The sequence below is a fragment of the Anser cygnoides genome, chromosome 5 (assembly GCF_040182565.1).
Source record: "Anser cygnoides isolate HZ-2024a breed goose chromosome 5, Taihu_goose_T2T_genome, whole genome shotgun sequence".
NCBI lineage: Eukaryota > Metazoa > Chordata > Aves > Anseriformes > Anatidae > Anser > Anser cygnoides.
In genome coordinates, this window is record NC_089877.1 from 33,713,754 (window position 1) to 33,766,851 (window position 53,098).

At 48.5% G+C, this 53,098-nt stretch overlaps 2 protein-coding genes across 6 annotated transcripts; one reads left to right on the top strand and one right to left on the bottom strand.

Moving 5' to 3' along the window:
* Positions 1–17,108: 17,108 nt before the first annotated feature.
* SPINT1 (serine peptidase inhibitor, Kunitz type 1) lies at positions 17,109–35,886 on the bottom strand. 5 transcript variants are annotated; one of them, XM_013192633.3, is made up of 11 exons: positions 35,714–35,886; positions 35,080–35,561; positions 27,279–27,430; positions 25,774–25,912; positions 24,550–24,720; positions 24,008–24,034; positions 22,598–22,723; positions 21,639–21,689; positions 21,225–21,395; positions 20,443–20,499; positions 17,109–19,296 (listed from the first exon to the last, which is right to left on the bottom strand). In XM_013192633.3, the coding sequence occupies exons 2-11, from the start codon at positions 35,516–35,518 to the stop codon at positions 19,100–19,102; spliced, it is 1,530 nt and encodes a 509-aa protein (XP_013048087.3). In that variant the 5' UTR covers positions 35,519–35,561; positions 35,714–35,886; the 3' UTR covers positions 17,109–19,099. The 5 variants fall into 5 exon arrangements, with proteins under 5 accessions (XP_013048087.3, XP_013048097.3, XP_047921057.2 ...); XM_013192643.3 differs by lacking the exon at positions 22,598–22,723; XM_048065100.2 differs by lacking the exon at positions 21,225–21,395.
* Positions 35,887–42,616: 6,730 nt separating this feature from the next.
* Positions 42,617–51,593, top strand: PPP1R14D (protein phosphatase 1 regulatory inhibitor subunit 14D). The gene is made up of 4 exons (XM_013192683.3): positions 42,617–43,323; positions 48,392–48,487; positions 48,704–48,736; positions 50,759–51,593. The coding sequence occupies exons 1-4, from the start codon at positions 43,141–43,143 to the stop codon at positions 50,837–50,839; spliced, it is 393 nt and encodes a 130-aa protein (XP_013048137.1). The 5' UTR covers positions 42,617–43,140; the 3' UTR covers positions 50,840–51,593.
* The last annotated feature ends 1,505 nt before the right edge of the window (positions 51,594–53,098 follow it).

Consider the following 53,098-nt stretch of genomic DNA (forward strand, 5'->3'; position numbering starts at 1 on the left):
CCTGACACATATGACACAAAGGCTGTATCTAAGAAGCTCACAGGACTCATCCTTTCAGCTTTATCATCAGCTCCATAGGTATGTAAAAGCTAAGGAGGGCTTCTATCTGTCCACATCTAGGGCCCCAAATGGAAAAAAAAAACATAGTGGAGCACAGGCGATGAGCACATGAGATTCAGGAACTAGAAGGGAATAGGGAATTACTCCTGATAAAAGATGATTTGGGATTTATTTTTTTTACCAAAGCCTGAGACTACTCCATCTTTCTGCAGTCTGCTGGGTGCAGGTGTAAAGCAACCTATGAGGATATTTGGAGCCAGCTCCCAGCTTCGCAGCTTCCCAGCATTCAAGCCTGCAGAAAGACCTGTGAATGGAAATAGCAGGAAAGTGTGAATTAACTTCACATGGAGTGAGTCATTCCGCTGAGCCATATCCTGTCATGTGCACAATAAGCACACTAAAACTCCCTGAAACCTGAAAACCCAGCCAGGCTCCTGGGAAGGGTGGGGGTGAAGCTATCTCACTCATTAAATGGAGTGTCCTCACAAAGCCACCCGAGGCTCCCTGAAGAGAGCCTTGCAGTACTGGACCTGTGCTGCTGCTTGGCTCGGGTACAGTTTGGGCTTGTTTCTGCGTTGCAGTGCTGCTTGACCAACCTGCGCTGTGAGATGGTGCTGAGAGCACAGGATTGTTCCCGGGAGACTGTTGCTAATACAAACCACCCCACCAGGCTGGATGAAGCCAGCCAAGCCCAGTGCTAGGCCAGCACGGTTCCACCCAAGTGTCACTTACTTTAGACCAGAAGGGATCCTTATTTGGTCTGGTTTGTCCAGTAGCACAACAATCAGCATCAGATGCCAAAAAATGTACGTGTAGGGTAGGGACTCTTGTACCTTCTTTTTGCTTAGGACTCTGACTCGGGTCCTGGTCAGCAGACTCCTGCACAATCCTCTATCCAGCAGAGTAACTCACTGGGGGGTTCCCACCAGTGTAAGCAACACTGCGAGTCCTTCAGTGCAGGTAAGCACCACGTCGTGCTGTCAGGCAAGTCCTGCCTGAAGCCGGTGTGCTAGCTGCTGCTCTCAGCTGCCAGCTCCAAAGGAGCAATGCTCTGGTGCTCTGCTGTCAGCAATAGCACGGACGTGGTATGGAGGGGGCCTTTTTGTTTCCTTTCCCTGAACATAGCATATCCTAAACGGGTTTAGCTGTGCCAAGTAAGTTCCTAGCTAACGATGTTTTCCTAAGCTTCCACTAAAGGGAATTAATCCCCAAAATAATACCAAGTTTTGTCTGACTCAACACCTCCTTCTTCCAGAGCCTGAAGGGCAAGTCCTAAAGGTCCCTTCGGGAGAACTCGATGCCCTGCAGGTTACACACTATCTACTGTGAAGGGACAGGCTGAATTCTTACCAGGTCAGGAGCAGACACGAGCCCAGCAGTGGGGACAAGCAGGGACTCCCTGAGCCCCACTGAAATGCAATTACCACATGCGTGGCACCCTCCCCCATTTCCTGAGAGGGGCAGGACTGATAAGGTTAACAGCCTTATTGCCTTCTTAACGCCCCCAAATTTAATCCTCAGGTGCTAACTAGCTTTTTCTTCAGATTGTCTCATGGATAAATGTCATTAAACTTGGAGCAACCACTTCCAGCCTGGAAGCAGGGGGCAGGCTGACTTTTCCCAGCTGCAGTGGCAGCACAAGCAGCCTGCTTCAGCTTTGCTCCTGGTGCCCCTGCCCCGTGCAGGATTAATCCCTCTTGTGTGGACCTGGTGGCCCCATGGGAAGACACATGGGAGCCCCTGAAGCAGGCTCAGCAGCAAGTGGAGGCAATGCTCAGACAGGTGCTGGCGGCAGAAGAAATGTCAGTCCTCTTGCAGCCCATGCATTGGTGTGGCTGCTTCTCTTTCAACCCTGCTGAAGGTCATTTGTGCCCAGGAGACACTTGGGCCTGCTTGGGCTGCTTAAAAATCTTGGCCCTCCTTTACATCGTTGCCTCCCTTGGAGCCATGCTAAATCATGTTTTAGTGCATCCAGAAGATAACGTGTTTACATGAAGAAACCACTTGAATTTTACAAGATAGCTCCAAGACTGACCCTCCTGTGCTGGAAGATGCTGGTCAAGACCCAGCTCAGAGCATGCATCTGCTCCCAGGAGAGGAATCAAAGCGCTGGCCCAGCTGGCACCCGAGCCTCCTGGAAGCTGCTTACTCATGCATCTGCCAGAGTCCAGCCCTGGGCTCTCCGTTCCCACCATATAAATACAGCATTGTACTTGCAAAGACCTATTGCACAAGACAGCAGGGTATGTTTCAACGTATCCCTGAGACAGGTTCCCTCGGCTGCGGCCCCACGTGATGCCTGTTCCCAGGGTGACACCGTGCCCTTTCCAGCTCGCGGACCCAGCCGCTCGGCACCCAAACTCGCCCGACTCGTTCTGGAGGAGCAGGAGGAGATGTGGGTCCCATCCTCCCCCTCCATCCCCTCACCCCCAGCGCTGCGCCCCGGGGCGGTGTTGTGAACTGAAATACACTGGTTTCTGCTCCTATGGAGGAACGTCAGGTGTGGGAAATTTGGCTCGGGGACAAGTTTCACCACGAGTCACCGAGCCAGGCTTTTCTTTCCCATGAGATAATCTTGGGCGGGGCAGACAATCTCTTAAAATTAAAATACAATGAAAATACACGGGCTTCCCAGGGTTTAGGGTAAATCTCCCTTTCCTTGTTTTCTCAGAAAGCGAGCCAGGCTCTGCTGAAACCTTCCCCAGGCCTGTGGCACGGAGGGCAGCGCTGCACCTAGGAGCCAGGCTGGGGTCTCTGGGCCAGGGGCTCGTGCCTGCTGCTCCCCACGGCCATCGGCTGTGGCAGGAGCCCTTCTGCAACACCACGGCAAGGGTGGCCAGCTTGGCCTCCTTCGGAGGCACCTCCACAGTCCTGCAGAGGAGGATGGATATGGCGAGTCAAGCTGAGCCCCCTTCCCGGAGCATCCCCCACGCAGGAGTTTCCTGCGGGCTGTGAAGCCCACAGCACGGCAGAGCTGCTCCTCCGCCACGAGCAGGGCCAGGACAAGCTGAAAGAAGTCGTGGGCTGAGGACTACCTCCTCAGTGCTTCCAGTGTGCCGCTGAGCCACTGAGCTCAGTGGCCATGGGGATGGAGGGAGTGCCAGCTGGAGGCTGCGCTGCTTTGATACACCCCCAGCCCTGGAGACCTCGTTGCTTTCTCATCCGGAGGGGACAGTCAGCACCATGTGCTGCAGCAGGGCCCGTCGTGAGAGGACTCGGCTCTCCCAGCAGAGGCTGGGTCCCTGCGGGGCTGTACGGGAGAGGGAGGCTGGGAAAATGCTGCCTGAGCAGCGCAGATGGGCTTGAGGCAGTATTGCCGAGCACGGGCTGTTCTCCTGCCGGGAGCCCCGGGTCCCCGCAGCAGGCTGGGAGGCAGGAGGAGCACCGGGGCATGGGCAGAGCTTCAGAAACTGCGCATTCATCTTCCCTGCCAGTAAGCCAGAAAGCGCCTGGGGTGGGATGATGACGCACCGCACACCTGAGATCGTTTTCATGGGAATAGACCCGTGAGAGACAGCGAGAGGAAGAGTCAGGGAAACTCTCCCAGCACTTCAGCCGGTGTCAGCATTCACGGGGCAGATTTCACAAGATAAACAAAAGCCTTTAATAACCACGGTGGAGCGAGGCTTTGAAACCCTGTACAATCTCTGCCAGGAAAGCAGAGCAGCAGAGTCCTCGCACGGCACGGGAGCCGCCGGCCAGCGAGAGTCGCGGCGGCTGCAGAGAAAAAAGCCTTGCAAAAACCAAAACGTACGGATCAGTGGGTACCCGAGCTGTACTCCCAGCCGTGGGTAGTAATATGCACAGTGCTATATATAGTGCCGATTAATATTCATGCCTCTGCTAAGGGGTTTTAATAAGATGGAGCAGATGAAAGATGTCAGCCACTCTGGAATATTATCTGGGCAGCAGTGCCTAATCTGAAGGGAGGATAGGTGAGGTTATGCTAGGCTGTGATATCTTCTGTAGGGTGATTGGTTTTGCTTCTTTTAAGCCAAGCAGATTTGTAGAATAACAGGAGTTATTAGCATCTAACAGTAAAATCTTACATGTATGAGACTCCCATCAAAAGACTCTAAGCCTGAAATACAGGGATTATGTGCTACACTGGGAAATGCAGCTATACCCTGAGAGGAGTGTGACATCCTGAAACACCTGGTTAGCTGCCTTATGAGTACCAGTAGGAGCAGGGGAACAGCTTCCTGGTCCTGCCTTTCCATGCAGTGGATTTATTCATTGCCTCCAAACATGTCTTTTCCAATGATGAAGGCACTGCAGCAGGTGCTGGGAGAGAGGAAAAGTCTAAATATGGTTTTAGTCACCAGCAGCTTGGAAGTGGTAACTCAGGCTTTAACATCATTCCCCTATGTGGTCCTGGGTGAATGACTTTCCCTTTTCCATTTGAAAAAGGGAGATCCCTCCCCTCCGTGGGATGTAGTACAGGTTTATTAAGGGGTCTTCACAGGGTGCCATGGCAGAGGTAGGGTTGTTGCCAGGAACATCACGGCATTTCTCCTCATGTTCCTCAAAATGTGACAAAAGCCATTTCGCCTCATGTTCCTCAAAATGGGACATAAAGCCTGACGTGTCCAGACACCAGTCTTCATTACTGTTTAGTAGATCTGGGAGACCAAGCACTGTGATTATAGCTCCAACTTTTGAGTTCAGATTATGGGAAAAATGCAATATTTATTTACATGGTACCTTCATCAAGTTCTCAGAGAAAAGTGAAGTGATGGAACCAAAACACAGAACACAGGACATCCATGTCAGGATCTGCTGATTCTGTAGCACAGGCAGGCAGGCCTACGTGGGCACAGCCACAGCCCAGATGGATGAAAAGCCACCATGCCAGAGGTCTGGGAGCCCAGCAGCAGCTGGAACTGATCCTGAACAAGATCAGAACTTGTGGGTGGAGAACAGCATCCCATCCTGAGTCTATCATCTTGTAGGATGGGGAGAGGAGAAGGAGATTCTGACTTTTGAGACACCTCTGCATAGTTTAGGAGAGAAGATCAGCCAGATGAGAGCAGCACAAATTTGGGAGCAGGTTTCTGTGTAAGCAGCTGATGGTTGAAGGCTTTGCTGCTGGGCTGCCATGCTACCTGCTGTGGCTAGGTCAAGCTAGCTCACAGCCAGCAGGCTCTGACCAGCGAAGGAGGTAACGGCACGATCTGGAGCCCAGCCTGCCTCGTGGTAAAGGGGCAGCTTGCTTCTGCTGAGTGCTGACTTCACTGATGCTGCCCTTCCATGTTTTGTTGGCACCTGCTGGAAATCTCTGGCCACATCTGTGGTCTAAATAATTACAGAAAGGTTGAGGGGCCAGCATGAATATTTAATTGTTACAAACAGAAGTCTACAGCAAGAATTAGCTGCCCTTCCCTAACCTCCTCTCTATACTTGAAGGAGCGTAACAGAGTAGGAAGAGACCAAGTCCTGCTCTCCATCCTAGAGCATGGCTTTATTGGTAATTAAAAACTACATCTCAGCTTAATTTTCTTCCCACACTTGGCTGTACTCTATCTTACCCCATCTCAAAGAGGCATGTCAGTCCTTTCATATCCTCCCTGGAGTTCACAGAGGTTTGCCAGCATTAATCAGAGGCAATTACCTTTGCATCTTTAGGCAGGGATATCAGACCTGAGCCTAGGGTGATTCATTGCAAGATCGCTTCCCCCTGCAAGGTTCGTCCAGACATCTCCTTCGCCTGGAGACCTCAGCACCTTTGGTCATCCCACACTTGGGAAATTCTCCTGGCATGGAGCAAGCCCCAAGTACTTCACATCCCTGTCTTTTCTCTTCACCTGGTGGAACTGAGAACAGGGTTACAGGCTGGTTCTGGCCAGGAATTATCTAACTGGCATTTTCAGATTTCGATAGATTATCTTTTTCCAATGAATTTTCAGGTGAAACCGTCCTGTTTTGGTGAACATTCACTGCAACACAGGCAGGGCTGCTGGACCACAGACCCGTTCTCGGCAGCCAGTCTGGGTGCACCCTGGAGCAACCCAACCACACTGACCGCTCCTGACTTGGACAGCTCCTGGATTCCCATCTTCCCGCTGAGCAGAAATGAGTCGCACCTGCAGCCCTTGCAGCTCTGAACCTAGATGCCCTGAGAGGCCTGGCTGGAAGGAGGGCTTTCAAGATCCCTTGGCTTTGTGGGAAGGGACTCCCTGGCTCCTGACATGAAAACGATCCCTCAGAGGTGAACAGCACATGATGCTTATTTGGGAGAGAAGGGATTTATGGTTTCCTAGAGGGAATATTTTCTGTCTTAGAGAAATCCCAGGGAGCTGTGTGGGTCATAACAAAATTAGAAATACACATGCCAGAAAAGAAATGGAGAAATGCTCTAGCAGCTGAAAATAAAGTAAATTCATTGTTATTACCATTAATGTTGTCATTACTTACTAGTAAACATTTTTGTTATTAAACTCAGCCTGCCAACATGGACTTTGTAAGTGTTGACTGTAGGCATCACTCACTGAAACCTGTGTCAAACTTGTAGAGATGCCAGCTGTGCAAATAAACACTCAGGTGCCCGCAACCCATCTACCTGTACATCTCTCCAGTGCTCTAAGAAAGCTTTTGCAGGAGAGAGAAAGAAATCTGGCACTTCAAAGGGACACAGACTTTCAGCACAACCTCTCCAGCTGCTCAGGGAGAAGTCTGCCATGCTACGAATGAGGCTGGAGAAGTACAAGGGACAGGGGCCCACTGGGATGATGCCACAAGGACCACTCCCCCTCTGTTTCTCCTCTTCCCCTCCAAGCAGTCCACCAGCCAGGACAGATTTCTGTAATTTTGTGATAATTTGAATGTGTTGGCTGTAGATCTGGCATCGGGGTGCTGTTGTACAAATACACTGGGCTAGTATTCTGGGGTTGAGAAGGAAAAATGAATAGGGAGGGAAGCAATTGACTGAAAATAAACCATGTCTCAGCAAACACATGACAGTCATTAAGGGGTAATCGAGTTCTAAAATTTTTACAGCCTCTCCAGGCCACCACAGTTGGAGTGATCACTGTCTCATCAGTGCTGACTGAGTGGGGCACAACTGACCTAAGCAAAGCACTTATCTGCAAAATAAATACCGCTCTGGCTCTGCACGGTCATAACGTTGATTGCTGACTGACAGGTTGCACAAGAAGCTGGATCTGAAGTCAGCAAGAGCGGCATGGTGAACACCCTGCCATGGCCAGGCCTGGCCAGGCGGCAGGTCACATCCCACAGGGTTGTCCACGTCCTGCTGAGCACAGAGAGGTCGCGAGTCTCAGTAGGGTGAGTAGGGAGGGAAAGCAAACAAATGAGGCAAAAACATCTTCTGCACGCTCACTCAGGACAATGTGCTCGGCTGTTGGCAGAGAGGGCAAAGTAAATGAGTTGTCACTTCCATCTCACTGCCAGTGACAGAGAAATCTTCTGATCACAGGGACAGATTTCCAACAAAGCAAACAGCCCTTCCTTTGACTGGCACTTTCCTTTTTGCTAAAACCTGTTTTTCATCTTCTTAGCCAGCTGCTGTTCTTAAAAGGTGGACAATAGCCTCCTTACTGTCAGGAATTACCTCTGTATTATAAAGAGGACAGTCACATGAAAAGCGGGCTTGTCCGACAGGGCAAACCTTTCCATCGCAGCAAAACACTGTGGTGCATAACACGCAGCAACACTGTTTTGGTGCCCATTGTTCCTTTGCATAAAAGTCTTTGAACTGGAGCTAGTAATTATGGGAGCCACGCTGCAGACAGCTCCTCAGCCGCTGATATGTTTATCAGCGGAGCATCAATCTGACTTGCTTCCAGGAGGTGTAGATGGCATGGGGTCATGCTTGCGTCAGCTCATCAACCCCGCAGAGCTGGGATGATCTCTTTCTTCTGACTCTGTGAAGCAGACAGCATCACTGGAGTCCCTGTCCCTGATTTAAATAGGTGCCTCAGTTTAGCAGTGACAACATGCAAGGCTTTAAAGCTTGGGGATTGAAGATGCGTTGCCAAGGCACAGGAGTGCTTCCTGACACTTTCAGGAGGCTGAAAGCAGAGAAGCTTTTAAACTAATGAAGAAACAGACCTAGCTAGGTTAAAATACAGGTTGTCATGAAAACACAAAGGTTCGCTTTCCTCTCACCTTGTCTGAACTTTGGCTGAGCGCTGCTGGCAGACAAGTGACTTAGAAACAGTCACTGGCCACAGCAGGATCCTTCTGGCATCTACACTCAGGAGGGAGGAACAGGGATGCCCAGGCAGCAGGGCAGGCCCTCTGACTTACCCTAGGGTGAATCAGCAAGCCTCAGCCTCCTTAGACACCCTAAGGATTTCTGAAATCTCTCTTCTTTGAGATTTATAGCTAATCCTACAGGGCTAGAAGATTCAGTGCTCTAACCATCAGATCTGTGAGTTGCTACAGTTTGGGATGATCTGCAAGGAGAGCTCAAGACATAGCTACTGGCTGTTTGTCACTGGATTCTGAACTTTCTCAAGCTGGGGGAGAAAATTAACTTTTTAAGCAAAAGAACAATTTTTATGCAAATTAAATGGGTATGGAGTCGACACAATTTAGGGCAGGTTGGAAAGTAGAAGATGGTTTCTTGTTCACAGAGCCTGGAGGTTCTGGAAAGGTTTTCAGCTAGAATACCATGAGGACGAGCCCCTCCCCTTGAAGACCGAGCCAGTCTTGTTTATGAAAACTAATAGATGACAAAAGTTGTCGAAAATAGAAGATAAGTGGGCTTGAGTCAGGAGGCCCTTTCCAGCCGTGCGTTCAGAAGTGTTTTCAAAGGATTGACGTACCTTACAATTACCACTAGGTTGGGGATGGCTCCTGAGCTTTGCCCAGCTCCACAACACTCATCTCCATGAGAAATTTGGTCCGTAGTATGTGCAACATGTATTGCTCCACTCTAATTGCAGCACCAACAAGCATGGACTTGGTCAGGAGCCGAACACGGTTTGTCTCGTTGCTGACTGCCAGTGGCCAGTTCTGAGAAGTACCTCCGCATCGGCTCTTCCCTCCTAACTGGGTCTTCAGTAAGGACCTGGCCTCCCAAACATCACTTTTTTTCCTGGGAAAACTGGGCAGAGAGCTGATTTCCTTACTGCCAGGGCTGGGACAAGGACTCTGCCCTCATCAGCCACCCGCAGGCGGCTCACAAAAATCGACAGCAGACACTGGGGATGGGAGCACAGCACCACAGCAGACAGCCCCAAAGCCGTATCATGGAGGCAGCAGTTATTTCTGGTCACAGGCCAGTCAAGCTCTGAATGTATCGAGGCCAAGTTGTTTTGTTCTCTGCTCCAAGGAGATGAAAGGCACCTTGGAGGGGAGAGTTTGGTGTTTGTGTGTGGCTCTGAGCAGCTGCAGCATGGAGAGTAAGCTGCAACAGCAGGCAGAAAGCAAGAGCCACGTAACGGCTTGGTGGATACCCACACTGCCCTCTTTTACTTCCCACGTTCAGGCTCAAGCTGAATCCCAGCTCAACGTGTAGATATACCAGGGCAACATTTCGTTATCTTGAATTTTTCTGTAGGACAGTTGGCTGAAGTTAGCTTTGCTGGAATTAGAAGGACCATTGTTTTACAGCCGAGGCACATTTTCATTCACTAAGGCTCCCATGGTGCTTTCTGCAGGATTTGCAAGTATACCACACCATGCTCTGCACGGTGCCAAAATCTCCACAGTGGTTCAAAAATTTATGACTACTTCCTTTCCTGACACCGTTACGCCTTGTGCAGAAAGGGTCCCAGGGACATTCAGAGCAACATGCTTCCTGTGTGACCAGAGAAAGATGCTATCTGATCGCCTGGTGCTGTTATATTCAGATTGTGCCACACGGTCTGAGCGGTTCCAGACATCTCGCAATGCATATCACAAGTTCCACCTGCATCTGGAAAAAAAAAAAAAAAGAAGACACAAAAGAAGGGAGTGCTGAGAGTCAAACAAAGGTAGAGTTTATGGGAAAGTGAAGGGGAGGGGGCAAACAGGAGGAATAGGAAGTCAGGCTTTGAACAAGCCCCGTCATGCCGCAGGGACCTGTTCTACCTGCCCGCTGTGTGACCACAGCTCCGCCTGCCCGGTGGCTGCGGTGGGAACGGGGACGCGCAGCAGTGCTGGAGGAAGGGGTTCGTTTGCTGGGGATGTTCCTGCAGGGTGGAAGGAGCCGATATACCCAGCAATGAGAGCATTAGTCAGCCGCAACCCTTGCCAAAAGCACGTGTATGAGCATCAGAGGTGGATCTGGAGGGAAAACGGCTGTTTACGTGTGACATCTCTCACAAGGCTTGTGAAGCTGGCTGTGGGATGGTGACAGAAGAGGATTCAGTGATCTCCGATTTAGATGTGCGTACGGTTGCCAAAAGGAACCGGGCGTATTCACAAGTCATCGCAGCTTAGCCTCCTTTTCCCTCTTCACAAAAGAGAAACAATCCCCCTACCCAAAACATCTGCCTTTCTCCTGCCCTACACTGCACACGGATCTGGCCAAGCTTGGTGACAAGAGGCAACTCTCAACTGAAAAAAAAACACCTGGACACATCAGCCATTCTCCATGTAGAAACAGAAGCAGCGGACTCCAAAGGCAACTGCAAGCTGAGCTTAATTGTTCTGTGTTTCATTAGATATGTATCAATGAGGCCATCCCAGGAGGAATAGTCATTAGGAGCTATAGAGTAGAAAGGGCATTTGTTGGAAGGAGAGAGGTAGGACAGTTATCTCCAGGGAAGGACAAGCACTCTGTGCTCCCTGGCATCCTCTTTTCCCAGGTTACTTCTCTTGATTCAAGGTCCTGAGACAAGGACTGGGCATTTTGCACTTTGTTTCTGCTGAAAACAGTAATCAGGAGGAGGCCAGAGTACCCAACCTGCAGGTGGTCTGAGAGTGGAGAGCACCCCAACCACAAAGCCCTTCTGGAGGAGCTTCTCTGAAGTGCAGAGAGTGCAGCAGGGGACATAGGGCTTGGTTCCCTCCAGCCTAGAAACCCACGTAGCCCTTCAGAGCCACCCCTGTCGACCCCCCAGAAAAAGTGCTGCCACTGTTTCCCCCCCAGAGAGGACTTCTGACTGAGCGGCCTCCTGTACCTGCTTTACGCGTGACACAGTGACTGCGCAAATTAAATGGCGGTTGCCAGGGTGTGGACCCTGAGAGCTGGGGCTTGGCCTTCTCCCCCTGGCTCTGGAAAGGGCTTTTCTCCTGACACATCGACAGTCACATGCACAACCCGGCCGGGCAGTCCTCGTCCTTGTTACTTGTGCAAAATAAGCAGCCACTTTTGCCCCAAATGCAGGTTCTGCTTGAGCCTTCGCACCAGGCCTCTCACACCCAGCTCCCTTCTGCTGCAGAAGTCCTGGCTTCGAGGGAGAAGCTGCCATCGTTTCACCTCATGGCCTGCTCGGAGCAGGCTGTAAGAAGAGTTTCCAGCCCACAGCTGGTTAATCACGCACAATTAACATAAACCTGAATGCAGTGGGGAATAAATGAAAGCTGGGAAAGCCCCCACTTCCCAGCAGCTGGATGAGGCAATTTGCAGAAAGCCTGGAGGCATGGGGAAGAAGGAGCCTTTCATGAGGCTGCTGGTCCATGTGAAGGGGTGGGTGAGGGCAGTCTGGGGCAGCGCTCCTCTCAGCCCCAGCGCCTAGGGCCAAGGCAGGACAGCAGGTGAGCTGCCTGCCCTAGACATCAGTGCAAACGGTGCGCCGCGGGGAGGGTGTGGAGGCAAGATAGCAATGTCATTCCCGATCTTCAGGTGATGGGACTCACCAAGCAGGCTTGTGGCTTCAAGAACAACCAGCAGAAGCTGGACACAGTTTTCTAGAGCCTCAATCCAGTGCTGTAGGCTCAGGGCATACAGGGCCAGGAGAGGCTCTGGGGCTCATGAGGATAGTTGGATGTTTCTAGGTTAGCTACCCCCAAAATCACCACAGTTTCTGTTTCCACAGTAGCCCAAAATGTTTCCTCCTGCTAGCCCTGGTGCTCAGCTGGTGCCCCCAGGGGTTGGAGAGGCATGAGCAGGAAATGCATTCCTTGAAGTTGATAGCTTTTTGCCAGCATGCTTGGGGAGCACTGCTAACATAAAGAAGGCAGACACAGCCGGGGATTACCCCTTCATTTAGCAGCCTGGGAGAAGCTCAAGTGTATTGTGAAACTTCATGCGAGATCTTAGATCAGCTCCTTTCATCCGCGGCCTTGCGGAAGAAGAAGAGCCTAGTGGTGAAAAAATACTGATGAAAACAAATAGCTATTTTCTTGGTGCTCGGGCTTCCGTCTGGGCCTCACCCAGCTGCCCCAGGGTTGGCCAACAGTGGAAGTTTCCCTCATACACAACGCTTTTAGTATTCAAATGGCAGTACCTGGCTTCGCTGATGACTTGCAAGCAGAATCCTTCAGATGCTTACTCATTTTCCTGATGGCCAGGTAGTTTCATGGGATTTACCGCCTTGCGTGCCTCAGGAGTGTGACCGGAATGCAACAGAAAAGGAAGAAGATAGTCTTGCTGTCTGAGAATGTGCATGTATAAGACAACAGGCAGGATGATATTGGGCGCACACGTTGTGCCAGCTCTTCCCTTTATCTACAAGCTTACTTTCTGAGTAGATCCTGTCTCCGATCCATCTCTTAGCAGCTGAATGGGGAGATAAGTGAAAAAAGGGTGGAAATGATATGGCTATAGCTGAGGGGCAGTGGAAGGAGCAGTCAGCAGAAGACATGGCAGGAAAGAGGCAATTCCTGGGTACATTTGTTTTGCATTTAAAACAGATTAGCTCAGGCTTCAGGGAAAGGTAAAAAGACCTCCCCCTCTCCCAGAATACTAGGGCAAGAGGGAAAGGAAGATTTGTTGACATGGTGTAATTCTACAGCATGAGCATGGGTAGTTTCTAAATAAGAGAGAGAACCAGTTCAAACTGGTTTAACAGAAACTTTGTGCACCAAAAACCTCTAGTGAAGGCATTAAAATAAGAGCGTTGCATCCTCAGCAGCAGCTCCGTCTGCTCAGCTGTGGAGCCACACGGTCCATGCAACGACCCCACTGCTGCCCAGTGTCTGCCCTGGTACTGAAGCCTCCCTGAGTGTGTGACAAATGCCCCTTCATCCTCTAATATGGATTTATAGCCTCCAAGACAGAGAAAAGGGGTGTATGGTGAGGCTTGGAAGGCACAGCTGCAAACTTCTGAATTTGATGACACTCTACAAAAGGACGGTTTAGGCTTGGTTTGATTTTAATGAAAACTCCACTTCCCTAAAGTCCTGTGATTACATGAAAAAAAAAAAATTTCTTATTTCTGCCAAAACATACTGTATGTTTTAGGGGGAGGAGTAGAAGTCGGAAAAAAATCTGGGAAATGTATCCAAATAATAGAAAAAACAAAAACAAAAACAAAAACAAGAGGGAGAGACACCCCCAGACTTTTTTAAAAATTTGCAAGATTTTGCTGCTGGACTCATGAGCCTAGGAGCCGAGGCTGGCTCTGTATAAGCCACATGAAACCAAAGGGAAGAAGACCCAGTGTATGGAGGACCTACAAGAGGCTTGGGAGACCTGCAGTCAGTTTTCTGCTCTTTGGAAGGTTGCACGAGTTCTCCCTTGCCTCCGAGGTGGCTATGAGGCTTGGAAGCTGGGTGGTGTATGGTAACATGGACCATAACAGATGGGGAGGAAGGGAACAAGACCTCACAGCTTATGGGGCTCATAGGTGGCCATGGCATCTCACACCTTAGTAGTGCCCAATGCCTGCAGCACAAGATGTCTCTGCTGGTTCGACATTGCAATGTCCAAGATAACACCAGGCGGGACATTAAGGTATTGCTGCCCCCTCTTGTGGACACCTCAAAGGGGCTGGCAAACCACTTCGGAAACCTGCACTGGCTGAACAATAACCCTCAAATGAATTAAAAACGCATCAGTGCAGCCGGCAGCCTGCATTGGAGGCACAGGCAGGAGGCAGGCACCAGCACTCGGCCCCTGGGTGCAGCTGGGGAGGGAACGGCTGCCCCCATGCCTACAGGAGAGGGACACTATGGCTTAATTTAAAGAAGTTTACGGCTGGGAGAGTCCCAGCAGCTCGAATTCCTGGGCCAGCACAGACAATGCTTTGCTTCGAGAACAGCTGCAAGTATTTTTTGACAATCTTGAAGCATGTGGCACGTGGGTCAGGTGTGTCAGAGCAGAGAACAAAGCCACAGACATCTTGTCTATGCTGAGATTTGTGGAAATTTCCCCTCTTCTTGCTGGAGCGCCCGGCTGGCTCCACCAGCGTTGCTAGCCTCTGTAGCTCACATCAACTGCTAGCTGTCGTTTTGTGTAACCTCTAATGCAGGCTGGCTCTGGGCAACTTGGAGAACACAGTAATTAAACGCTGGGTCTGGCCTCTGCCAGAAATCTCCTAGAGCTCTTACAGGAACCAATCGTGAATTTCAAAACTCCTGACACGGCTGCAGATGAGGACATTTCGGAGAGACAATCATTGTTGAAGGGCCACAGAAACTCTGTCACACCTAATGTGGCACCTTGCCCAGGAAACAGTCACTTCCCTGTGACACTGGTCAGCCAAGCTTCCTTGCAAAAAAGCTCCTCCGTACCTTTCTACAGGCTGTGTTGCAGAAGAGACTGGATCTGCTATAATTTCTTTTAAATAAAGGTTGTCCTAGCTGACTGTATTTCCCTGTGACTATAAATTATTATAGTAACATGGTTCCGTGCTGAATGGCCATGGGAGAGTGTTTCTAATTTCTCTCTCCGTTTCTTCAAGGAGGCAAAAAAAAAAGTGTCTGGAAAGTTTTCATAGACTGTTTCCCACACAGGCACTCCTTTAGCAAGCAGTGTTTGCTTACTAAAGTCTGGAATAGCCATGACATTTCAAATCTGTATCTGATCTTATTCTGTAAGAATGTCTTCACATAGGACAAGTATTGTAGATACAGGCTCCAATTGATGCTACTGCCTTGTAAAGAAACCCCCAGATCAGTTTTTCACAGCCCTTTATTCAATGTTTGCCAGAAGTTCACTTACTTATTTAAACCCCAGGAGGCTGAGTTACCCACATGTGGAAGGAAAGATAAGGCTCAGAGCAAAGGACACTGCCAATTAACTTGCAATGGAGCCTTGCGTCCTTCACCTGAGCAGCCTCCTGCTGTTCACCCCACGTTAGTGTTCTTGAGGCTTTAGATATCATCAGTTGAGGAATCCCAGAACTGGCTGGAAAACATGCAACACTGTCCCCCTGCTGGCTGCATGCAAAGTGCTCTGCCACGTTGGCCCTCAGCTGCTTCGGCCACCTTAACCCCTGCACTGGGGCCAGAGCACCCTGGAGGAAGGTCCAGGTTGTCATGGGAAGGGGTGGAAGAGGTGGTCCTCTCCAGCACTAGGTTGGTGCCACCTCTGCCAGGGGGGGATCTGGTTGTCTTCCTCAGAGAAAGATGTGGGAGAGATGGGCTGCAGCCCACAGTCCCAAGAAAACCCTGTTAGGCGCATAAACAAGCACACTCCACAGTGTGCATTCAAATTTCTTTTTACATTCTGCAGAGCTTGAAGACAAGCCCAATCCTCCTTCCTCCCTCTTTTAGAGCTCTGTCGATAACCTGAATGAACTGTTTGACCTCAAAGCCAAAATAATTTCTTCCTTAAGCAATAAATTAAGCCAGAAAGCAGAAGCAACTTATCAGAAAGTATCACATCACCATGGCCTTTGTGCAGGAGACAATATTCTGGCCTGCCGCTGTGGAGCCATCCCCTGTCCTGCCGGGGGCAGCTGCTGTGTTTATTTACAGAGCCATTGTGCCACGGGGAGGCCGGAGACACCTGATATCGAACTGTGAGCTAATGCTTCCTGCCGCCAGCCTGGCAGCCACACAAGGCGTCCGAGGATTCCTTGAGCCCACTGGGATTAAATCACCCACAGTCTCAGGCAAGCCCCCCTGGCAGTGGGAGTGAGGTGAGTAAAAAGCTTTGCTGGACATGAGCGGCTCTGTGGTCTTCCTTCCGCAAAGGTGGAGGCCACGAACAAATCAGACTGGATGCTGTGGAACAGGCAGCGGGTTGCCCTCGGTGGAGAAGCACAGTCCTGGCAGCAGTGCCGTAGACAAGTATTCATCTCTGGCTGCTGCCAGGGGAAGAGCTAGGGCTGGCTGACCATCAGGGGTCTGACCCTGCACCATCCAAGCTGGGGAGTGCAGGGCTGGGGAGCACACCTTTACAGCCGGCAGCACTGGGGCCTGCTGAGGCTCTGAGCTTCCCTGGGTTGTGCTGACATCCTGACACCCCTCGTTCCCTCCATCCCAAAGGAGCTTGGAACAGGATGACAAGCTTTAAGTGAACGTGAGTGTAACACACGTAGCCCTCTCTCTTTGGGTGTATCAGAGAAGCAGCCTCCGTTTCCAACATCCACACCATGGGTTACCCACTCCATGCCAGGACTGGTGACCCCAGATTTTCTCCTGGGGCAGCCCCTCAGAGGGCACATGGGGGTAGCGTGGGTGTAAGCAGCTGCACAGGACGGCTGGCGTAAGTTGGGCATGAGCAGAGAGATGGCGGTGACAGGGCAAAGACCGGAGCAGAGCGCAGGTCAGAAAACCTTCCTGGTGGGGAGCAGTGCTGGGACGCCCGGCATCACCAGTTTGGTGATGCAGGGGCAGGGCAGCCCAGTTTTAATGCACGTCCATGGCCCATTAGCTAACCTTACATCGCAGTAAGTTACATCTCACCAGCCTGGAGATGCAGGAGAGCAAGTCCTGTTTGAAGTGCAGTGTCTGCTCTTGGTTTCAGACGGAAACCAGTCTGACCAGCTGGAACCCAGTTTCAGGTTACACCCTGCCTCATCTCTCCCTGACTTAGTGGGCAATGATCTCACCCCCAGCACTCCCCAGGCAGGATTGCTCTCTCCAGTTAACCCTACCTGCTGCATTCACCTGTTCGTGCTGCGCCCCCCACCCAGCCCTCCCCAAACCGCGGCACTGTGGCTGCAGCAACACCTGCAGATGAAAGGGTGGGAGATAGCAGGCATGGGAACAGCACCTTCTTCCTCGGCAGGTCGTTGCTTCTCAGACACCACTCCCAAGCCAGATAAGACAAACAATTCCCTTTTATTGCAACTTGCATTATCAGAGTGAATGCACAAAAAGTAAATCAAGATGGTAAGTTTATTGCATAGGCTGTGGGAAAATCGGAGCGATGGAAGAAATGATACGAGACAGACCGTGAAAAGCCATGGAGGAATCTGACCTGCCCCAGGGACACCGGGGCAGATGGCTGTGAGCACGAGCCCTGCTGTGACAGGGAGAAGCGTGCAGTCAGATCGCCACCAGTCTGTGGGCAGCAGTTTCTTCCCCTCCAGCCCAGGCACTGGCACAACTCAGCACTTCTCCCAGAGCTGCACATGGGAGATGAGCCATTCCCCGAGCCATCAACAGAGCCTTCCAGAGCCACTCTGCCCTCAGCCCTGAAAGGGTCCAAGCATTTAAACTAAAATCTGTACATAGATTTGTGCTTTGTTACACGCACACACGCACGCACGCACCCCATTTCCTCTCTCTTCACAGCAGTTTTCCAGGAACAGTAGGCACAGGGGGCTCAGGGACTGGTGCCCACCCCATGCCTGGCAGGGCGTACCAGGCACTACAGAAACAGCAGTTTCAGCCCACAGCTGAAGCCCTCAGCAACCAGAGGCACAAGCCTGGATGCTGCAGACGTAGCCGTACAGAGCTGGGGGGCACCCTGCTACATCAGCCTACGGGGAGCACGCAGGACCTCAGCGAGGTGGGGATGTCACGTGCTGCCACGGGGCCAGGGATGAGCTCTGGACCTCCCAGGGCTGGGCTCATCTTGCACCGGGAGGGACAGGCCAGCAGGAAGGAGGATGTTAGCTGGCCTGCTCCTGATGACAGCGACTCAGGTCAGCAGCTGTGTGAGGAGAGGGCAGTAAAACCAAAATAGCAGCACAAGCTTCCTGGAGGGAGCAGCAGCCACCGGCACTGCTCGGTGGCACAGCCAGGACCACGCAGATGGCCTCAGTACCTCCAGGGAACCCTCTGGTTCCTTCACTGCACTTCTCCCCAAAATCCTCTCCTTCCCTACCTCCCTCAAGGATGCTTCCCAAACACCAGGCAGTGCTTTCCCACGAGGTTTCTGGGCAGCCCCTTTGGGAGCACAAGGTTTGCCATGGTCACCACTGGCTGGCACCACAGCAGCAACGGGGGGAGCTGGGTCCTTCTGTCCTCCCCTCACCATCAGCAGGAAAGTCAGGACATTCCCTTTCATTTTATGTGAGAATAAATAGATATTGTGTCAATGTGCTCAGGGTCAGGCTGAACACTGGAAAAGCAACCAGGGCAACTCAGGGAGAGAAAATGGTGGACACATACTGTATGCAGGTGGCTGTAACGTGACAGCCAGGCAGAAAAAAATATCTAGGTGCGCTTTTTGTTAAAAAGCAAAGCCTAGTGATTAAAACAGGTATTTCTGTTTCCTTCCATCATGAGAACAGGAACCACCGGACAGTGTCGCAGAGCTCTCAGAACAGGTCCAGCCAGTTACCCGAAGCACACAGTCCCCACGAGGCTCACCACGACCAGGAGGACTGCGGGAAGGCAGGGCCACCTTGCAAAGTGGGGAAAGGGCAGAAACTATGAGGCTGGGTGGAAGGAAGCGGCACTGCAAACACAAAATTGCTGGCTCTGGTGAGCTTGCACCATTCACCAATATGAATGCTACACAGATGCAATCTCAGGGTCCTTCAGTAAGTAGAGCTGACTTGTGCTCCAGGTTTGAGAAGGAAGAAAGTTGTCATTCAGAGTTTTCACTGGATTGTTTGAGGTTAGGAAGGGATAGACATCAGAGAGCATCAAAATGCTCCCAGGTCCTCAGTCCAGAGCAGCCATTTAGCCAGGACAATCACAACCACTATTACTGCCAAATCATGGCTAGATCTTGGCCTCATGCTACAAATGTCTTTAAGAAAAAAAAAAGCCCTTCAGGCACAGGCCCCTGTCTAAAAACAAAACTCCAGAAGTTCTTGGGAATGTCCCAATGCGCGGCTGGAGAGAGAGAGGCTGTAGGTCAGACTGGTTTGGTGGCACCGTTGTAAAACAGATGCTCAGTGTCCTCTGTGGTGGAGAGGGTGGAGTTGGTAGCGGTGGTCGGCTGACGGCGACGGCTGTTCTTCCTCCTGTTCTTCAGGAAGAAGTAGCCGATGATCACCAGGACCACCATGATGCAGATGCCGAGGAGCACAGCAATCACCACCTCAAAGGCACCTGCAGGGGATACACGAACGCGTTAGGAGGGCTGCTCCATGAGCTCTGGCACAGCATGGGCGGTCAGGAAGGAGCAAGCACAAAAGCTGCTGCAGAAGTCGTTATGGCAAAAAGGAGGAGGGGTGGGCTGGCAACCAAGGGGTCACTTCAAAACTGGGTGAAGAAGGAAGAGAACCACATGGCATAAGGGTACGGTCAAGGTACAGGCATCATCTCTCTCTCAAGTCACAGCTCCCATCATTTCTCAGATGCACCACGCCCTCTAAAGGCTATTCGGTGACTTCGGCAGACTCATCCATATATAAACACCAAACACTTCTCTAATGCTGCCCTTTCTTCATACATCAGCGGGGTGGTCACAGAGAAGCATCCCCTGGTTGGAATAAAGCCATGGGAGCAAGCTGTGGTGGATGGTCTGGGTCTGTGGGGAAAGAGCTTGTAGCAGTGCTGTGAGCACAGCAGTCAGCAGTCTTACAACTGACCAAACTCCTACGTTATTGATGGACATGTGGCAAACATGATGCATTTGAGAGCTGGGGTGAATGTGAGGGTTAAATCACCCTCTAGGTTTGAAGAACAGAAGGGTATAATTCCAGTTTTCTACTAAAGAAAGAGGTCTTGCAGCCCTGTGATGAAAAAGGACACCAAGCTTAATGTGTTGTTATTTGAAGAACCTGTAGTTCAATGGCTTTGGTGTTCTTTACAATTGTAGAGGGGAGGTATAGGGTCATGAGATGTCCCCACAATCAAGCACCAGACATTATTCACGTAACCACTTGGGCTTTTTTTTTTTTTTTTTTTTCAGAAGCTAGCAGTTCTTCTGTAAATGTGGCCATTAGGAAGAATTTTCCTTGTCATTTTTGATGTTGAACGTTCATGCATGTTGATAAAAAGGAAATCAGGAGTCTTTGCTATGAGCTACCGAGTCACAGATGAAGGAAAAATTAGCCCAGAGACACACAGTCCACAGAATAATCTCTCTGGCCACTGCTAGTGTCCCACAAGTCCCACATTGCTCCCTCAACCCCTCGGAAGGGGCATGGGGAATAGGAAAGAAGTTTATTATTTCCAAGGAAAGGCACTTTTTTTTTTTTCAGGACAGGGTGAAAGCAACAAACAAGCTCTGTATGAAGAACTGTTACTCACTTAACATAGCACTGTGGGGCTCAAATGATTCCCATCTCCGGCCAATGGCATCTGCTTCTGAATTGAGAGCAGAAACAGGAAAAAAGTTTTACAAAGAAAGGTGGGAACAAGGGCTAAGACAGGTTTCTGAGGAGTGCATTCCCAGTACTGTGAAGTGACTACATGCATACACCACCCTTCCTGACAGCCCTGGTCCTGAGCTCTCAGGGCAGACCTGTGAGACACACTCTAGCTGAGGCTGTCACTTCACAAAAGCAGCAACATTGCCTCCTAGCAGATGCAGTTTGTCAGAATTCCTCCCATGTCTGCTGTTGGTCTCCACAGCAACACCTACAGGGCACTACAGTGTGAAAGTTTTTCCTCTTGTTTGTTTAAAACTTCTGCCTCATATGTGTCATTGAGAATTTTCTTCATTTCTCCCCTCCCTCTTGTGAAGAGCTGGAGCCAAGCTAGAAAATTATATTGTTTTTAGAGAGGCCATACCATGTCTCTGTCTGGTTTTGTCATGCTCCTCTGAACATTTTTAAACATCAGCACCCAAAACGTTTTTTCAGCTCTGGGAAGTGACAGACTGCACTCTAGAAGAGTGCTGTAGACATGCACTGTTCCCCGCAAGTACTTCGTACATTGCAGAACACTGTGGGACATGGCCAGGGGTTGAGAACAGAACTGCTTTGTCTGAAGGCTCCCAAGGCACTGCCTCTTTGTCACCACAGAACTTAATCTTGAGGGATTTTCCAAGATTGATCAGTAAAACTCCAGCCCTCACTATGTCTGCTTACTTGTGATGCCTGAACACGATTTCATGCACTCTCCCTCTTCTTCAAAGTTGTTCTTGTTGCCACCACAGCCCCCATAGGTGAAGCGGTCGCATTTCTCGGAGAATGGGTTATAGTACCAGCGGGGGATGCTCTCTGTGCACAGACCAGTGTCGGGCAAGTCCACACAGTGATCTGGCAAAGCAAGGGAGAGATGCTCTAGCCCAAGCAGCACATTCCCAGAGCAGCAACATCTGCTCATGGCAGAAGAGCACAAGCACTGCGGCAGAGGGCATCCATGGTGAGACCTGTGGCTCTCGGGTGCTCCCTGCCCAGTTGGCAGATGCTCAAATTGGCATTGCCACGGTGAGCTGCCACTACAAAACTGAAGAGAAAGGCAGAAGCTGGCAGATGTCAGCCTAGGTGCTCTGTACATACCCTGCTTTCGTGTAACGTTGATTTTCTGCAGTCTATTGAACTCACGAGCATCTGCAAGAGAAACATTTTGTGTTAGAACTTCTCTCACCAGTTGAATACAAAAAAATAAAAAATAAAGAAAAGCTTCCATCCACATAGACATGGGCAGACAGGGCTTTCCTGAATATTTATTTACTATTACAAGCCAAGGAAAGAGAGATGTAACCTGAGGTTCTTAGATATCTCAGTGCTATGAAAGGAACATGGGAAAATAAAACGTAACAACTAGAAACTATTCCCAATGTCAGTTCCACAAATACAGAGGAGAAACTAAGAAAAGCAAAGGCTGCTTTCTTAGGTTTTTCCATCACGAAAAATGGGGAAACTTTTCTCACTCCAGATTTTTGAAAAGTATGAAAGAGCATTAGTGCAGGAAATGAGAGGTCAAGAGAAATGAATCATATGCTTGCAGCCTAGAAAGGTAACAAAATACACACAGATAGGGAAGAGATTATGGGAACACTGTGAGAAGAAGGAGGGAGGAAGAAGGGATTAGAAATTTCAGCAGCTTGCCACTGTGCATTTATATTAGCTTAATGTGAGGATGTTGAGGGGACTGAGACGCTGGACAAATTGGGAGAAATAACGGTTTATTTTTCCATCTCCAAAGACGAGGAGAGCAGGTAAGGTCATTCAGAGATAAAACATTGGAAGAGGAGAGAACAGGCTCTCAAGTCTCACAGGCAGGCACAGAGAAGAGAGTGGAAGGAACATCCCAGCAGGAAAAGCAGCTGTAGCAGTCAGCAGCAACCAGGGAGATGGCAGAACCTGCAAATATGACAATACTGCAGAAGAGTTCATGCAGGGTCAGGAGTAAGAATACAGGGCAACGGAAAGCATTGAGTCAACAGACGCAACTTATATTGTGCTCATCCCTGTGCATATACTAAGTATTCTAACCCAGAATTTGAAGAACTTACATTGTTCACAATACACCTCGTCTGATCCATCAGCACAGTCTGGAGTTTCGTCACACTCCAGATAGGCATCAATGCAGCAGCCATCCTTGCATCTGAAGGAGGGGGCCTGACAGTTCCCATTGCATACTGCATCAGAAACAGTTCAGATAGTTCATTAAAATTCATTCTTTCTCCCTGCCACATAGATGCTTTATGAAGGACTTAAAAGCTGGTGATAGGGCTGGCAAAGCTCTCTCTTCAGTGCCACTCTACTCAAAAAAAAAGAAAAAAAATGCAACTTCTTGTTTATAAGGCAAGCACTCCTCTGGGAACAGCCTTGCTTCCTCTCAAAAAAAAAAAAGCTCACGGAAGGTGGAAGCAAGACAGGTTAATGCTCCAGACACCATGGGGACATGGTGACAAAAGACCCAGAAAAGGCTGAAGTACTCAATGCCTTCTTTGCCTCCGTCTTTACTGGGAGGGTCTGCCTGCAGGCTTCCCAGTCCCTGGCTTAAGGGCAGAGACTGGGGCAGTGAAACCACTGAAAGCTTGTGAGTAATATAGAATGGGGGTAGCAGGAGACACAATGGCATGCAGGGAGAGCAGGGTAGGTGGGAGAAGGCTTTCAGCTTTGCTCATGAAGTGCAAAGGAAAATGCCAAGACAAAGCAGCAAACTAAAAGTCCCACACCTGAGACAGAACAACCCCATGCAAGAGCACCAGTCCGACACCAAGAAGAGAGAAAGAAGTCCTGCAGAAGAGGCGCTGAGGGTCAGGATGGACGTGCTGGATGTGTCAGCAGAGAGCTCTTGTGGCAAGGATGGCCAACTGCACGCTGGGCTGGGAGAGCTGGCGGAGACAAGTGGTCGTTCCCCTCTGCCCCAGAGGTGGTCCCAGCTGGTCAGTGCTGTGCCCAGGTCTGAGCTCCCCAGTCACAAAAGACACTGGCATACCGGAGGGAAGCCGTAGAGACTCAGGAAGAGGTTGGAGCACATGACCTAGCATGAAGTTATGGAAAAGACAGAGACAGACTCTTTTTGGAGGTGCATAGTAATAGGATGAGCGGCAACAGACACAAGTTACAACAGGGGAAACTGATTCCATAGAAGGGAAAAAAAATATGAGGGTTGTCCAGAGAGAGCATAAAATCTCCTTCCTCAGAGATACCCAAAACTGGCCTGGACACAGTCCTGAGCAACCTTACATGACTCAGAGCTGGCCCTGCTTTGAGTAGTGGGTTGGACCAGGTGACCTCTAGAGGTAATTTCCAACCTGAATTCTCCTATGATGTGAAAGTGAAAGGCTTGGTAGAGAAATTAGTCTCCAACACCTCACTTCCACACTGACTGCTAATCAAAAAGCCACAGGAATGGATATGAGACACTAAGCCTGAGCTTAGGGCAGGATTACACAGGGGTGAAGGAGGCTTACCTGGCATTTGTCGCCCACCAACAGAACCTGAAGAGATAAGTGGGAAAATAAAATAAATTTACTACCACATCACTTTGTCAGCTTAAGATCAGCTTTATATTGCCTCCATGTTTCACCTAAGAAATGTACCTTTTCTAGAACAGAGACCTGTAGCAGTGTGGGATGCAAATACTGAATTTAGGCTTAAGGTGTGGCACAAGGTTTTGGTGAGGGTTTCTGCAGCCAGAGACACACCAGGTACACCTGGTCCTGAAGAGGTTGAGCCAGAATGAGCCAGCTCTTGCCACCGCCTGTCCTGTCTGGTTACACCAAGCCTGTGGTGACGCTTGATGCTGACTGAGTGGAGCTGACCTGGCACTGAGCAGGGGAGCAGAGCTCCAGGAACTGGCTTAGACACATCAGCACTGCAGGACTCCTCATCCGTAACTAGCTAGGTCTTCTCAGCTCTACCGCTAGCTGCCAGCCAAGAAGCTGCAGTACCTGCCCACAAGGACATCCCAGTCCTGTGAGAAAGAGGGGGTCGATTTTTGAAGTAGACTCACCCTTAACATTCTTGCAGGCGAGTTCACATTCCTCTTCCTGTAAGTAGTTATTCTTGTTGGCCTTGCATCCGCCAAAAATGAACTCTTCACACTGCTGAAGGGCTGGGTTGTAAAACCAGCGTGGAAAAGAGCCGCGACACCAACCCACCTTCTTTGGAGTCAAGCAATGCTCTATCGAGAAAGAGCACAGAAGGCTCTGGTTAGCTTGCTTGACATCCACACCAAGGAGAAAATCTTTCAAAGGAAAGTTTGTTAACGGTGTAGACATTTGTCTGAAAGATTTACATAACACTGAGTGGTATGCAGAAAGCAAGTAGGGAATCACATTATATGTTTACTTATACGAGAGGCAGGCTTTTATATATACTTACATGAGAGGCCACAAAATTAAATTAGAAGGTCCCACATTCATGAAAGCACACAGCACAGAGTTTATGTGTGAAACTCCTTGCTTCAGGATGCTACTGCTATGCAAAGACTCGTCCACGGATATTTAACACAAAAACATCCTCTTTCACTTAAAAAGACTGTAAATTCCTCACATAGCTGTAAATAGCTGTAAATTCCTTGTAGCCAAGCATACTAGGGATTTACCGATAGCATGTCATGTCCTAGCTACTGTCAAGTATCAAACTCTGGATGCTGTTGGATGCGGTGTACTGGATTTCTGACAGACTTTTAGAGTGACCTGATATGCCTGTTCTTATATTTTTATGGTACCTGAGGTGGAAGAAGAAATTCTAGTCAACCATTTGTCCAAGAATGCTTTGCCCCTAATGTAGTTGTCATACTGAACGTTTTGGAGCGACTCTGAATGTCACGCAGACAACTCCACCTAACTTGTGGCTTAAGGGAATTAGGCCCTTCACAACAAAACTGTGGTGTCAACAAGGCCTTTTGGGTTCTCTCTTACACCCTTGACGGACTCCAGGCTCCAGCCACTCTGGTGTTACCCAGTAGAGGGAGCAATGTCATACAGAGAAGAACAGATATTGCAGGGCACCTCTTCTGCAGAGGATGAGAAAAACCTAAAATAGACCACTGTGAATGCAGAGACTTTCTACTGTTTGTCAGGTCCAGGCTTTTACTGGGAAAAGCTGACATGCAAGCCCGGTCTGTTGGCTGTGCTCTTTTCCCATCTACCCCCCGAGAAGAGCACTGGTAATGCCAGAACATCACCCAGGCTTGGGGAGACCAGCTGTATGTTTGTGGGCTCAGGCTCACCTTCAGTTTGCTCAGCATTCAGCACCACGATGGTGATGTTGGTGAAGTCTCTCTGCTGGGCGGTGTCTGTGACGGTAAGCTGGAAGACGTAAGTGCCCACCTGTAGGTTGGAGATTTCTACTTGGTCTTCTTCCTGCTTCTGAGAATGCAAAAGAAAGGCTAATGGAGAAGAGGCACACGTAATGAGGGCATGAGCGAAGCCACGCAAGACCCATGCTGCATTAGGAAGAAAGAAGCTTGGCTGGAAACCCTCAAGCAGAATTTTGGCATTAAAAATGTCTCAGTGCTGTACAGTGCCCCTGAAATCCACGGGCTGGATTCTGACTGCTGGTACCCAGCTGGAGTAGCAGAGTGAAAGAGTACCAGAAGAACATTAGAATGTTCATATCTGGGGATGTTGTGAAGGCATGTGGGAAAGCAAAAGACTTTGGAGAGGCCTAAAATATCTGCAGCTTTTATTTTACTTCTTTAAAAATGAAAATTGTCATGAATAATTTATATAGCACATAGGAAATATGCTAGGTATATTTAAGAAATATATACCCTTTCATTTTGAATATGGAAAGTATATTTAGTTTCAGAAATAGAATAGAGTGCATATTTCTTTGCCTGTTAAGAGGTTTCTAAAGGAGAAGAACTTATTTTGTCAGAAAATAAAGTTTTGTTTTTATAGACACAAACTTTTTCTCAAAGTTTGTTGACAATGCTGGGCCTCAATTTCTATGTTGTTTCTGCCTTTTTAGTTACGTTTCAAGACAGTGTTGCCAAATAACATCTTAAGGTAGTTTAAACACTGAAAACACATTAGCTTAATACTAAAGGCCAGTGGTAAATTTGTCCTGGACCTTGCAGCCAGTATTACGCAGGAGATCCCATGGCCAAAGAGCAAAGGCAGACTTGTTCATCAAGAAGAGCATTTTGAAACGTAGCAGTTGTGATACCTTTAGGCATTGCTCTAAAATACTCACATATTTCTTAATTGTCTTCACATATTTCCTACTCTTCCATAGTAGGTAAGAGGAGTAAACATAAAGATGACTCTTTTTGTTTTGGTTTAGATAGTTATTGTTTTTTGTTTTGTTTTATTTGGGGAGGGTGGGAGGAAAGTTGCTTTGGTTGTGCTAGCGGAAAGAAAGAAAGAAGGAGAGCAGCATTTCCAGATTTCCATAGCCCCCTCAGCACCCTAGAGCTAGATATTGCTAGTCTTCAAAACCAGCTGTAGGCCTGGTACACTCCTTTGCTAATTCTCCCAGAAGGTGCCACATGAGCTCCATACAAGCTCCAAGGCTTTCTAGAGTATTTTGCAGAAGTTTAACAGCAACCATTTGCTCTTCAAGAGCCACAAGTCACATTTAACATCTACAAGACAGTGTTCACACTCCAGAGATCTTGGAGCTTGTCAGGAGACATGGTTTCTGCTCCAGCTCAGCTAAAGGTGGAGAGCCCAGCCTGGAGCAGACCGCAGGTGACACTGACCAAGCTGCTTCCTTCATGCATCTCCCTACCTTCATCTCCACAGAGGGGTCACCGAGGATCTGTTTCCATTCATAGCTGACAATCCCACGGTCGTCTGTGCTCTCTGCGCCTCTCAGCATCACTGGCTCCCCGGGCTGTACCCGCATGTCCCTGCCAATGCGGGCTATTGGAGGACGGTCATCTGTGGAAGAAGTGCAGAGCAAGGCTCGGGTAAGAGGCTGAAGGGTCCAGTCCTTGTCTCCATCATGGGAAAGGGGGGACTCTCCCGGGGTAAATCAATACAGACATCATCCACTAAAAGGAAAAACGCTTTTAAACAGCTGTGCTTCTTGCAGCCTGAGCAAGCAACTGGCGATCAATACCGTTACTGCTGCCCTCTGTAATTTAACAATTCCACAACCCACTCTGTCAGTGCCTTTGAGCTGTTTCTGCCCACAGGAGTCACTGGAGGAGGGTGTCCCTGTGGCTACAGCCACCGTGCTTCTAACAGCTGGACCACATCCTCGCAAAACAGCACGGAGCAATCTCCACCCTGCCGCTTCGGGAGATGACCTGATGTGGGTGTTCAAGAATGTGGGACGGACTCTCATCATTCCTACCACCAGCTGTAAGCACTGTGTTGTGTACTTAACTGTGCAAGGTGGGGTTTGGGTGGAAAACAGCCCTCCTCCACCTCATCTTACACCCTGACACACGCACCTTGGAAAATGCACACAAATGCCATTCACACTGTTATTATTTTTGTGCCATCACAAGGATTAGCTTACTAGCAGCCTCCACAGTCCATTAAGCACTTTTCCAGGCTGTGCACTTAAGAGAGGAAAACTGATCTCTGCCCATACCAGCCAGATCAGACTACGCAGAGACACCGTAAGCCTGACTCATTATCTCCTTTGTCCTGCATGTCTCCTGTGTACATCCAGCCATAAAACTCCACCTGGTAGTGCCCGTACCAAGTCCAAGACACAATGTTCAAGTTCAGCCTGAGCCTTTTGGAATGGCATCAATTTTCATTTTTAATCTAGCTATGTCGCTCTACAATTTTGATACAATTGGGACTGAAGAAAAGTGCCCAAAGCCCTTGGAAAACTATTCCTCCAGCTAATTACTTTCATTGTTACAGACCTGCTCCTAATTTCCCATGTAAATGTTTCAGGATTCATGTCCCAGCTGTTGCCTCTTGCGAGAGCCTACTGAAGGGACCTGGAGTATAAGGCATACATACAAACAAAACTGACATTTGAAACAACCTACATGTAAGTTCTTTCATCTATAACTTAAGAAAATATAGAGGGTTTTGCAACATGTATTCCAGGTCAGACTGGCCACATGTCCACCCAGAACCTTCTATTTTCCATATCTTCAGATACCAAAATGAAGTGAAGATGATTAGTCCCATTCTGGTTTTACAAAGGCTGCTGCCACCAGAAAGTCACACATGAAATCAACCTTCCCGTTTTACAACTCCACCTTTTCTCCTCCACCTTCAGCTCCACCTGCAGCCTGGTCCCCAGCCACCCCTCATCACCAGGCTGGAGGGACTGTGGTTTTGGTGTGTGAAAACAGCTCGGTCACTTATAGCTCGTGCAGCTGCAGGGCTTCTGGTTAACTTTATCACACTGGTCTGCTCTCCGCAGACTGTCACCGGCTTTATCTTTCAGCCCATCTTCTCATGGAAGTATTGGGTGGGATGACCCAATGAGGCTTTGACAAGCAACCACCAAAACAGGCAGAGAGGGCTGAAAGAGGCCGGAAAGATGACATCTGCATCAGAGGCAGAGGTGCCCACCCGATGTCCTTTGGCCTTTGGGTGAGGCATCGCTGCCTGCTGCTCCCTCCCCAGGGATGCATGCCAAAGTGATTGATCCTGCCTCCACCAGGCACAGAGGCTGCTGGAAGACTCCAAGCTGGGCTGGGCAAGCCTGGCGCCTCTTGGTTTGAGCAGGGCCAGTAGAATGAATAAATGGAGCTTCACTTTATTTTCAAGAGATCTTACCAAGGGCCACAGGAGCATCCATAGCCAAAAGCAGACTGCAGCTGGCAATTCTTCCCAAACTAAACAGGGGAAAACAGCCACACACCAGTACGAGCTCTGGGAAGGAGACACGTTCCTGCCATTCCTGCCAGGCAAACACCACGAGCCTGAGCTGGAGAAACACCATCTGCTTCTTGCCACCCTCCTGCCAGGGTAAGCCCAATAGGTGGGGGCAGTAACACAAGGGAAAGACCAGTTCTTCAGCACCACAAAGGCTGGTTGTTAACTTACAACAAGATCTTACTCCGGATCATATATTTCCTCGACATTTTTAAGTATGCACACTGTAATAAATACATACATACATACACACATAGATAAAAGACAAGCCAAACATTTTACCACAGATCAATTTAGTCGCTTTGGCTCGTGGATTGCCGAGTGAAGTAAAAGGTCTGTTCTGAGTAATGGGCCAGCTACCTCTCCAGACTCCATCTCTGACAAGCAAAACTCCCAAGCCTGTTCACCCCCAGAAAACCAGAGGATTTGCTTGTGTGCAGTGACTGCAAAGGAGGACCTTTCACTAGGAACACAAGATTTCTTTTTCAGATGACTCTCTTTTCTCCTTAGGACCTCTGAAAGCTCAGCAGCTTTGAAGCATTTTCATTACACTGACTATGTAAAGCCTTCAGCAGGCATTTTCCACCTGAGCTTCATAACCAAGTGCTTACTAACACAGGGTAAATACCAACAAGCTGATCTGGGAAGGGAGATTCTCCATTCAGTTCTTTTTGCTCTGAAAGGTAGTCTGAAAATGAAAATTGCCTTCGCTATAATGCTCTTTGGTCTCTGGAAAGTTTCCGTAGAAGTCCATAATTAGTAGGGAGATTAAAGCTTTATGATGCTGTTGTGCTCTTTACTGTTGGAGCACCAGCTCCTGGGGTCACATCATCAAGCAACAACTTCAGCTTCCAATCAGAAAATAGATAGGAAAAGGATTATTTTTTAATGATCCCGGAGAAAAACTTAATAGGATAAATCCAAAATGCTTAAAAACAAAATCCCAAATTTAAATGACCCATAATATATTCAGGCTGCAAGTCCCGTGTTTTGCTTTTTAAAAAATTTTTAGATCTTACACAGTGAATAAGTTTCAAGGCTTATACAGTGAATGGTTTGTCTGGCTTCACCAATGCATAAATCCAAACCAATGCTGACAGGGGAACATAAATCTAAAAGATACTGAATTCCTACAAGGGCTGTAAAAGCAAGCATGAGGTGGGGAGGGAGACCCCAGCAGGGACCCCGCTGCCAGCGGAATCAGGTGCCAGCGAAATCCTGCAGGAGAAAGCAAAGCTCACAGATAGAAGGCTTCTCTTTTGGAGCTTACATACCAGCTGCTGCCCTCAAGACACAAATTCACAGAAAACCAGATTTGCTTCATTCCAGGGCTCAGGGAGATAACACCCTGAGTACTTGAGACTGTAAAGCAATACTTAAAATACTGCAGAATGTGCTGAGATTGCTTGTGTATTGTCACCTACTGCCTGCTTGTGTCCCCAGCAGCAGCTCAGAAGCAAGATGAGCAGTGCTAGTGCTGGGGACACGGAGGCACCTCACTGAGGACAAAAGCCACCGCTCAAAGCCATGAGGCAAATCAGCAGCAGAGGCGGGAACAGAAACGAGGCCACCCAAATTCCAGGCTGGTGTCCAGGCATGAGACACAAAACCTCGGAGGTTTCGAGGTGCCAGCTGAGCCTGAGCAAGATGGCAGGGCAGTAGTGCTGCTCCCCTGCCAGCACTGAATCCCTGCTCTGCCCTGTGTGCCAAGGCTGCCATGCGAAAGCAAACAACTCGCAGCTGGGGGTTATGCAAATCTCACCCACCTGCACTAGGAAACTGCACAATAACAGGCAAGGCAATGAAGGATGTTGTTGTGCTGTTAATTTGCCTGAGGAGGGGGGAAAAGAGAAGGGCAACAGAACAGTTGCTTGGAAAAAGAGAAATGCGGACTCTTTCTGCAGGGATTTGTCCTGGCTGGGCAGTAAATCCGGTCACAATAAAGCCATAAAGTTTTTCTATAACTCACGCAAGACAAAGCAGCTCTCAGGATTAGTTTCTAGAGGCTTGTGCAATGGTTTACAGGAGAAGCACACAGCAGGTCAGCTTAACCTCTCTGCAGCCGTGCAGCAGGGAGCTGGACCGGTCTCCAAGGGCCCACCACCAGTCTCTGCATGGGCGATGTGGTCACCGACCCTGCCGTTCCCCCTCTCCCCTGTGCTGGGCACCTGAGGATGGTGGCTGGACCAAACCCTCAGAGGCAGACGTTGGCCTGGGAACTCTCCATTCTGAGTGTGTCACCAAAGCTGTAACCTGCAAAGCTCCATCCACGGTTAGGTGGGAGCGGGCGCCTCCTGCACCCCCCATTTTCCTCCGCGCTCCCTGTCTCCCCCCCACAAGCCCGTCTCCCACTCAAATTCAAGGAGAGTGTCACCGAGCGTTTCACAACCACCGCAAGGGGTTCAGTTCATGAAACGGACAAAGGTTCAGGGAGGTTATTTTCCAGTTTCACGCCCAGAACTGGTTTGCCCAGACCAGAATAAGCTCATGGTTACCTAAACAAAAATGGGCTCCATTATTACCGACAAAGTGCACGGTGAGCCTGCCCCTCCCGAATGAGCCAGGCAGAAAACTCGCAGCAAAGTTCAGTCTGGGAAGCGATTTAAGGGGACAGTGCCTTTTAACGATGCCAGCAGAGGCTTTGGGCTGTACAGGAGCTGGAGCAGGCAAGAGGCAGAACCAAACTGCCATCGCCATCTTATCCTGGACTCAGAAGCTCTTGTTCTCCAGAATACTGAAAACATACTTGGATGATGTGCAGACGCTACATTGCAGCTGTGTTCTCTGTTACCAGTACCTTTAGAATTTTTCTGAAGTCATAAAAACCCAGGAGTGGCTGGAGTGGGGTAGGTCAGGGGTGCCCCTGTCCCAGTGCTCAGTTTCCAGTGGTCTCTCTGTGCATGCTCAAGGAAGAGCAAGATCAGGGCAAGGATACGCGATGCTTCCCCCATAATACTCTCCCAGCTTTCAGCTGCTTCCATCAGGGTCAGGAAACACTCCAAAATTAAATCTGTCTATTCAGCAGTCCCCAGGTGTGCTCTTCCTTTCAAGAATTATCTAGTCTCCTCTTGAACATATATCAACCTCTTAATTCAACAGGCCTTCTCCCAGTGAGTCTTGGGATACGTGGCTTTTTTCTTTAATGTCACCCAGTGGGGCTTCTAAACTGCATAAACATATATTTCACTATTCATTAGGAAAACATGCTTTTAATCCTCATTTTTGCAGACTGTCTGGAGCATACCCTGGAGGCTTTGAGGACACCTGACAGCAGGTAAAGGAAAGGGACTATAAAGCAGTGCATAAGCTTCCTGCCATCCTTTGGAGCCCAGCCTCGGGGGGGGGGTGACGACAACCCAGGCTCCAGAAGAGCTTTCCATTTTCACAGAGATGCAGCACAACAGTGAGTTGACAGCTTTGCCTGCAGCGCAAAATCAGGTCCAAGAGGGTTTTTTTTTTTTCTTTTTTTTTTTGCCTAAAAACACATGGGGGGAAAGTCTGGCGTGCTGAAAACCGCCTCCTTACTCACCAGTTTCACCCTGCTTCTTCAGGCATCCTCAAAAAGCCCAGAAACTGAACCCATGCTGAACTTCCTTATTGCTGCTAGGCGCCCAGCAAGCGCCCAGGGGCGTGTTGACTTGGCCTCCTGCACCTGCACCTCCGTGTCCCCCCTCCCAGCAGCCACACTCCTCCACCTCCTCCTGGTCTGACCCCACTCCACTATCCCACACCTGGGGGGGTGGGGGAAAGGGGGGTTTGGGGTTGTTGTCTTTGTTGATTCTTTCTGGCTCTCAACCAAAATCAAGATCTGCATTCTTAACTGTCTACTCAGCTGCCCTGGGGAGGAGGGCTCAGCCAGGATAGCCTGATTTAGCCCCAGAAACGCATTTCCCAACAAAGCACAGCATGAACAGCCTGATGCAAACACACGGCAGCAAGCTCCCTGGTGTCTGTTGCCACAGCTGGAGCCCTGCCTGGCACCCTGCGTGCTCTGAGAGCAAACACGGGGTGTAGAAGGACCGAGCCCTTCCTACACCTGCAGCGGTGCCATGGCGCAAGCCCCACGTGAGCGAGGAGGGGCATGGCAGGCAGTGGTCCTAACAGAGCCTTTCTAGCATGCTTTCCCCCTCTCCATGCAGCCTTCCTGCTCCACCACAGCCATCCCAACCCCTTGGGAAGCAGCGTCAGGGCTGGCTCACGAGGCAGCACCTGCCTGTCGTTGGCTGGGATGCTCCGGCAGGCAGCTGGGTGCCAAACCTAGCCAGGGGAGCCAGCTCTGCCCAGCCACCCCGTCCTGCCATGGCCAGGGATAAGGCTGGAGCAGCAAACAACATCTCTCGAGAAAGCTCGGTGACCCGGGGAGGCCTCCCAGTGTCCTGCACGTAGGCCATGCTGGGCCCTGCGACCTGCTGCCGCGGGTCTGCAGCCTCCTTGTACAGCACACCGGTCTGCACTGGTGAAGGGCTGCGTTGCTCAACAGCACATTATATTTTAATCTAACCTTGTGAAATCAGGATGCACCGGGGATGATGCATTCCCCTTTCCTCCTACAGCAAAGCATGTAGGAGTTTGGACTCCTGGAGATGTGGCTTAGCTCCTCACTAACTGCAGCTCCCCTGGGAAGGGTTTGAGCCCAGGACAAAGACATGGGATGACTACTGCAACAGGGAGCTAGAGATTCACCAGAAGGCCCTAAAATATGACTAGTGGGGACAAAGGACAGGAGAACCGCCTCTGCCGTGACAAAAGCGGTCAGCCTCACAGGCTGGCACATCCCAGACTGCGCAGCTCACACGATGGGGCCTAAGCCCATGCACCAGCTGCTGCCCTTGGTATCTGCACAACTGCTCTTCCTTGCCCCCAGGGTTGGCTGGGAGGGGCCCAGAGGAGGATGTCCTGCACGGGGATCTCCTGGCAGCCCTGCCCATCCATCAACAGGTAATAAACTGGTTATGGTTGCCAAAACACGCAGTCAAGCCAGAGGCTTGTTCGGCTTCCTCCAAAACAAGGGAGAAAGGAGGCAGAAGAAGGAATTGGCATGTTTTTGGTGTTTCTGAACACACTGCATGTTTACGGAGACTGCAGAGCATGTGGCAAGCGGCCAGCTACAGATTACTTTGTTTTCCACCAGGCCAGGTGCAAACTTTCCGAGCAGGGAAGCAGAGGCTGGAAAAGAGAAACCCACCTCCAGAGGGGGAGCTTTCTAACCAAAACCCACCCAGCAAAACCACACAAACCCCAACAAACCCCGCGGTACCAAGGCACCTTGCCGCCCCGGCAAGTAAGGAAAAGTAAGCACCTTGCGTCCTGCCTCCAGCCCCTGAGCAATTAGCAGATTAATGTGGCCCTTTAAAAGGCGTCAATGTTTAGATTTTAGGGGATTTCACTTTCCAACATTAAAAGCCTGGGGGAAGGGAGAAGAAAAACAGCACTCTTTTTCTCTGTGTTGTCAAGTATCAAAAACACAGCCTTCATTCAGTAAACACACACTCCACCCGACTCAAATAGGTTAAAGAATGGCTCCTGCTCCATTTGCTAATAGGTAAATTGAGGCACTGATCAAAGTTAGGGAAAACCTCTGCCATGGACGGGCGTATAGAAACCTAAGCTTAACACCACTCTGTCCCAGCCATTTGGCAGCACAGCTGCACAATTGAGAGCTGGAAGAACTGAGGCCAGCAGCCCTCGGTGCTCACCCAACCCCAGATGGCACAGATCCATTATGGGCACCTTACCATTAGATCCGTGCTTCTGCATTGCCTCGTAGGCACCGTAGACGTCCTTCTTCAAGAAGTTGAGAAAGCCAGCCTTCCTCATAAACCTGCAGACGAAAGTATGCTCGTAGAGGCAGTTGAGGAGAAAGCAGCCTTGGATGTCGTCTTCCCCTGAGTTTGGGACCTGCTCCACGAGGGCCAGGTTACAAGCAGGGTCCTTACAGCAAGCCCTCATGCAGTCCCTGCCCCGATGGACCATGGGGGACGACAAGAAGGTGGCTCCATTCTGGACGGAGGCGTCTGTGTCCAGCACCAAACCCGGCATCCCCACCGTAAAGTCCTCCAGGCAGGTTTCTCCAAATGGTTTTGTCTCCTGCTCTTCACCAAAGACGACTGCCACTGCCACCAGCACCAGGCAGACCCTGAATCTGGACTGCGGACCCGGTCTCCTGCTGGCCATCCTGGCACCCTGGTCCTCACCGCCTTGAGACCCTAGTCCTTTCCTAAAGGGAGAGAAGACAGATGAAGGTAAGAGGGACGGTGCCCAAGTACATGCCACCTTTTGGACACGCTCCAGGTCCCCGCTCTCCCCATGGTGGCTGATGTGTCCCCCCACCCTGCAGCTCACCCCCAGGCACACGCTCTCAGCTCCCACCTGTGTGGTCTCAGGTGGGACCGATGCTAGGAGAAGGGTGTCTCCCTGCTCCCCCTGTGCCTTCACCCCTCAGGTGTGCCCTCGGCAGCGTCCAGTGAAGACAAAGGCACGGAAGGGGCAGGAAGTGAAAACCAACTCCCAGAGAGAGGAAAAAAAAAATCAAGTCACTCCCCTCCTTGCTGCATTGCGTAAGAGGAAGGGGAGGAGAGCAGGGTGATACCATTTCCCACTCCGCTGGCAAGGGGAGCGAAGGCTCCCATGGGAGCACCCAGCACAGCCCTATGCATCCGAGAGTGGTACTCCGTGCTCTCGCACAGGTGCAAGGGCACCCACCCCATCCCTACGCTTCAGCCGGCCCAAAAGCCCAAACGGGTTGTGCTGAAAGCCGTGAGCACATGTCCTCTGGTGGCAGCCCTTGCAGCGCAGCATCGCCACCGGTGGGGTGGCAGGGATCCCAGGTCTCACTGACCCAAATGAGTCAGCCCCCTGGCTTGGCCTCGTAACCTGCACCCACTGTCAGGCATTTCATGCTCAAAACCATTCATTCCCAGCTTTTGGGACATAACACTCCTCTTCGGTGAAAACCCTTGGCAGTGTGCCTGGCAGCAGCCCCTGCACCACTGCAGCGAGACTTTTTGGTGCTCAGCCTCCTGGTGAGCCATGTTCCAGTGCTCCCCACTCTCACACAGATCAGCCACAAATAGGCACAGAAACGCTGCCTGCTGTAACTTGGGTATGTGTTTTACCTTCCTGCTTCTATTTGCAGAGCTAGGATCAAATTCCCCTGTTCACCAGCTACATCAGTGTCACCACTCCCTCTGCAAGCACTCCTAAACCCCTGAGTAAAGTCTTCTTAGCCCTCCGTCATAGTGCTTAGGAGGGCAGAGGGTGCTTGTAATTTGCGTGGACATTATTTTTAATGAAATATTGCATCACTTCAAAGGCAGAAGCAAATGTGAGATGGTATTGATTGGCAAATCTTTGAGAAGAGATGGTGAGCAATGGCTGTGCTTTGAGCAGCAGCTACCTTTGCAGTTTTGGGGACCTTGCTGGTGTCCCGCATTCCAATTCCTGCTGCTTGTTTCTGTCTGTGGTACCCCTGATGCTGGGGAAATAATAAATAAATAAATAAATAAATGACAAGGTTGTCTTTTATTCTGCACAGCCTGAGGCACTCAAGCCCTCCCTTGCACCCCTCCTCCCCCTGTTTTAAATGTTTACAGAAGAGTGAGCCCCTTCATAAACTAATCAAGCCTTACCTTAAGAGTAGGGGATTTAATCCCTTTTGCTCCCATCAGAAGACTGTGCTAGTGTCATGCTGCAAGCTTTTCTGCTGCTCACCATAAAGGTATTTATACTTACTTTATATACCTTATATTCATTTTTCTTGTGCACTGTTGTCCTTTAATTTCAAAAGCTTCTCTCCTATTATCTTCTTCAGGTGTATTTACTTTAGTGAAATCATATCCTAACTCAGTCTTCATTTTGCTAGTGGAAGCCAGCCATGATCTTTTAATCACTTCTTTTATGGCAGAGTCTCCATTCCCCCTTTGTTATCTTAGTGTCTTTTTTCTGTGTGTTTTCCAGTTCTGTTTTTTTTTTTTTGTTATTATTAAATGTGTTACAAAACTGTATGCCATAGGCTCAAAATGGATCACCATTATCAAGTATTTAATCTTCAGTCTCTCTGATGGAAATCCATTGCTGAATACATCTTAGGATCATTTTAGTATCTTTCATAGGTTCACTGAAGAGCCATCTTATGAACAGAACATCTTTAGCGGATCTTGAACTTGTTCTTTCTGCCATTTTCAGCTGATCAGCCTCCAGCTAAAATTCTTGTGACCATTTCCTAAAAATGTGACCTTACTTTTTATATTCTTTATATTCTTAAATTTGACCCACTTCTCCATCTTGGCAGATGGGTCTGGCTTCTTTATTTGACTTTTAAACATCATGGTTTTTGTCCTCCACTGTAGAAGTGATGCATCCCACCTCTGTGCCAGCAGCATTTCTAAATACGCCAGTTTGTTCTGGAGAGGTTCAGTAATTAATGTTTTAATTGGGGTTAGTCCCAAGATCAAGGATTTCTCTTAGGAACTGCTCTCCATTGCAGCATCTTTCCTTGCATCTCAGTAGCCTGCCCCCTGCTCACCTAACCCAGAGCTCCCATCTCAGGCCTCGTCTAGCAAACAAATAATTTCCCATGACTCCAGCTGAGCTGTGTGTTACTCATATTAGCGTGAAGAGAAAGCAGGTTGTGTGATTTTATGGCTTGGGAGTGTTTTTAAAGGGGTCCTGAAACAGTGAGTCATGGTTAATGTTTGTCTTTTATGGGCTGAGAAGTGTCTGCTCTCGGTCCTGCAATAATAGCTACTCAGCAGCTTACTGGGGGGGGTTAAAATACACAGTGGCTTAATATTTGACTAGAATTGTAGCTCTTAGACATGCACGGCTTGTAAAAAAAATGAGTAGCAGCCTGCGTCACCTACCTTGATGTGACCGCTGTGGGGACCCAGCACCCACCAGCAGGTGGGCACCCAGCTGCTGGAAGGAAGGGTCCCAAAAAGGCAGAAAAAACAAGGAAGACTTGCTCCAGGTCCCCTTTGCCCAGCCAAGTGGCACCACAGCTTGCAGTGACTTCCTGACAGCCGCTCCGTTCTGCTCGGCTGTATCTGAGAACCGCTCCGTGTGTAACTAGCACTCGGGAGACAGGTTTGCTTGCTTGCTTGTTTTGTTGTATTTGCCTCGGGTTAAACCTCCTGGTGTGGTTTAGGGGCGAGACCCGGATGCAAGTGACGGCACAAAGCTGTGGCAAAGGAAGGAGACGGGGAGGGATCTCAGCAGGCCATGACTAACCGCCCGTCCTGAGGAACCAAGCCAGGGAAAGGGTGACAGGCTGCTGAGTCCTCACCAGAGCCTTTCCCACCTTACCAAGGGCAGCTGTAGGGAGGGAGGACTGTTTCCGTGGAGAAGTTCCTGTCTGTTGTCCTGCCCGGCGCTGTGCCTCTTATTTTATTGTTGCTAGTCACGGTAAGCTGTTAAATACAGGAGCACTAGGAAAGGAAGAAGGGGAAATTGTGCTTAGACTAGTTACGCTGAGGAAGCATCTACGTTTTCGCCATGTCTGCGCTAGGCTCCTATAGGGAGATAGTTATGGAAATGGCTCCTTTTGTGAAGCAAAGAGCCTTCAATTTGCAGGAAGCTGATAAAATTTAACATTTCCCATTGAAGTTCCCAGAGGTGACCTGAGCTGTTCTTGATGGGCTGTGGTGTTCCCCAGGCCGCTCCTTCTCCCTCCCTTCCTGCAGACACCACAGCCCCTGGGAAGCTGCAGGTCTTCGACACCTTCAGGCCAGCTGCCAGCGCCTCCTCTGCTCTCCCTTGCATTTGGGGATGGAGATCAAAACACAAGTTTTGGAACCAAAACCAACATGGATGGATTTTTCAAAGGCATTTTTCAAATGCCAGTTAGTGGCATTTAATTCACATTGCCTTTAACAAGAGCCTTTAGCCCTTACCCTTCTGACTGCATTACCAAGGCCGAGGGGGCTGAGGGCTGCCTCTCCTAGCCCCTTGCCTTTACTGCTGGGACAGGGCTGCTTCTTGAGCCGGTGCCAAGTCCCCAGTTTGGGGTTCCCCAGTCAAATAAAAGCGTTGGGAGCTGTTTGTCCCTCAGTATTCCTCTCCTCACTGGCCTTTCACTGCCTGGCGGAAGGCCGCCCTGTCAGGGAGAGGAGTGCTTGGCCACCGCTGAGGAGCACCAAGGCTCTCCACCTGCAGGTGGAAGCCAGCACTGCTGCTCGGGTGAGGGCTGTGTGTGCTGGAGCCTCGCGGCTGCTTCCTCAGCTCTCCATGGGCTGGGAATGGACAAAGCAGTCTCCTTGTCTAGCAAGAGCTGGGGGGCAACGGGGCAGCTTTTTCAGTTTCCATGCTGCAGAGGAAGCACCAGAGGGTGAGGGCAGTGGCTGGCAGAAGCTGGGGCGCAGGGGTACCAGGGCTGCCACAGGGCTCAGGGCTCTTCTGACCTCCAGCCCTGGCTGTTTTCTGATCCACAGAGTTACTTCAGTGCCTGCTTCTGCCCACAAGAGCATGAAGAACATCCTTACCTTGTGGTGTCTATGTAGCATCGGTACAGTCACCTCTGCTGCCTTTCCTGGCTTAATTTGTGCTAACTACCATGTTTGTAACCACAGGGAAAGTGATCATTTTCTAAAGCAGGTGGGGAGTGGCTCCTGGCTGTCTTGAAGGAAAAAAATTCCTCTCTGGGCTGAGACACGAGGGTAAGAGGCCATCCAGCTCTCTAGAAAGAGGAGCTGGGTCCCTGCTGAATTATTGAGGGTGCGTAGCTGCTGTCGGCTTGGAGTGAAAGAGGAACACCGGCTTTGGTCACAGGTGTGGGGTGGAGAGTGTGAGCTCCAGGAGGAGCGTAACTGGATCCATCTCTTGCACTCATTTGCTCCGGTGCCTCAGCTGTTTGGCACCATGACACAAGCGTTCAGCTTGGTGGCCCTCTTCGGCTGGGGCCGTAGATCGTTGCAAAAGCCCACCTTTTGTGGTATTGAATACCACCCCGCTCCTCTCAGAGGCAAAAGCTCCCTCCTAGGGCAGGCGGCTGGTGCACCCCATGGGAGATGCTGCCTTCCTCCCCAGGGATAATGCTGCCCACCCTGCACGAGGCCCACAGGAACCTCTACCGTGCCCTCACGGGGTGATTTTACACGTTGCCTTTTTGCTTCTTCCTCCTGCTTTAATGATTGATTAGAACAGCTTGTGGCAGGAGGAGGCCTACTTCATCTGTAAACATTTATTTTTGCATCGCCACCTTCTTGCTACAAAGAATTCATGACTAAGCGCTTACAACCCAGAGCAGGATAATAAACATCCTGTAGTGCAGCTCGCTTTGGCGTGCAGCCCTCCTAAGGGCCTCTGGCATTCCCCTGTGACCAACTTGCTCCCCTGTGTGGTGACACCGCTCGAGCAGCACGAGGGCACCAGGGGCTTCTCATAGCTTTGCTGATAAAGCACAGACGGTGGGGTAAGCCTGCCTGTGGACATTCTCAGGTGTGGTATCTCAGTCCATTACTCATGCTCAAGGGGGGTTACCAGTCAAGAGAGGCTCCATCTGCTTGAAGAGCAGGCAGCTGCCATTAGGGCAGGGTGCATGCCCCTCCTCCTCACACCCATCCCATGCTTCATAAATTCAGCTCAGCTGACAGAGGATTAACAGGGCAAGCTCCATCTTCCATGCAGAGGTCACCTGGCCTAAGGAAGAGCATCAGGGTCAGCATGTGCGATGGAGGAAGGGTACAACTTCCCTGCCAGCTTCAGCCACTGCAAATTTTTGGATGGATTGCTTTCTCTGGTCTTAACACCAGCCTGCCTGGAGTTCTGCAGGAAAATCTGTCAGCGTTTGTGGCAGTGGGACCAAGGAAAATGTAGGTTGTTTTACCCCATTTGAAAAAAAAAGTCAGACTTTGAACACCAAGATAGAGCACTTCTGTTGGGAGACAATTTAATACCTGGCAAAGTGTGTCCTTTGGTCCAGATTTACTCCATCTTTGGATTGCCTATTAACCTTTGAAAAGTCAACAGTTGTAAACACATTATAAGATATTCATGGGTTTTGCAAGATTTTTAACTGTTAAGAATCTCTCCTCAGGGAGTATGCTCCCACCCTCTCGTAGTATGGATTTTTCTGGAAAATTTTGCTGTAAGACAGCTTTAGGAGTGAGACTAGGCGGTGAATACAGTCAAGCAGTGAGGAAAAATGGGGCAAGCTTAGCAAATTAATTAGCTGACAGCTGGCTTCTGAATAGAAGCTTCAGTCTGTCTGAAAAGCAGGTGACATGATACCAGTTTTAGGTATACTTTAGTACTTTGTCCTTCCCTTTAATGGGGCTGGAGCAAGCTTCAGGATAAACACTTTGTGGAACTATCTGTCAAAAAAGACTTTTTTTTAAAAAAAAAATTTCCCCCAAACTCAAATTGAGAAGAAGGGCTGGAACATCCCTGCTTATTTTTCTACCAGCCTGTGGAGGAGTTGCTGCTGGCTGGCTGTGCCACCACCTCTGGGCACAGCGATGTGGCTTTGGCAGGGGGCCTGGATCTGACTTCCAGAGAAAGCCAGTCTCCACCTTACGTACTATTTCCACACAAACCATGGGACTGAAGCTGCTGATCTGCTTCACGGCAGAAAATCTTGGTGGGTTCATCTGTGTGACAGGGCAGCACCCAGTGCAGGTCATGGGAAGGCTCTGGGGACAGATGGATAGATGGGTGTGATATAGCATCGGAAGCAGGGACGGGTTTCCTGCTGCCCTGGCACTCCATAAACACGTCTCATCTGATTTCTGCCCCTCTGATCAGCGCTGCTCACGTGTCCCTCTAACATGGGACTGGGGAATAATGTTGCAGACCTTTAACCCATATTCCAGTAAGAAAGAGACTGTAAACTAATCAATGATACATATTGTAACAGTTTATGATGTTTCAGCATTATCCTGTTTACCATAAATACCTTCCTGTGAGAAGCAGATAACTCTTTATCCCTCGATAGTTATGCCATCACAGCACATCCTGTACATTTTTTTTTAAGAGCACAGATTTTGTTTTCTCTCTGAAGTGCCTTGCTCAGATGGTCAGGTCACCAAGATTTCTACAAAAAGATTTTTGAGAAAGCTGGACTGAATTTACAGAATTCGGAACAATGTAAAATGGGGCTGCTGAGACAGAGGTTGGCTTGCAACAACATTGACCCACCATTCCCATCATTGTAAAAGAGTAGATGTGGCCACCTGACCCCAGACTGGTTCTCTTTACCTGTGTTAGGTCTAGTCCTATAGCCCTACCATGGCAGCTATGCCATTTCAGTGGGAACTAAACCCCGTAGCTGCAGGTGACAGAAGTTCACAGTGGCTAGTGGAGCTCAAACTCCGCAGGATTTAATGAATGATGTATGGATCAGCCCTCCGGATTTGCACATGCACATCAGTTACACCTGTAGGAAAAGTAATTTAAAACCTCCTTCTTCCCCACCTCCCGCCACTTCTTGGAGCTGGCTTGCGTTAAATATTAACAAACCTTGTTTATCAGTTCCCTGCTTCACTTGGCTTCTTTTAACAGCAGATGTTATTACAACAACCCCTCTCCCCTCCCTCCCTGCTCGTCAGCAGCGCCGGTTGTGAAACCCAAGAGCCTGCTCCAGTAATTCTGCCTGCAGCGCCCGGCCGCTGCCCCGGCTGCTTGCTGTCCCCCGCTGCGCTCCCTGGTATTGCTGATGCTGCCTGCCTTCGGCGTCAGCGAGGAGCTTGTGCCCTGAGCCACGAGCTGCAGGGAGATACTGGTTAAGAGACAGAGGAGAGCGGCCCACGGGAAGGTGAGTTCCTGCAGGTGGAGAGGAGGAGGAGGAGGAAGAAGCAGTGAGGATGGCCAGCAACTCCAGCACACTGCCCCGGGTGACTTTCCAGACTCCGGAGAAACCTGGGGAGGAATCATCACACAGGAAACTGGGCAAGCTAACCATAAAGTACAACCGCAAGGACCTACAGCGCTGGCTAGACTTGGAGGAATGGGTTGATGCCCAGCTGCAGGAGCTGTACCAGTACCCGGTGAGTCGCTGGGGCAAATCAGCCCCTTGCTCATTAGATGAATGGGACAAGGGCTCTGTGTGCTGGGGCAGAGCTTCCTCTGCCTTACTGGAAATAGATCCTTGTCTTCCATCTTTGTCCGGTATCCTATTGCCACCTGCAACAGTACTCTCTTTGAATGGTGTGTCCACAGTCAGAGAAGCTTGTGCTGATATAATCCAGCTAGCTATGAACTGCCTGGTATTACACCTGCTGGGAGGATAGCTATTGCCCAGCACAAGAAGTGAAATTTGGAGAGGTGTACCGAGCCGCATGCTGCTGAGCTCCACGTGGTCAGTGGCTTTGCTGCAAGCAGTACTAGCTGGATTAGAGGTATTCAGTGTATTTTCATCCCTTTTGGTCCCAGACCATGAACATTCTACTGGCAGCAGTGGAAGAAAGACAAAACACATGCTCAGATGATGTGTATAGAGACCTTACACCTTCACAGATCCCTAGAGCTGTCTTCCTCCCTGCATTTTCCTTAACTAGAGGAACAGTAAGTCCCAAATCCTTCCTGCATATCTGAGAGCAGTCAAACTAGGAAAGGTTTAGTAGGAGTGTCTAGGTACAGCACCTGAATGGTACAAGTATTTACTTTGAGCTGCTGTGGGGTACGTGGCATTTTTTTCACAGAGGAGTGATATGTAAGTCAAGTTCAGCACTGACTGGGTACACTGAAATTTTAACCCATTACTATCACTTCTATTCCTATTTTGTGCTTAGATGGATGGCACCTACACTGGGAGCTTTCAGAGGTGATAGTGCTTTTCCACTTTTGAGACGATAATTCCTTTAGAGTGTAGTAAAGAAAAGGTGAAAGGATTTGCTTACATTGCACCTCAGGGACTCAAACCTATTTAAATAGGTTGAGATTTAGTGTTTTTGCTCTAATCTGCAGGGTAACAGCTGATACAGTAAGAGAAAATACCTTTCTTGACTCACAACCCAGTAGATCATAAATGTCTTCAATAGAAAATATAGGTGGGTTTAACAAGTTGTGTAAAATAGGTTATTCATGTTCTGTGTGGGAATTAACTATATTAACTGTCAAGCCTTTTCTGTCCTGTTTTCTGTATTCACACCCCAGCACAGTGTTAAACACATTTTTGAGATTAGAGGACAAAAGAGCCAATGATTACTTGGAGACTTTTACTCTGAGCATCACCAGTTTTAAACTGCAATCAACAGTGGAAGTGGACATGCTAGAACAGCCCAGGAAAGGCGATTTTTGTGTTGTCATGATGGCACAGAGAAATTTCTGTCTATTTTGAGAGGGCTCCAGGATGATTGTCCATGTCTGAGCACCACGGAACAGTGTCAGCTCCTCACCTGAACAGAGGAACTTCAGGAACTCTCTCTGAGGCTTTTTATTATTGTTGTTGCTGGTTTTGGTATTTTTGTTGTTTATTATCATCATTTTCTGTGTGATTATTTCCTGTTTGATATTTGTGGGAACATACTGGGTTCTCATGCTGAGTTGGGAGACAAAAATAGTTACCTTCTGTTTTAGTTTGTCATATGCAAAGAGCACGCAGGAGAAAACAAATACAGAGAAAGAGATCCTTCCTTTGGTTGCAAATGCATGGCTCTGAAAATGAATACAATGTTGTTCCTGCTCTGTTAAGTAGCATTTTTAGACTTCCTGAACAAGTTTATAACTTGATTAGTAAAAATGACTAAGGGTAAACTGCTGTAATCTCTTCACAGCTTAATAATTCTGAATTTCCAGTTGTTTTCTTTATTTTATAAAATTACAGTAGTAAGTGCTCAGCTGTATCTGAGGCCTGATTATATGGTGTATGTGCTGTCCACAGCCATTTTGGAGGCAGGCTAGACCCTGGCAGTCTCTGGAGATTCAGGTATGTAGGCAGCTAGGTCTGGATGCCTGTCTGGCAATGTGCTCTGTCCAGCCTCCTTGTGTCACAAACGTACCTGCTTTTTCCATTTTGTTTTATGTAGCTTTACAAGGACTAGAGCCATTTACTGTATTTCATCCTGTCACTTGAGATGGTGTTAAACACCTAACTGCTTTTGTTTTCTTTATTTTTACTGTCCCCATGTAACGCCACTGTAAAGTTAAGGACAAGCAGTTCAAGGCTGCTATGAGGAAACCTGCAGATTGTATTTATCCATGTTCCCCAAGGGGAAATGGTGCCACTGAATTGGTAGCCACACCAAAACACCACTGTGCCCTGAGAAGAGACAAATTTTACTTAAAACATCGCTTCCTGACAGGCAATGCCTGAAGGAGGGGATGGGAGAGGACCCCATTTCCAGCTTAAAATATGTGTATATTTATGATATCTTCATTTATGGAGCCAGCAAAAGGAGAGAATTCAGAGTCCTACTGAGGAGGACTTCAGCAGTGGAGGTTTAAGAGATAGGAGTGGATGCTCACAACTTGAAGGACTAAGCAAGCAGAAGAGGTAAGGTAGCTCTGAAGAGATGAAGGAGAATGGTTGGTGCTTCAAGCAACAGGACCTCTTGCCCTTTGGGGAATTATTGCAGGTTCAAAGTATTGGTTCAGAGAAGCTTTTTTGAGATAGATGAAAAGCACTTCTTGGTGCCACCAGTAACATAGCCCAAGATGCGACTCCTTGTGGGATACTCTCACTTGTCTGTCTACAGATATATGCCTGTAAAGGTGTCAGAAAAACAAGTCAGATTAGCTTATTATGTGTGGTTTTCTATGAATCGACTAACTGGGAGCTGTTTGCTGTCATCGGAGCAGCTACCCAAAGGAGGTATTTTTTCCTTACAAAATCCCTGCAGGCACAAGCGAGAAATGCAGCCATGCCCTTACGGGAACAGATTGCCAGTAGATTGCCTTTGCTAGCACCTCTCCAGCACAATAGTTTTATTGACTTCCTGATGTACTGGGGCAACTGAAGAGATTCCTGCCAGGAACTGCATGTGATGCTGTTCCACGTCAGAGACTGTTAATAGGGTACCACAGAAATTTGCGTGGTATCTTTTCAAATAAATAAATGTGCCACAATATATGACTTGTAAGCATCCAGGTGTAAAACAGATCCTCCTGCCCTGCTTTGTGCACTGTGGCAAGACAATTTGGTTAGCTCTGCTAGCCCTGCTGGGCTTCTCTGGATCCACTGCCTTCCATTACATCACCTTCTTGTCCTCTGCTCCACCTGCCCTTGGCAGTGAGGGCAATATTCCTCAGAGTCTTCCAGAAACCCGTGTGACAGAGTTGGAATGAACAGCACTGCAGGTTCAAATGCCAGCAAGGTTCAAACGTCATCTCCCGATACAGATAATCTGAATGCTATGCTATTTGCTGCCACGAGGCTTTTCACAACAAAATTAAGACTCAGGAGACAATTTGGGTTTTCGAGACCACTCTCTGTGCTTGGAAGTAGGCACACAGTCCCTACTTGAACTGGAAAGCCATAGGGAGTCCTTATCCTACGTTGCCCTCCTGATCCATTTATTTCTTTAGCCAAAGTCAGGCTGGATCAAGACCTGTTGTCTAAGTAGTCACATGAAAACTATTCTGAGAAGAAATGTTGTTATGGGTCACAGTACAGCAAGTGCAACTTTTATTACTAGTTGTCAAATCAGCTGTGTAACAAAGCTGAACACCTACTGCTTTTCTACTTCCTCTATGGCATGGTATCAGAGACTGATCAGAAATAGTTTCTTTTTTTCCGTAAGTACCGCCTTTATTGTTTAATGTTTTACATACACATCTGTAAATGCTATCCAGCAATTAGGTGCTGTGCTGTTTACTCATTATCCTTATTCTGCTGATTACTGTTAAAATATCACTGGTATCACGTTGTTAAAGGTTCATCTTGCAAATACATTGGAAAACAAAGCCTGCCATCCTTAACAGTCCTTTGGAAGCATACGGACCTAAAACATGTCTGTGTCCAAGTATACAAAGGTTTCCAACTAACATAATGAGTCTATTACTCTGATCACCAAAGCTTGTGTGGGGGGGTCTCTCTTATATTAAAGGAGACTATAGTATATCCCTCATTGCTATTAGAGAAAGCTGACAAAATAGTTGAGCTTTTCAAAAGCATCGTTGTTTCTTTATGACTGCAGAAATCCTTAGTATAAATACCAACCATGTGAATGTGTGAGACACAATTTGTAGCCAATAACATAGGCTCAGGCGAGGATCTCAGTGACGCAGCATTCTATTCGCGATTGCAATGGCGGGCGTCCTGCAAGCAGGAGTGGGTGGCAAAAGTTTATTATAACCTTTTATTCCCTATTACCCAATGCTTGATTCCTCCCCTGTTTCCTCGTTGGCTGAGTACTACAGGTTCACAACCTACTCGACGCTTGTTACTATACTATATATGTACAATTTCATTTGACCAGCCTTAGAACCATGATTACTTTGTTTTTACTGATTTCACACTGCTCGTCTTGTTTTTCTTAGCTATCCCCCTTATTTTGGGACAGTGGGACCTTCCACTGTCCCCTTATCTGCTTAACGTGCTCCCCACTGTTATGCCACTGTTATTATGCCTGTACAATCACTTTTGAATATGCAAGGTTAGTGGAATTTTCCACTGCAAAAACACAACCTTAATTCTCACAGATGTACGTGGCTAAAAAGCTTAAAGTCTCCTTGTATTAGTAGTGCCTCTTTAACATTAAGCCTGCCGGACTTCTGTTTGGTGAACACCTGTGCATACGCTTCATAGAAGTGGGTTGTCCCAAGCTGGGTTACATCGCATTGCAGTTGGCAATTGATGTTGAATATTCTTGAAGAGGTGGAACACCCCTTGGTTCCCATCATGGCCCATGATCCCTGAGCAGCCATCAAGGGTTGAGATGGGAGCAGATGTTAATTAAGATGTGTGGCTGTAGCAGACACTACAGAGGGGCTGTGGAATACATGCCCTCTTTGCAAGAACCTCCTTATTTTGAGATGATTTATTTCTTGACCTCAACTTTGCAGCACAGTTCTATCATAACTAGCTACTTCTCAGCCGCTCAGTTCTCCCAAAATGGCCTCTAGAGTTCTTAAAATCTTAAAGGTTTATTAACGGTGTATTTTTTTTCTTTTTAGCTGAGAGAGAAAACAGAGGCACAAGTTCGTGGACCTGAAATTGATCTTGAAGATCTCCTGGAGGTCCCTAATGAAGAACAGAAGCTAAAACTACAGGTTAGATAGAGGGACTTGGTGGCTTTCAGTTAGGGACTGCTGTCATAATACAATATAGCAGTGGTGTATGGGCTGCAGAACACATGCATCCTGTGTTACATGCTGCTCCCCTGTGCCTTTTAGCCTGTCAAGTACAGTAAGATTGTATGTCCTTTTTGTAGCTTGAGGGAAGGGTCAATTTATAAAACTCTAAAATGACTCCTTCATGTCTTTTAGGAAATCCTCCATGAATGCTCTAGCCCGACAGAGGTGAGTGAAGCACCGTCAATGTATATATTACGCTGTGCTCTAAGAGTATGTTTGTTGCTACTTGGCTGAATAGCCAGGATGTTACTTTGCCTAACATGATACTGCATATTTACTTTCCAATGGGAGGTATTAGTACGTTTGTTCTGATATGTTATAAAAATATGTTCAGCTCTACATAGCTGAGCTGAAGGTTGAGCAGTGGAGCAGATGAATGATTTAGCCGTGCAGCCAAAGTTCATTCCATATTTTGACATCCTGAGGTGACCAGGCTCAGTTGCTACTTGGTTCTCAGTGTGGAAAAGGTATATACAGTTCATAAAAGCATCTTGCATGCCATTAATTACATGCATTTTTAGCTTAAAACACTCTAGTGTATGAATGACAAGAATGTAGGATGGCCCTGAGATTGGACTGGGCAGGTAATTGTTTAGCAGTGGCCCCTTAGGTCAGTTTAACACATGCTTCACTCCCACCTCATGATCTTTACAGGTCCTGGTTTGAGTTAGGGAGTTAAAGAATTCACAGCATTCAAAGGAGCACAGCCTAGTACTCTGCAGAGTAATGTGTGCATCACACGGCAATTACCTTTGCTGCACACTGCTGTGTGCAAAATAAGGTCCGCTACTCCTGCTTCAGTCATGTGCTTTGCACATGAATATTGTGCTCAGGTGTTACTAAATGTCTTGTCCAGCCTTTATATGTAGCTGTACAGTGATGAACATGCAGAAAAAGAGATGGATGCATTACTCCCATCAAAATTAAACTAACGAGCATCGTGGATAGTCTCCTAACATGGGTCTGGCAGACAAGGCTGGCAATAGGGAAATGGTTTTCAGTGTGTCTAAGCTTCAGATCTTGGGCAAGAACTCCACTTTCCCAGAGAGATAACTGAAAATAGTTTGCTCTAATGATTCGGCAACCGTGAAAGCGTCTTGCTGAGAGTATGCTTCTTGGCAACTACAACTGGATATTGCTGCCTCAGTGGCAAAAGTATATACTTTCACCCTTGTAATCTTGAATCCAGTCCCCTTGAAAGATCACAGCAGCCTATTCCCAGAAAGTAGACACAGGAAACAAACTGGTTTCTTCTGAAGGGACTGAATACAAAGGTACAATCCTAGGCATTTACCTCCAGAGCATGCTGTGGCAGACAAACTCTGATCACTAGAGTGAGGAAGCTGGGCTTTCAAAGAGTACAAAATATAGCAAGTTGCAATACCTCTGGTGACCTTGCCTAATTACAATGATATGTAGCTGTCCCCTTTGGGTGAAGAAAAGCTGCACAGTCCTTTACAGTGATGTTACTTGCCATGAAGATGGTAAAGTTTGCACTAGTCACTTTGACTTCTGCTTGGAATAACCAGATGGTCCAGTTTGGTTCATAGTCCTTGGCTGTGTCAGCAAAGCAGTTGAGGTTTATCTCCATTAGCTGCTCATCTATCTGGTCTTCCAGTCCTCAACCCCTGCTCCAGGTTATCATTAGTTCTACATGTGTTCTGTTCCACCCCCTTCTCTGCCAGCCACTTCCTTCTAGAATTGGCACAGCTTCAGCGTGGTTTGCAGTCCACAACATGGAGCTTTACAGGTTGAACAAGGAAACAAGAGGGACGGCTTGCTTTGCCCTACATGGGGAGGGCAGCAGAAGTGGGCAGGAGGTTATGGTGGCAACAGGAAGCAGAAGAGCCTAAAAGAGACAACACCATCTTGAGGTCATTCCAAGGTAAAACAAACAGGCATCAGGGATGAAGACAGCAGGCTAGCTGCTGCATATAAGGTAAACATGGCTACTCCAGAGGGATCCAGGGGAGGCAGAGAAAAGAGGGACTTTTAGACCCCTCTTTATCTATCAAAAGGTCTCCCTTTCCTAAGCTGAAAGATACATTTTCTCCATGCATGAAGAAATCCTAGTTTCTGCTCAACATGAACAGGAATGTGGGAATAATGCAAAAAGGCATAGTATCCTATGGGTTGGTGAGCAATGGAATTAACACAACATCCTTCTTCCTACAATTCTCATTGTAGGACTTCATTACGGAATTGCTCAGTCGACTGAAAGGTCTCCGGAGAATCACCAGTCCTCAGAAGAAATTACCTCACCCATAAGGGACACCCAGCTTTGGTCACAAGGAAACATGCATCTTCCCCACGAAAAGCACAAACAACAGGATCAGCAAGATCACTTCAGAATATGCTTAGGACTTACTGTTATTGAGACACATCAGCAAGTTTGTGAACTTTGTACCAGTGGTTTGAAGTTTCCACTCCTTCCACATGTACGTGCACAGCAGGGAGCTAAGTTGCATATTCGCCTGTTTTTTAAATGGTATTTTAACCTTGGGGACAAGACAAGACATCGTTCTTTTAGTTTCTTCTAGGAATTTCCATGCTGGCTGGGGAACACTGAATACAATTCTCAGCAGCTCATCAGAACTTCTTCCACCCACTGCAAGGAAAACAAGGGATTGGTTATCACTCATTCATCAACACGGAAAATCAGTTACTGTGAAGCTGCACCCTCTTTCAAGTCCGGCTGGGACCTGACTGTGATTTCCTGTTACTACTACACCTAACTCTACAGCACTGAACATACTTTGTCTTATTAAGCCTCTGTCATTCACAAAGGTTGGACAGAAAACATACAGTAGGATCGAAGGAAAACCGCCACATGCATCTGGTCAATACTTAAGGGGAAGTTGGTGAAACAGCTGCTAAGGCTAATGGAAGAGATTGTGTTTCCTCTTTGTGGAATTTGGACTTGATGATTTACAAGTGTCTTCTGAAGGCCTGGGAATGATTTTCTCACCATTTAAAAAGACGTTAAAAATGCTTATTTTGTATATTAAAACAGAGAAAATCAGCTATGTGCTGCTTGATTTTGCTCTTTTTTTTTCAGACACTAAGGAAAAATTGAACTGAAAACATACCTGCTTCTAATTTCCCTGCAGGGAGAATTGCAGAGCGAGTCTTTGGCAGACAGGTAGGTCTCCCAAATGAGAAGTGAAGTAGGACACTGACTTGCTGCACACACTCTTCTGGCTGTAACTAATGTATGGCTGGAAAAATACAGAGGAAACTACATCCAGCTTCTCAGCAAGTCACTAACTTGACACATATGGCAAGGAAATAAGACAGCAAATGGAGGATGTCTGGTTAGGCAGATCAGTCTCACGTTATGTCCTGCCCTACACTCTCATGACTGCCACTCAAACGCACAGGATGAGTTGCTGAGTTGCATCCAGAGGGGCTCCTACATACCAGTATGTTCAAGGCTAGCTTTTGAGTACATATTCTGTCAGACAAGAAGGGACAAAGGGGCCAACTCTGCAAGAAAAGGGACAGGAAGGTTAACTAAAACAAACAACGACTTGGGTTGGACTAGTAATATCTTAAATACATTAGCTTCTTAATCACCATCAATAACAGTGATGACTGTTACCTTCTGCATGCCTCCTATTTTTCAGCAGAAGTGTCAGTGAACAAGATGTGAGCTGTGTGCATCTCTCACCAAGGACAAAATCCTTGCTGCTGTAACAATGGTGATGTAAGGGCTTGCTTCTCTTTACATGCTGTTCTTGAGTTGTCAAGCCATGCAGCTCACACTTGTCCTAAGGCTGCTGCTGCCAGAGGCTCTAAGCCTCATCCACCAGGTTTACTGTATCAGGTCCACGGGCAAGTGCCCTCCTTGGCTTAGTAAGGGGCCACAAGGACATGCCTGCCCTCCTGAAATCTCCAATTTGTAAGTAAAATAACAACAGAAAAAATCAGTTCACATCTGTACCTGCTGTAGATCTGGCATTGCTCATGGATTTACACCTGCTAACACTTATGTATCACAGCTCTCAAGAAAGGAAAGTAGCATACTGGCAAAGAGCTCTAATCACTCTTAACATCACAAACCAGGTTCAAACCAGGTTCAGGTGGAAGACCCAGGTGGACAGACCACAAGCTAAGAGTCCTAAACTATAGCTGTAATTAGCCACAACACAGAAGTTCACAGGTGTCCAGATTAATGACACACTCTACCAAGATAGCTTTGGTTTTTTCTGCTGATCTGTGACAGCACCAAGACCTGAAGTGCCACTCTGGCCTGAGAGACACTTTTCTCCATGCTGCACATTTTTCTGTACCCACTCAATTTGGAATGATGCTAAAAGCAGTTTTAGCTATAAGTACACAGATATTGTTAGAACCCAGGGGGAAAAAAGAGGCAAAAACAAACAGGCTTTTGAAGCACTGCTTGAGAAAAGTTGTCTTTATATGTCCTCTTCAAGTAGCATAAAGAGTAAGCTGTGGCCCCTGTGACATGCAGTTATTTCTGGTACATACAAACATCACTGCAGCACAAAAGAGCACTCAAGACAA

What these genes read in the sequence shown, in the direction of transcription:
- SPINT1 (XM_013192633.3), bottom strand. Translation starts at nt 35,518, where the DNA reads ATGGCCAGCAGGAGACCGGGTCCGCAGTCCAGATTCAGGGTCTGCCTG. An exon ending in CGCCTGCAAGAATGTTAAGG is followed by an intron (nt 24,035 to 24,549) that starts GTGAGTCTACTT and finishes TTATCTCTTCAG; the next exon opens with GTTCTGTTGGTGGGCGACAA. An exon ending in TGGTGGGCGACAAATGCCAG is followed by an intron (nt 22,724 to 24,007) that starts GTAAGCCTCCTT and finishes TTTCTGATGCAG; the next exon opens with TATGCAATGGGAACTGTCAG.
- PPP1R14D (XM_013192683.3), top strand. Translation starts at nt 43,141, where the DNA reads ATGGCCAGCAACTCCAGCACACTGCCCCGGGTGACTTTCCAGACTCCG. An exon ending in AGGAGCTGTACCAGTACCCG is followed by an intron (nt 43,324 to 48,391) that starts GTGAGTCGCTGG and finishes TTTTCTTTTTAG; the next exon opens with CTGAGAGAGAAAACAGAGGC. An exon ending in AATGCTCTAGCCCGACAGAG is followed by an intron (nt 48,737 to 50,758) that starts GTGAGTGAAGCA and finishes TTCTCATTGTAG; the next exon opens with GACTTCATTACGGAATTGCT.